The 60,598-nt window shown below is 48.1% G+C and overlaps 1 protein-coding gene, 1 non-coding gene and 1 pseudogene across 2 annotated transcripts; 2 read left to right on the top strand and 1 right to left on the bottom strand.

Annotated features, from left to right (window-relative positions):
• The first annotated feature begins 10,765 nt into the window (after positions 1-10,765).
• LOC136470558 (uncharacterized) lies at positions 10,766-15,730 on the top strand. Its single transcript, XM_066468364.1, has 3 exons — positions 10,766-11,809; positions 11,884-12,304; positions 15,671-15,730. The coding sequence occupies exons 1-3, from the start codon at positions 11,265-11,267 to the stop codon at positions 15,728-15,730; spliced, it is 1,026 nt and encodes a 341-aa protein (XP_066324461.1). The 5' UTR covers positions 10,766-11,264.
• Positions 15,731-24,805: 9,075 nt separating this feature from the next.
• Positions 24,806-32,726, bottom strand: LOC136478058 (uncharacterized; annotated as a pseudogene).
• Positions 31,077-31,148, top strand: TRNAN-GUU (transfer RNA asparagine (anticodon GUU)). Its single transcript has one exon. It is a non-coding gene; the product is annotated as a tRNA-Asn (tRNA).
• Positions 32,727-60,598: the final 27,872 nt, after the last annotated feature.

Here is a 60,598-nt window from a genome sequence, read left to right on the forward strand (position 1 = left end):
AACACGTCAACAGGGCGTGACTGACAGATTCTCAGACGGACGGCCAAGGCGCTGCAGAGCTGGAGTACGCGCAACGTGGGGAGTGTGCGTCTGCAGCTGCTGATGGCCAGGGAGCTCATTGCCCAACTTGATGCGGCCCAGGAGACAAGGATGCTCACCGACGACGAGCTGTCGCTGCGTGGTGAGCTAAAATGTCGTAGTCTGGGGCTTGCCTCCTTAGCCCGGACAATTGCTCGCCACCGCTCGCGCATTAGGTATCTGGAGGAGGGTGATGCCAACACCAATTTTTTTTTCGAAATCGTACATAGCACGTGCTTCATTAAGGGGAGATAGATGTTTTAGTACATTTCGACCCAACGACGGCGAGGTGCCGCGTTTTGTACGAGGAACACACAACACCAAATTTTACCACCTCCTGGCTTGTCACAGAAACCGGAAGAGCTACATTCTTGCTGTGCAGCACGATGGAACGTGGTTCTCCGCGGAGGAGGCAAAGGACGAGGACCTCATATACAACTACTACAAGGGGATCTTGGGCGCCCCGTTCCAACGCACGCACTCACTGCACCTTGATGAACTGCTGCCACGACTTGATCTCAATGGAATTGATGCATGCTTCTCGGAGGATGAGATCTGGGCGACCATCAAGGATCTCCCTTCTGATCGAGCCCCGGGGCCGGATGGCTTTAGTGGACTGTTCTACAAGGTGGCTTGGGGGATTATAAAGCAAGATGTCATCAATACGTTCAATGCTCTGTGGTCGCTAGATGGCAGGAGTTCCCACCTTCTAAACGATGCGCTGATGATTCTTTTGCGCAAAAAAGAAGAGCCAACAACGTTGGAAGACTATAGACCGATAAGTCTCATGCACAGCTTCAGTAAGCTGTTCGCAAAATGCCTCGCCAGGCGTCTTGCACCGAGACTCAAGGAGTTTGTGTCGCTCAACCAGAGCGCCTTCATTAAGGAGCTCTCGATTCATGATAATTTCAGGGCGGTGCAACTTGCATGTCGATGGCTCCACACCGAGAAATTTGTCGCGGTTTTGCTAAAGGTGGACATTGCAAAGGCGTTCGATTCCGTCGCCTGGCCCTTCCTGCTAGAAGTGCTGCAGCACATCGGCTTCCCTCGCCGGTGGACAAATTGGATTTCGATCCTCCTGTCGACTGCGAGCACCAAGGTATTACTTAACAGCAAGCCGGGGAGAAGAATCACTCATGCACGTGGTCTCAGACAAGGGGACCCCATCTCCCCGATGCTCTTCGTGATCGTCATGGAGGTTCTGAATTCGCTCATCCGTGAAGCGGATCGTCGTGTGCGCTGTCGCCTCTCCCAGGCCGGGCAATCTTGCACCGTGCTTCCCTCTACGCGGACGTCGTCGTCATCTTGGTGGCCCCGAGTCATGGTGATCTTAATTGTGTGCAACAGATCCTTCACTTGTTTGCTGGGGCTTCAGGGCTTGTCACTAACATTGACAAGTGTGTCGCAACCCCAATCCACTGCACGGAGGAGATGGTCGCGGGGTGCAGGAGGTATCCCCGTGCGTTGTTGCTCCGTTCCCATGCAAAAAAAAAACCACGTGGCAGATTGTCGTCGGCAGGTGGAATATATCCTATGTCCCGAAAATAGTAAGTTGATCCACTCATAACTGCAGACATTACACGGTTACAACCCTGAACAAGCATAGGGTCTCAAACACCGATCCACTCATCCACGGTAATGTGTCGTTCTCTATACATGTGTAGCCGCTCTTTTATCACGGCAGAAGAATGACCCTGATCCGGAATCCAAACAATATTGCGCGTCCAAATCGGCATCAGGTCCGCATCCATGGGCGTCACACAACTGTGCGACCCCTCGGCGATTGCCTGCGTTCCCTGCATCTGGATGGACGGATGAGACGTGCGGCGAGTCCAGGACAAGGAGACTAGGAGAGATTGCGCTGGTGCATGTGCCGTTGCCGCAGCCCGCAGCCGCTGCCATGCGACGTGTGACCCCGCCGCGCGCACCTCGCAGCGCATGTGACCGAGACCGCCTCTTTTGCTTGGACGGGGGATGTTCCATGCGCCCGTGGCCCCGCCGAGCTGCGCATGCATTGCATTCCCTTCTCCCAGTCAGTATCACTCGGGCACTGTTCAGCACGACCTCGCATTGACATTTCGTGCATCAGTCAATTTCAGCTGAATTAAAAGGTAGTATGATGGAAAGATATGCGTGCACATAAGAATTTTTTTTTTCTCAAAAGAAATGTTCAGAATGAACTTCAAGTGGGCGGTACCTACGGTGTTCGTGTTCTTAGAAAAGGATTGCCACGGAAGATGATCATTGCCCGAGACCATTTGGCTTGGTAGCAACTGGCAAGTGTCAGGATCAGTGGATCGTATTGAATGGCAAGGGATCTACACCCACACCCACCACGGTGCCCGCCCTGTGTTTGATAGGTGAATCTAGGCAGATGCTCAAGTGGATGCCACTTGGATGTTGGCCTCCAAAGAGACATCTTCGAGTGTGGCCAGGAGATCGATATGAATGAAGCGTTTCTCAGGGTAACATGCATTGCATCAAAATTTGAGATGTCCACAGCTAGTAGCTAGTGGACTACACCACAAATCGCTTCCATTGACGGGTTATATAAGCGTGATGTTGCTGTTGTCAACAGTCATAAGGTGTTTTAAGCACATGGTCAATTAATGTATCGGTCCTGGATTATTTAGTCAACTACTTCTGCCAATTATTAACTGGACTAGCAATTGGAACACCTTATTATAAAATATAGCCTGAGAAAAAAATAAATTGGTACCACGATCTTTATTTTTCTTTTCAAAAAACACAGTATAGATGCAGACACTTAAATCACGGAGAAGGAAAGAAAGGTTCCATCGAAAATAATTAAAATTGCTCCACGGGAGAAGAAAATAAGCTATGTGTTATGGTAGAGAAGAGTGCGACAACACAACTTGTATTACACACACACACACACACACACACACACACACACACACACATATATATATATATATATATATATATATATATATATGATTTCTCAGGTACAACCACCTCTAATAACCACCCAAGCTATCATGATTCTTAAATCTCAATGCATTGGCCTAAAGAGGCTACGATCGGTTCCAAGATGGCATTGTACATATGCGGTTGTTAGGCTATCTTCAATAACAACACCTAAAATACAAGATATATCCGTTCTTTGGGTAACGCTATAGGCAAAAAGTTCAATACATATTTGACATCTTCTCCAACAACAAGACCTAAAAGAGAATCCTTTCTGTAAATGGGTTTCCAGGAGAGAGGATACTCATATTTGGGTTGTGTCTCTCAGGCAACCCAAAATAGGTCTCCCATATAGATAGTCTGTTGGAGACTGATTTTGAATTTCTCGCTACCCATTTTGAATTTGGGTCTCCTTATCGGAGACGGTCTAGCACATCTCATAAAACCCACTGTTAGCACCGCATGATAATAAAGAGGTTAAGTACTGTAAAGTGCATGGCACATCACGTGAGGGTACTGAAAGAAACGAATGCTTGCCACTTTATGTATCATCCCGGCATCAACAACACGTACGAGGACCACAATTCCTTGGCTTAAATGCTCACTACCTACAGCTTTGTTCGATTCCGTTGCATGCGGATGCGGCAAGCTGATGGTTGAATATCTTCGCGACATATTTTCTGTCAAAACAAATTCAGTCACCAACAAATCACTAACTATATGTACTGTAGTACATTGTTGTCATTTCCGTGTTCATTCAAAACGAGCTTCATATATATAATCTAAAAAAAACGTGAAACGAAACAGAAGGAAACGTAGGAGTAGGTGTCAAGTGCCAACTGCCAAATGGCTCAGTGGTCAGTGCCTGAATTCACGCATGACGCATGGCAGGGGGAGGGGGACATGGCAGCGAGAGAGGTCTGCCGATCGGAGTCAGTGATGGGTTCTGACCGCGGACGCTAGCTTGTTTGGTGGCGAGAGAGTGCTGCTGAGTCACTGTCCCACAGTCCTCGCACTCGCACGCAGAGTCTCTCTGTCATCGCAGTGCAGCCCCGAGGCAGAGGCAGGCCGGTGGCATGTTGGCCCTTGATGGCCGTTGTGTCCCCTGGCATCGGAAGCGGAATGCCATGCCAATGCCATGTCGCAGGCGAGGGGAGCCAAAGGACGGAGGGAGAAAAAGGCAGCGTTGGCCATTGGGTAGTTGGGGGTTATAGATTATTTCTACCGGCCCCTCCCTAGTATCACCACATGCGCGGGCGGCACTATCATGGCCTCATGGGTGCCTGCTTCCCGTCCGTCACGCCAGGCATGTGCCCACCCGCCTTTCTTGGACCCCGGAAAAGAAAAGAAAAATCCCTAGCGATCATCACCCGTGCCACAGCCACAGCACCCCCCACCAATATGCTACACACCGAGGTTTGTTGGGGCACTGTGATCGATGGCCTTTTGTTTTTTGCTGTAAACTTCAAGAAAAACTAGCACATCTCAAGAGATTTCATCGAGTTTCCGCAGATGCTCGATCGGCTACGAGGCGCAGGTTGTTGGTCCGGGAAATCAATTCATTTTGTCCCCGTTCTCGTGGACGCCGATACTGCTACTGGTAGTATCCATAATGCACGCTGGACCACTGGCGGAGCTTTGGAAACATCCATTCACCGGCGTCCGTGATCCTGTGGCACCTGTCCTTATTAGATTTTTTCATAGCTTTGCAAATTAGTCAAAAGCAGCCGTGTTAGTCATGGTTTTGTCGGCATAGGAAAAAGAATGAAACCGAGTCGTCGATGATTGTGAATTATGGAGATGTGCAGCTGTGCTGTGCAATAGTAGGGCTCTAACAACCCTTTGCTAGTCGACACGCTTAGGAGCCAAGCAATGCTCTGTCGGTCCAGGTGTTACCGCCTGAGCTGAGACATTGGACGACATCCATCATCCTACTGCCATGTTTTGCTTTTCTCTGCTTCATCACCGGCCCGTAGTATTCAAGGTTCAGCGATCCTATACGTGCTACCCTACAAGACGATGCGTGCCTGGGGATACATCGTACTCGTGACAGCCTTCTCCGAACCGAAGCTGCTGGACTGACGTGTACGTGGAGGCTGAAAGCACACCGTGTGCTGTGCAGTCGAGGCGTCGAGCGATCACTGCCTAACTGTTCATCATGTATCCAGCGTAACTAGCGTTGATAAATAAAGATAATAACTGTGATGTGTAGGTGCACAAGAACTATTCAGGAAAAAAAAAAACAGAGACTGCAGTGTGTAAACGCAAGCTAGGTACATTTTTCGACAATGCATGCAACGAGAAGCATTAGTGGCTGTTAGGACACGTCGTACGTGCTACCGTGTACTGATGTTGATCTCAGGCCTTGTTTAGTTCAAAAAAGTTTTCCAAAAAATGCTACAGTAGCTATCACATCGAATCTTACAATACGTGTATGGAACATTAAATATAGATGAAAAAAAACTAATTGCATAGTTTGGTTGGAAATCGCGAGACGAACGTTTTAAGCTTAATTAGTCCATGATTGAATACTAATTACTAAATAAAAATGAAAATGCTACAGTAGCTAATTTTTCAAATTTCATCCCACTAAACAAGGCCTCACCTTCGATCTTAGGTGAGCTCATGAGAGATTACAGATCGAGGGGAAGTCCTTGGGCGCAGTAGGTAGGCTGATGCGTGCTGCTCACCTAATTCATGCGTACGGACAGAGATCGGAGGCTTGCCGCAACAAGGGCTAGCGTTGAAATCCTTTTTGCTAAGTGCTTGTGTAGTTTTCAAAAAAAATTTCAAAAAGTGCTATAGTAGACATCACATTGAATTTTGCGATACGTGTATGGAGCATTAAATAATATAGACGAAAAAAATTAATTGCACAGTTTGGTTGAAAATTGCGAGACAAACGTTTTGAGCCTAATTAGTCCATGATTAAACATTAATCGCCAAATAAAAATAAAAATGCTACAATAGCCAAATTCCCAAAATTCACAAACTAAACAAACAAAAGGCGAAATATGAGAGGTAGCTGGCGTTCCCTACCAGAAAAGGCACACAAAAGTCTTTGTTTCTTGAGCCCTCCGGGCACTTTACTTGGCCTGCGTAGCGTAGGACAAGCTAATTAATTGCGTATCCTAGTGCTGATTAAGCGTCCCACCTTTGCTTGCTCTCAACAAAATGGAGTGGTACCTTTTTTACTCCTTATTACTAGTAGCTAGGATGGAGTGCATGAAAGACAGCTTAACTAATTTTATGCAGATCTCATATGGTCCTGTTCGCTTATCCTGTAATCCGTCTTTTTCAGCTTACTTTTTCAATTGGATCAGTATTTTTCTCTCACAACAAATTAGCTGGAACAGTGTTTCGGCTTGTTTTTTCAGCGAAGCGAACGGGCCATAATGAAGTACACCTCAAACCGTAATTACTTCTAGTATTAGACTTGTATTGTTGTGCATTTCAGCATTTACACATCACTTCCTGATTTGTACCGAGAATACCGAAATATTCTAATAGGAAAAAATAACCATTCAAGATGAACCCTTTGCTGGCAGGCAAACCTACGTGGGCATCCAAGTAGAGCCAGACATGTTACCCCGTTTACTACACACGTCAGACGGGTCGTAAATTCGAATTGAATACGTTCAGGAACCAGGAGAGGAAGCACTTGAATGCATTCTGTACGTGCGCTCGGCCTCTTTCACCACCCCGTGACAAAAGCACGGCGGATTGAAGGCTTCGCTGCCACGGCTCGTGACCCTTGGTCGCGAGCGATGAATGGCGCGGAATTCATAGCCCGCCCGGGCACGGACGCACACCCACGCCAGACGCCACGCTGCTCTGTTGGACGCACTGACCGCAGCCAGGAGCACGACGACGGAGAAAGATCGCCGCGCATCTGGAGTTCTGGACCGTCTGCCTCCGCACGGTGGCACGGGGCAGAGTCGTGCGCCGCGGGCGTTGGGCACTGGGGCACCACCACGGATGGCTGCAGGCGTGTAGTAGCTTTGGAAGAAGCGTGCGATCGTGCGTGGACGGTGTCCGCGCGGCGATCGGGACGTGCCCGCTACTCCAAAGAAGGACGGGTCACTGGACGAGCGTGCCCTACGCACCCCGTCGCGGACGTGCACCAGTCCCTCCTCCCTGCCCTGCTTGCCGGCCGGCCTGGACGCGCGGGGCTCACGCGCCTCAGCCGCGGGTTTCTCCCGACTCCCCGGGCGGATGGGCCGTTTCTTTCGGTCGCGCTGCACACTCGGCGCGCGTGGCAGGGACCGCACTGCGGTCTTTGGCCAAATCGGCGTTGAGGGCCGGTGGACGCAAGTATCATTAGCATTTGTCATGCTAGTGCCGCCGATCATGCGTCGGGCTGGGGGGACCTGCATCGGAGGCTAGCTCGTGCGGACAGAGCCGTCGCCGTCGCTGCTTATTGCGCGTAGCGGAAGGGTGCCGTCGTCTTCGTCTGTTCCGGCCGGGCAGCCGGTGTCGCCTTGTGATTTTCCAAACATATTGCTACCGAGTACCAGCTGCCGGGGAAGCAGTAATAACACTTGCAATTGCAAGATAGGATGATCAGGATCATAGGAGGATATTACACGGTTGAGTCGGGTGAAACGAGGAATGCAAGATCATTCCGGTTGCATGTCGGTCGGTCACCTAATGTGGTGTTAAGTAGCTGACCGGTAGGCAATTGCTTTCTGATGATTAGTGTGGGACAGTGGGGGACGCTCCATCGGTGTGGCTTGACTCATGGCACGGGATCATCAAATCCATGGAATAGATTTTGTTTGTCTTCTTTTACACACACAAGAAACGGATGGGCCCTAAAACTCGCAATGATTTGAGAGGTTTGGTCAGAGCTCACGGAACTCTTTTTAGTGTGTAGTTTTTACCTTCACGATGGGCGGATAGTTTTGTAGCATGTGCTAGTCGTTTGGAGTAGTCGTAGACTGATGATGCCTCTTCGTAAGAGCATGAAACCGGGACAGTTTTTCATTATCCTATTTGTCGGTGTTTCGGACAAGCACCGACAAGTAAATTTATAGTAATGCGCGTTAGGCTCGGATGGTGCGCTAAAGGACACAGGATTTATACTGGTTCGGGCGGAACGTCCCTACGTCCAGTTTGTTGCTGCTTGTGTTATTAGCACCGTAAACGATCTGTAGTAGGGGATACAAACTGCCGAGAGAGGGACTGGTCCCAAGTCTCTGATCGAAGGATTGAAAGGTCGTCAAGAGCTTCGTAGCTGCTTGAATGTGTGTGAGTGCGTTCTATTGTTCGGTTCTCTTTTTTCCGTCCTCTTTGATGGAGGATGCGCCTCCCCTTTTATAGATGAAGGGGCTGGCATTACAAGGGTGAGGGCTCCAGGATGCGTACTCTACTTAGCCTTGTGGCTCATGTCTACCCGGTCAGGTCCCCCATTCTGATGAGTGCGAAGGAAGATAAGTGCTTACGATGTTGTCGATATCTCTGTAGGATGTCAGATTAGTCACAGCATGCTGCCCCCAGGGTATGGGTTGTAGTACAGTGGTTTTGACTTAGGAGCCTCCCCCAACCTTGCTCCACACGCCTTCTGGTTCCCCTGATTCTTGTTGGGAGAATTCGGGGTCGGGGTCCGGTGTAGCGCCGTGGCCAAGGCTCTCTGACTGGGAGGACCTGAGGGGTCGGGAATAGGGCCCCCCGCTCCCTCGGGTCCACAGCGCGGTGACGGAGTATCCGTCGTTCGTGGAGATAGCAAATCCGTTCTTGGAGCGTAGCGGTTGTCGTATATCTTCGTTGGGTTCCGTGTCCCAGAGCTGAAGGCGGCGCCTACAACTCTACAGAGTGAGGTGCACGCACCTGTAATACCTTTTGGGCTCTGCGGCGCCCGGAAGGGTCTAAAGCATCAGTCCTGTCGTTCCCTGGCAGTTCTTTTCCTGTCAGGGCGCAGGGTATGATCGTTGGAGCCATGGTTGACCCGAACGTCCTGTCTCGTCCTGTACCCATCGTTATGAGGGATAGATATCGATCAGGGCGAGGCTCGTTCTGGGCCGTCGGGTGGAGGCCAATCCCTATCTCTCGGGCGAGACTAACCCTATCCCTCCGGGGTCGGGCGAGGCGGAATCTATTCCTTAGCCTTCGGGCGAGACCGAGCCCGCCCTACAGGCGTCGGGCGAGGCGGAGATAAGCTTTGAGCCTTTGGGGCTAGGCAGGGTTATCCCACAAAGGCGTCGGGTGAGGCTGACCCCACCCCTCCGGGATCGGGCGAGTCGGAACTCATCCCTCAGCCCTCGGGCGAGACCAAGCCCGTCCTCAAGGCGTCGGGCGAGACGGAGTTTATCCCTCGGCCCTCGGGCGAGACCGAGCCTGTCTCAAAGGTGTTAGGCGAGGCGGAACCGAACCCCTGTCACTCGAACAAGGGATGACATGGCGCCCTTATGCGTCCAGGAGTTTTTTACATTTGGTGGTTATCGGTTCCACCTCCTGGGGTACCCTGGTATTAGGTCCCCGACAGTAGCCCCCGAGACTCTAGGTGATTCGGGTAGAACCGCCTGGAGGATGTTTTTTGATTTCGTTGAAGCTAATTTGCCGGAGGGTGCGCGCGAGCGCACCCGATGAGTGTAGCCCCCGAGCCCCCGGGTGACTCCAGTAGAGTCGCCCAGGGGTTTGTATCGGCCCCTTCGCGGGTAAGGCTGAAGGACTTAGTTTTACATCAACTGGGTGTCTCTGCCCTTGATGGCGGATCGTTCGCGGATTCCCTCTTAGTTGGGCCGGCCGGCGAGTCCCTGGGCCCTAGGTGGGCCAAAGAGAAAAGAACAGGCCTTTGTGGCTTGTGCTTCCCCGGTGGGTAGGGAGTCCGGATTTATTCGGGGAAGACGAACCGTCCGCCGAGATTTTTGGGGTGAGAGGATAGGGACTGCGGGCGTGTGTCCCGCGATGTGACGCGGTGGCGCGCGTGGCAGGCCCGGAGATCGAGGCGGACGGTTGCCCTTCTCGTGTCCGTCGCCCCCTATAAAACCGCGGGGTTCGCCCCCAGGGTTCCGTATTTCGCTCCCCTTCCTTTGCGTTCTGAGACATCCGCCGCCAATCTTCCCAGCCCCTCACGCCAGCACCGCCACCATCGACCGGCCTGCGTTCGTGTTCCAGCCGCCGTTAAGCTCGCGCCTGCCCTTCCCCCCTACTGCTTCAATGGAGTTATGGGGCAGATCAAGCATCTCTTCCCGACGTCTGGAGGGCCTCGTCCGCCGTGGCCTTCTCCGCCCACAATCCGCCGTCCAGGAGTGGTTGCTTCCTGGCGACGAGGGTGAGCCGGTGCCGCCTGAAGGGTATGTCGTCTCTTTTGCCCTCTTCCATGAGCGGGGATTCGGGGTACCCGCGCATAGATTCCTTCGGGGGCTATTAGATTACTATGAGGTAGAGCTGCAGCATCTAACTCCCAATGGGATACAGCATATGGCAGCGTTCGTTGCCCTGTGCGAGGGTTTCCTGGGGATCGATCCCCATTTTGATCTGTGGCGGTATTTCTTTAGCGTTAGTCTGTCGAAGAGGAAGATTGGGGGGAAAGAAGTAGACGCACCGATGGGGTGTGCCAGCATTCACCTGCGCCATACCCGGTCGAAGGGTTACCCGTACATGCGTCTGGCTACATCCAACAAGGGATGGCATTCGCAGTGGTTTTATGTTAGGGATGATGTGAGTGCCACCCTACCGAAGTACACCGGACGTCTCATTGTGGATGTTCCGGCGTCGTGGGGCTGGGGCGTCCAGACCAAAGACAAGAAGCACATCTCCGACCTTCTCTCCGCCCTCCATGCCCTGAAGGGTCGGGGTGTAAAGGGGTCGGGGATTATCGGTGCCTACCACGCGAGGAGGGTGGCGCCACTGATGGCGCGTGTGCTTCCCCTGCATCGGATGATGCCAGGGATATCGTTCGAGGGGACGGTGCTCGTTGACGAGGCGCTCCCTTATTCGGAAGTGGCGCAGCGTGTCAAGGAGGCGACGGAGCCGACGAAGGATTCTGCCGGCATGGTCCTCGACATCGTGTATCCGGTGCCCGGGCATCCTCCAATGCGGCCGGAGCCTGGGTTCTTCGAATTCGTAAGCCCTCTTCCCCTGCACTCTTTTCTTTCTCTTGAATCTCCCTTTTTTAATACTGGCTTTTGTGATGTTGGGGCTAGCCGAGGGGGCTAGTCTTCAAGGATAGTCCGGCTCCACTGTCGAAGGACAGGGCTGTGGCGGCGGCGAATCGACTCGCGGCCGAGCGGGACAAGAAGGCAAAGGAGGAGATGAAGAAGGCGAAACGACTGAAGCAGGAGGCATGGGATCGGGGAGAGGACGTGAGCAGTGAGGATGACGATGATGATGATGATGACGACGGCGACGACGAGGTAGCCGTCGACGTGGATTGGGGCGTCCTGGAGGATGAGGAGATGCTGACAAGTGGCCACCCACCCGTGCAGGGGCCCTTCGCTTTTCACGCGGAGGGAAGTGAATCGATGAGGTCAGTGGAGGCCGGCGAGTCCGCCTCTTCGCACGGCGTGCCGCCCGAGGACCGGTGGATGGGGGAGGGCGAACCTGTCGCCGCCATCCCCGAGGCGACGATGGAGGGGAGCAGCTCCGGTGCTGCACCCCGTGAGACGATGGAGGGGGACGGCTCCGGTGCCGCGCCCGACGAGACGATGGAGAGGAGCGACTCCGGGGCCGCGCTCGACGAGATGAACCCCCCTGCCCCGGAGCAGGGGACAGGCATGAAACGGTCCCGCCCAGATGAGTCAGGGCAGGGGTCTGGGGATCCATCCCCAAAACGCTTCCGCCGGCCGAGGACGTCAACGTAAGCTGTTGATTCCTCTGTTTTCATCCTTTTTCCATTTTTATTTTGACGTAATGGTTATTACCTTTGCGCAGGTTCTTGCGGACGGGTCACCCCCTGGGGCTGGCGCCCAAGAAGAGTCTCGCCCTTCAAGTGGGACAGACGGCGTCGCCTGGAGCCACCCCTGTTTCGGGCAGGAGTGGTGCCGATGTCGGGGCCGCGTTGGCCGAACCGACGGCGTCCAAGGTGGCTCCCACACCTACGGAGGTTACTGAGCGAGCGGTCTCTTCCGTGGTGGGCGTGGAACAGCCGGCCGAGGACCGCATACCGCCGGTGACGGTGGTCATGACTGCGCCAAGCCAGGATCAGCCGGACGCGGTCGTGGTGGCACCCGAGGGCGTGGTGCAATCCGCGTCGCCAGGCGCCCATGTGGATCCACCCGTGGCGCTCGAAGCGGCCCAAACGGAGGAGGGTCTAGCCGGAGGGTCCTCGAGTGCGGCGGTGGTGCCGCACAGGGTCAGGAGGGAGCCGCCACCGGCCCCTTTGTCGGGAGGAAACCGCTCCCCTGCGCGGGGAGAGCCGCCGCTCCAGTGGATGGATGCTCAGGACCCGACGTCGGCTCTTTTCTCGCTCGATGATCATTCCGAGAGCATGGAGCGGGAGGGTCTTGACATCGGGATCTCGACCATGCTGAACGCCCTGGACCAGGCCAGAGGAGCCCTCCGTGAGATCGTTATCCCTACCACTCAGGTATTTTCTGGACTTTCTTCTTTCTTCATGTGTTTTTGTGTTCTCGTATTCCTGATATCGGTCTTCTTCCTCCTCAGATTCTTGTTGCTCGTAGCCGGGATAAATCCCAATTCCTCCGCGAACAGAAGGCGGAGAGGGATCGCCTTTCCGAGGAGGCCCGGCTGCGAGCAGACTTGGTCGCCCAGCTTGCTACTATCCGAGAGCGGGAGAACCAGGCGCGTCAGGATGCGGAGGAGGCGCACGGAATGTTCGAGGACCTGTCAGCGAGGTCTAAGCTGGATGGAGAGGAGATTGCCAGACTCAAAAAAGAGCGAGACGAGCTGCTGCAGGGGAATGCCGCGGCCAATGAGAAGGCCGGCAAAGTCCTGAAGGAGCTGGAAATGGAGCGGGACCTCCGGCGGAAGGCCGAGAGTAGGGCCACAGCCCTCCAGCAGAAGGTGGACGAGGATGTCGAGGTGGTCCGCTCTCTCCGGGCGGAGCTTGATGACGCGATGAAAGGAAAGTCGAGTGCTGAGAACGCCGCCACCAAGCTGGAGAAAGAGGCTGCCTATACGCGCAGAGCCCTTCAGGCTGAGAGCGATGAGCACGATCTTCTACAAGCTGCGGTCGGGGTGGTCCTTAACGCCCTGAATGTGACGGAGCCGGTGGAGACCAGCCCGCTCGCAGCTCGTGTCGGAGGTATCACGGCTCGGGTGGGCCAGCTTGAGGAGAGTGCCTTTCACGCCGGGATTACCCAGGCCTTCACCGTCGCCCACGCCCACTATGAGAAGGAAATAAACCTGAAAGTGATGAGCGAAGGCTTTCCGTCCACCTATGAGGATGAAGAGCTGGAGGAAATGGAGCAGATGGTCGCTCCCCTTGCGAAGAACCTGGTAGACAGTCTGAAAGAAATGGTTCTCCCTTCGCGGGAGTAATTAATCGAATAATTTTGAGAACAGCTTATATGTAATATGTGAACAAGTGTCGGTACTTTTCGAGTCTGGACGCCTTTCGTGTTTTTGCGTCTTAATTTCGTTTTGTTTGATTTTTGTGATTTCATTTTTTACGGTCTTACCAATATGTTCCCCTAAATTATGCCGCTGATTATAATGCGAGGAGATTGTTCCGAAAGAAGGAAAGGAGGTGGCCGTACCTTAACAGCCCCCGAGTAAGGTCCGACCCCGCACCTGCTGGGGTCGGGTGTTACTAGAGACCAGAATCGTGGTTCTGGTGATAATGGATGCCATCGCAATAATCCCCGCCCTGTCTTCCAACAGAAATCCCAACTGGGAACTCTATGGGCTCGGCAAGGTGGGGCCTTTGTGCCTGCATTGTTTGGCCCGAGCCCCCGAGCCTTGTCAGGGTCTGATAGAGGTCGGCCGTTATTTGCGTGTTACCCCGTCCTCGGTTTTCGCAATCGGAGGGGCTGAGTGAACGACACTTGCCTCGACGGCTTGAGTACCGCGCTCAACGAGCTCGCTAACGGGTACGTTCGTGCGGAATCCGAGTCCATCATTTGCTGATGGGGTCGGCAGAGCCCTCTGGTGGCACTCCACAACTTCTTAACCCGCCTCCCGGCAGATGCCTGAGTCGTTCGATGAGCTCAGGGGGCCCGATGGCCTCTCCTCGATGGAGATTCTGTGGGTTTGGCTCGAGGTTAGAATCGAACGAGAGAAGGTCGAGACGTCTCGGTTCGCTTTTGAGCGGGGTCGGGCAGGGCCGCTGGGGCTCGTCTCGGTTATCTCTCCCTGGCTCTGTTCGGCGTGAGGCGGCCTCGAGCCCTTCGCGGGCCGACCTTCGAACCTCAGCCTGTGGTTGCCTATATCGGATAAGGCGACAGTCGTTTCGTGGTGCGACACGAATCATTGGGATGCAATTTTTTGCATATGAAATGTTTTAAATGCAAGATTTAATCGAAAATAAAGGTGGTGACGTTACCTTGGTGGTATGAGTGGCGGAAAAGCTCCTACCAGATGGGTTCGGGTCCTGACGTTTGTGACGAGGTTGGAAAAACCTGCGTAAGAATTGCCATTCTTTGTTTTGTGTCTCGGTGACGATCCGAGCTGTTCGATCAACTTGGGCAACCTGACAGCTGTGGGTGGACCCCTTCGATCCCTTCTTTGAGAAAGGCGGACGTCGAGACTAGAGACGCGAGAGGCGTTTGAGCATGATTTTTCTGGTGAATAGAAACATTGTAGCTATCGGGGCGTAGGGTTTGCTAGTTCGTCCAGTTTTACTCAAAGCTTTGTGCCTGTATGTCGCGCCCTTAGTCTCAAGCGTACGGAGGGGTCGGGTGAAGAGGATGTCTGGATTGGTAGTCATCCCCGTCAGCCCCCGAGTGATGTTCGCGTCCCTGCTATTCGACGGGGTCGGAATCTTGTGAACAAATTCTAACGCATAAAATGTGAAAGATGAGAGGCTTATCTTTCTTTGGTCGTTCGTTCGTCGTGTCTTCTGGGCCGAACGGTCGACCCAGGAGAACTGAAGGGTCCCGTCATCGGGTCGTCCGTGGTCCTGCATGGGAAGGCGAAAAATTTGTCTGCCTATGCGGGTGCCTTAATCGCCGCGTCCGGAGCGGGTCAGTGGCGGGCCATACCCAGGCAGTGTTCAGTTTGACCAAAGAGGGACGCTTCGTAGACCGGGGTTCGTCCCGTCACTTCCGGTGCGTCCCCTCAGATATCAATCAGCATTGATTGCGCATTTAAAAAGGGGAAGGGAGAGGGGTTTTTCGTCCGACCTTTCGCCTTTCCTTAGTTACTGCGCCTCCTCTTTAAATAGGGAGGGGGAGAGGAGTTCTCAGCCCACCTCCCCTTCTGCCTCCGAGCCGCTATCTCTCCTTCTTCTTCCTTTCCGCCAAACGCGTCCATGTGTCGCAGTGGTTCCTGAGTGAGGCAGAGTAATGCCAGAGAGAGATAGAGAGCTTACAAACTTGCTCGTGATTCTGGTGTGTGATGTCGAGCCGGAGGTTATCCAACGTAGATGAGATGGTGCGCGCGGCCCTTGCTGAGGAGTCGCTGCTGCCGAAGGAAAGGAGGCGTCGGTGGGCGTCGTACGTCGTTGACTACGCCGTCGTTCGCTGCGCCCCTCCCTTGGCGGGAGGCGTTTCCTGCCCATATGCCGTTATCAGGGTTATGGCTGGGGATGATGGCGTAGTCTGCAGACGTCATGGCGGTGGCGTCGCTGCCGGGGTCGCGGCTGACGACGATGGCGTAGTCCCCGGACGTTCCAGCGGAGGCGTCGTTGCCGGGGTCGCGGCTGACGACGATGGCATAGTCCCCGGACGTTCCGGCGGAGGCGTCGTAGATGGAGGCGCCTTCGAGGATCCAGCGAAGATGTCGCCGATGGAGAGCGTGGCACGGCGACCGCAGTAGACGAGCTGGCCCGTGTACACGCCCCGGACGTCGCCGATGGAGAGCGTGGCACGGTGACCGCAGTAGACGAACTGGCCCATGTACACGCCCCGGACGTCGCCGATGGAGAGCGTGGCACGGTGACCGCAGTAGACGAACTGGCCCGTGTACACGCCCCGGACGTCGCCGATGGGGAGCGTGGCGCGGCGACCGCAGTAACACTTGTGGTAGAGCTGAACCAAGACTGTAATGAAATAACGTTGTGGGGAAGCCCCCGGGTAAACAGTCCTCGGAGTATATTGTTCCTTTTTTGTAATGACATCGCTTTGTAAGTGGTGAATTTGTGCAAAAAATGAACAAAATTGCATCCTTTGCTTATGGCGAGTCATTTTAACGCTTTCCAACTCTTCTCATGGTCTAAGTCATAGGAAACTAGGAACGTGGGCGGACTAATTCTGATTGAACTGGTGAGCAAAGAGGTTGCAGCCGCTGGGGCGTGGGTGCCTTGCAGTCCTACCAGTTGTATTCAGAATTGGTTCCCAAGATCTTAGCCCTCGAAACTCGTTTACGAGGCGAATGGAAAACTTAGAAAATGTTTGCAAGTATAACAGAGGGATTTTTTACAAGCGTAATATTTGTATTACACATGACATATGTTACGATTACATGCCAGCCCCCGAGTGAGGCCTGACCCCTCGCGATTTGCAGGGGTCGGTAGTCACTAAGGATCGGGGTTCTGTTAAGACAAAAACTGATAAGGAAAAGTGTAAGCTTATTTTAAGGATAGAAACGACGTAGCTGCTCAATGTTCCAGGCGTTGGTGAAGACCTCACCTTTGATGGTTTTCAACCGGTAGGCGCCTGGGCGAAGTATTTCCGCGATGATGTAGGGCCCTTCCCAGGGTGGGGAGAGTTTGTGGCGATCCTTGTTGCTCTGCACAAGGCGGAGGACGAGGTCTCCGACGTTGAAGGCTCGTCCCCGCACCCGTCGGCTGTGGTACCGCCGTAACGCTTGCTGGTACTTGGCTGAACGGAGGAGGGCGATGTCGTGGGCCTCATCCAGCTGGTCCATGGCGTCTTGGTGAGATGCCTCGGCTCCCTGTTCGTCATATGCTCTGATTCTTGGCGCTCCATAGTCGAGGTCCGTCGGGAGAACGGCCTCGGAGCCGTAGATCATGAAAAAGGGTGTGTAGCCGGTGGCCCGGCTAGGAGTCGTCCTTAGGCTCCAGAGCACAGCCGGGAGCTCAGCGAGCCAACGCGCGCCGAACTTGTTCAACCGGTTGAAAATTCTGGGTTTGAGGCCTTGAAGGAGCATGCCGTTTGCGCGCTCGACCTGTCCGTTCGTCCGGGGGTGCGCGACGGCTACCCAATCGATTCGGATGTGTCGTTCATCACAGAAACGAACGAATTTCCTACCGGTGAACTGCGTGCCGTTGTCTGTGATGATGGAGTTCGGTACTCCAAAGCGATGGATGATGTCGAGAAAGAACAAAACAGCTTGCTCGGATTTGATTGTGGATATTGGCCGAGCTTCAATCCATTTTGTGAACTTGTCTATGGCGACAAGCAGGTGGGTAAAGCCTCCGGGCGCTTTTTTAAGTGGCCCAACTAGGTCAAGCCCCCAGACCGCGAAGGGCCACGTGATGGGGATCATCTGGAGAGCCTGGGCCGGGAGGTGCGTTTGCCGAGCGTAGTATTGGCACCCTTCGCAGGTGCGTACAATTTGCTCGGCATCGGCTACTGCGGTAGGCCAATAGAAACCCTGTCGGAATGCCTTCCCAACCAAGGTTCTTGGTGCGGCATGGTGCCCGCATGCCCCTCCGTGGATGTCGCTTAGTAGGAGTTTTCCCTGTTCGTCAGGGATACAAAGTTGTAGAATTCCGATGTGACTTCGTTTGTAGAGTTCGCCCTCTATAAGAACGAAGGATTTGGCGCGTCGCGTGAGCCGTCGGGCTTCTGTCTTGTCGGTTGGTAGTACGTCGTGGAGGAGATAGTCGATGTAAAGCGTTCTCCAGTCATTGGGAGGATCAGACCCCATTGCTGGGTCTTCTTCAAGCTCCATGACCTCGGGGTCGGGAGGAACAGTTGGCGGATCGGCCTTGGGGGTCGGACTAGAAGGGCCATCGTCGGCTTGTTCCGACCCCGCGTAGCGTACCGAGGGTTTGTGTTGGTCACTGGCGAAGACGCCTGTTGGAACTGGCTCTCGGCTGGATGCTGCTTTTGCGAGTGTATCGGCCGCTTCGTTGAGGCGCCTGGGGATATGATTGAGTTCGAGGCCGTCGAATTTGTCCTCCAGACGTCGAACCTCTTGACAGTATGCCTCCATCTTGGTATCGTGGCAGCCCGACTCTTTCATGACCTGGTTGACGACCAGCTGAGAGTCGCCCCTGACGTCAAGGCGTCGGATGCCCAGCTCGATGGCGATTCGTAGGCCGTTGATGAGCGCTTTGTATTCTGTAGTATTGTTTGATGAGGGAAAATGAAGCCGAACCATGTACCTCATGTGGACCCCGAGGGGGGATACAAAGACTAGTCCTGCTCCGGTGCCCTTTTTCATCAGCGATCCGTCGAAGTACATTATCCAGTACTCTTGATCGACAGCTGCTGGTGGCATCTGGACCTCGGTCCACTCCGCGATGAAGTCAGCCAGTGCCTGAGATTTGATCGCCGTTCGGGGGACATAAGAGATGCCCTGATCCATCAGCTCGAGTGCCCACTTTGCGGTTCTTCCCGTAGCGTCATGGCTACGAACGACCTCGCCGAGGGGGAACGACGTCACTACTGTCATGGGGTGTGACTCAAAGTAGTGGCGTAGCTTCCTTTTGGTGATGAGGACGGTGTAGAGGAGTTTCTAGATCTGGGAGTAGCGGGTTTTGGAGTCGGATAACACCTCGCTGATGAAATATACAGGGCGCTGCACCTTGATGGCGTGCCCCTCTTCTTCTTGCTCTACTATTAAGGCGGAGCTAACCACTTGGGTGGTGGCCGAGATATATAGTAGGAGAGATTCTCCATCGCATGGAGGAACTAGGACCGGCGGCTTAGTTAAAAATTGTTTAACCATGTCAAGTGCTTCCTGAGCCTCGGCTGTCCACTCAAAGTGGTCATTTTTCTTCAGGAGTCGATAAAGGGGGAGTCCTCGTTCGCCGAGGCGTGAAATGAATCGACTGAGGGCGGCGAGGCACCCGGTGATCCGCTGAACCCCCTTTATGTTTTGGATCGGGCCCATCCTCGTGATGGCTGATATCTTCTCTGGGTTGGCTTCGATGCCACGCTCGGAGACGATAAAGCCGAGCAGCATGCCCCTCGGGACCCCGAAAACACATTTTTCGGGATTGAGCTTGATGTCGTTCGCCCGGAGTTTCGCAAAGGTACGTTCAAGGTCGGCGACAAGGTGGTCCGTCCGCTTGGATTTGACTACGATGTCGTCGACATAGGCCTCAACGGTTCGCCCGATGAGATCTCCGAAGCAACTAAGCATACAGCGCTGGTACGTTGCCCCAGCGTTCTTCAAGCCAAACGGCATTGAAACGTAGCAAAATGATCCGAAGGGCGTGATAAAAGATGTCGCGAGCTGGTCGGACTCTTTCATCACGATCTGATGGTAGCCTGAGTATGCGTCCAGGAAACAGAGGGTTTCGCACCCCGAGGTGGAATCGACTATTTGGTCTATTCGTGGCAAAGGAAATGGATCCTTTGGACACGCTTTGTTGAGGCCAGTGTAATCAACACACATTCTCCATTTCCCGCTCTTTTTCTGAACAAGAACAGGATTTGCTAACCACTCTGGGTGGTACACTTAATGAATCCTGCGGCCAGTAGTTTGGCTATCTCCTCGCCGATGGCCCTGCGTTTCTCCTCGTCGAAGCGGCGCAGGCGTTGTTTTACCGGCTTGGAGCCAGGAAGGATTTGGAGAGTATGCTCGGCGACCTCCCTCGGGATGCCCGGCATATCCGAGGGTTTCCACGCAAAGATGTCCTTATTGGCGCGGAGGAAGTCGACGAGCGCGCTTTCCTATGCGGAGGAGAGCGCGGTCCCGATTCGGACTTTTTTGCCCTCGGAGCTACTGGGATCCAAGAGGACGTCCCTGGAACCCTCTGCCGATTCGAACGATCCGGACGACTTCTTTGCGTCGGGTGTCCCCTCACTGACCTCCTCCCTGAGGGTGACGAGCTCTTCGGATGCGATGACCGCGGATGCGTGTCCGAAGCATTCGACCTCGCACTCGTAAGCGCGCTGGAAGGAGGTGCCGATGGTGATGATCCCACGGGGGCCCGGCATCTTCAGCTTCAGATATGTGTAATTGGGTACGGCCATGAACTTCGCGTAACATGATCGCCCCAGAATGGCGTGGAAAGTCCCTGGGAACCCCACTACATCGAAGGTGAGGGTCTCGGTCCGGTAATTGGATCGATCCCCAAAAGTGACGGGCAGGTCAATCTGCCCCAGTGGCACGGCTTGCCTTCCAGGTACGACGCCATGGAAAGGTGCTCGAATGGGACGGAGGTGTGTTCGGTCAACGCCCATCTCGTCGAACGTCTTGGCGTACATGATGTTGAGGCCGCTGCCTCCATCCATCAGTACCTTGGTGAGCCGCTTTGGACCGACGATCGGGTCGACGACAAGCGGATACCTTCCCGGGTGTGGGATGGCATCCGGATGGTCGGTCCGGTCGAAGGTTATGGCGGATTCCGACCACCGGAGATAAGCTGGCACAGCCGGTCCAGCGGTATAGACCTCTCGACGTGCGACCTTCTGGTGGCGCCTGGAGTCGTAGGCCGTTGATCCTCCGAAGATCATGAGGGCACCGGTTGGAGTTGGGAAGGTGTCGTCCTTCTCCTCCGTGTCATTAGTGGTGGGAACAGGCTCCTTCCCCTGCTCCTCCTTATTCAGGCCCCCAGCCAAGTATTTGCGCATAAGGCCGCATTCCTTGTATAGGTGCTTGGCCGGGAAGGCGTGGTTTGGGCATGGCCCCTCGAGCATTTTCTCGAAGTGGTTCGGAGTGCCCTCCGCGGGCTTCCGGCCACCTTTGCGGTCGGCAGCGGCCGCGAGTGAGTTGTCGCGCCGTTGCTTCTTATTTTTCCCTTTGGCGGGACGGTTGGAGGCGCCTTCGCTGGCGTCCTCGTCCCGCCTTGTTTTTCCGTCGGTACGATCAAAGATGGCCCCGACTGCCTCTTCTCCAGAGGCGTGACTAGTGGCGATGTCCAGGAGTTCCTTGGTAGTTCGCGGGCCCCTGCGTCCTAGCTTGTGGACCAGGGATTCGCAGGTCATTCCGGACAGAAAGGCTCCTATTACGTCGGCGTCGGCAACGTTCGGGAGCTCATTGCACTGTCGGGAAAAGCGCCGGATGTACCCGCGGAGGGTTTCATCGGCTTTCTGACGGCAGTTCTTGAGGTCCCATGGGTTTCTAGGGCGTTTGTACGTGCCCTGGAAATTACCCACGAAGATCTCAGTCAGATCCGCCCAACTCTGAATAGCATTGGACGGTAGGTGCTCCAGCCACGCTCGTGCTGAGTCGGCCAGGAACAGCGGGAGATTGCGAATAATGAAATTATCATCACTCGCACCACCGGCCTGACATGCAAGCCGATAGTCTTCGAGCCAAAGCTCGGGATTTGTTTCGCCAGAATATTTAGGAATGTTCGTAGGCGGTCGATACCTTAGAGGAAACGCAGCGTTGAGGATGTGCCGGCCAAAGGCCTGAGGGCCTGGCAGGACGGGGCTCGGGCTTCGGTCCTCGTTGCTGTCGTAGCGCCCGCCACGTCGGGGATGATAGCCGCAGCGCGCTGCTTCTCCCTCATCGCCGTGGGCACGTCTCCGAGCGTCGATGATGCTACGTACGTCGCGGCCACGGCCGAGGCGTTGATGTACAGGGACGACGGAGGGCTGCCCACCGGCCGGCGGTGTTTGGTGTACGGATGCGTCCTTGGTGGGATGCACTGAAGGTGCGCGCTGGCTGGTGTCGGGTTCGCGTCGTCGAGACAACGAACTTTCCGCCTGCTGCGTGGCTACGCGCTCGAGCAACGTGCGAATCTCCCGATAAGCGCGTCGATCCTCGGACGTCGCGGCCTCTGGGAGACCATGCAGCAAGGCGGTCGCTGCGGCGATGTTCTGGCTGGCTCGAGCAAAGTGAGGAAAGGCCCCATCGTCGGTGAGGATCCTTTGATGTACGGTGCGGGCTGTGGCGCGCGCGCGTCCCCCGTCTTTGCGGCGTTCAATCTCGCGATTGATGTCCGCGTATTCCCGTGCGAGCCCTTGCCCAGCCTCATTGATCTCTTGCTGACGAGCCCTTAGCTGCTCCATCCTCAGGCGAGATGGGGCTGTCCCTTCTTCCCCGGATCTGCTGTCAGGATTGTTCGTAGGGGTGGCCTCTTCCCTGGAGGCGCTTTCGACATGACCCTCGGGGGTCTGCGTCATGTAGCATTCTCGGGAAGGGTGGTGGCTCCCCCTGCTGGAATCCGAGCTGGAGAGCGATACAGGCTCCTCGTTGAGGAGCTCGTAGAGGGTCTCCGCTTCCCGCTCAATCGCCCCCACGAACTCGATGTCCGTGGGTGGTTGAACCACACGTAGCGCCAGAAGACGGCCAGCGGTTGCCGCAACGTTGCGGAGACCGAACGGAAACGCTGTCGGGGCGCTCCATACGGACCCTTCCGGACACATGGTGGCGTTGTGAGAGGCCTCTTTGGGTGACGGGACTCCCCGGGAATTGCCCATTGGACCCTCAAGCCTGAGACGGCTGAGGTTGACGGAAGGGGGAGATGGGGCGGCTGAGTGAGTCAGTGCCAGCTCTCCTTCTAGTGTGATGATGAAATCCAGGTCGCCGAAACGCACGTGTGCGCCCGGGGCCCAGGTGATTGCGTGGGTGGTCATCCGAGACCTGATTTGGAACGCGCAAAGCCCCTACCTGGCGCGCCAACTGTCGGTGTTTCGTACAAGCACCGGCAAGTAAATTTATAGTAATACGCGTTAGGCTCGGATGGTGCGCTAAAGGACACAGGATTTATACTGGTTCGGGCGGAACGTCCCTACGTCCAGTTTGTTGCTGCTTGTGTTATTAGCACCGTAAACGATCTGTAGTAAGGGATACAAACTGCCGAGAGAGGGACTGGTCCCAAGTCTCTGATCGAAGGATTGAAAGGTCGTCAAGAGCTTCGTAGCTGCTTGAATGTGTGTGAGTGCGTTCTATTGTTCGGTTCTCTTTTTTCCGTCCTCTTTGATGGAGGATGCGCCTCCCCTTTTATAGATGAAGGGGCTGGCATTACAAGGGTGAGGGCTCCAGGATGCGTACTCTACTTAGCCTTGTGGCCCATGTCTACCCGGTCAGGTCCCCCATTCTGATGAGTGCGAAGGAAGATAAGTGCTTACGATGTTGTCGATATCTCTGTAGGATGTCAAATTAGTCACAGCATGCTGCCCCCAGGGTATGGGTTGTAGTACAGTGGTTTTGACTTAGGAGCCTCCCCCCAACCTTGCTCCACACGCCTTCTGGTTCCCCTGATTCTTGTTGGGAGAATTCAGGGTCGGGGTCCGGTGTAGCGCCGTGGCCAAGGCTCTCTGACTGGGAGGACCTGAGGGGTCGGGAATAGGCCCCCCCGCTCCCTCGGGTCCACAGCGCGGTGACAGAGTATCCGTCGTTCGTGGAGATAGCAAATCCGTTCTTGGAGCGTAGCGGTTGTCGTATATCTTCGTTGGGTTCCGTGTCCCAGAGCTGAAGGCGGCGCCTACAACTCTACAGAGTGAGGTGCACGCACCTGTAATACCTTTTGGGCTCTGCGGCGCCCGGAAGGGTCTAAAGCATCAGTCCTGTCGTTCCCTGGCAGTTCTTTTCCTGTCAGGGCGCAGGGTATGATCGTTGGAGCCATGGTTGACCCGAACGTCCTGTCTCGTCCTGTACCCATCGTTATGAGGGATAGATATCGATCAGGGCGAGGCTCGTTCTGGGCCGTCGGGTGGAGGCCAATCCCTATCTCTCGGGCGAGACTAACCCTATCCCTCCGGGGTCGGGCGAGGCGGAATCTATTCCTTAGCCTTCGGGCGAGACCGAGCCCGCCCTACAGGCGTCGGGCGAGGCGGAGATAAGCTTTGAGCCTTTGGGGCTAGGCAGGGTTATCCCACAAAGGCGTCGGGTGAGGCTGACCCCACCCCTCCGGGATCGGGCGAGTCGGAACTCATCCCTCAGCCCTCGGGCGAGACCGAGCCCGTCCTCAAGGCGTCGGGCGAGACGGAGTTTATCCCTCGGCCCTCGGGCGAGACCGAGCCTGTCTCAAAGGTGTTAGGCGAGGCGGAACCGAACCCCTGTCACTCGAACAAGGGATGACATGGCGCCCTTATGCGTCCAGGAGTTTTTTACATTTGGTGGTTATCGGTTCCACCTCCTGGGGTACCCTGGTATTAGGTCCCCGACACTATTCTATAACAAAGAGCTTGTTTTCATAGCCTGTTCGGGAGGCCGTAAACGATTGTGGATTATTTACTGCTGGCTAGTTTGGTGTGAGATAAAAACACTGTTCCTGGCTGGAAATTTACGATCGTTTACGAGCAAGCGAACAGGCTATCATTATTAGATCCAGAATTGCCAACATTTGAAACTATAACCACCACTAGTACTCAATAAAGAAATTTGATGCCACAAGAAATAATGATAGATTTATCATAAAAAGAACACGCTGGAGTTTCCCTATTTTTTTCAGTAGACCTTTTGCAACTCACAAGTCCAAATTAAGATGATCACCAGGAATGACTTTCGAGACAAGTCCACACCTATCACCTTTATGTCCAATCTAATCAGTATAAAACTATAAATAAAGATATATGAGCAATGACTGCAAAAAATGACCAGAAAAAGCACACTGTCTGTCAAAATTATTGTCTGTCAAAATGTACCAAATGTTCATGTTAAGAGATGGCATTGGCACTTAAACATGATATTCACTTGTGCGTTGATAATCTCTGTACATTAGTTTAGAAAAACAATACAAGAAAGCCATTTATCTGTCACTTAAGCTTTCCTCTCCAAAATTTCTGGTGTGCTGCCGTCAAAAACTGGATAGATCATAGATGTCACATTTCCTGAGTATTAAGCATAGGTCGCATAAAAAAACTGTTTAGCAAAGCCTACACACATTCCCATTTGAACTACATTCGGTAGTATATGAGCATGTAAGGTAAACTGGTAAGTAGACTCATGCTAACTTAAGGGCAGGGGACCTGGATGTCCGTCTCGTTCTATCAGGCAAGGACTTCCGTCTCTGTTCAGCACAGGAAAGGTATTCGTCAATTGGAGGAAGACTCGGCTCTCCCTTCTCATCTTTTGTGACCTGCCCCCTTATTAACTATAATAAAAAAATACAAAATGGCAAGGTGAAACGCTAATCATAGAAACCATAAAAAAAGGAACTTTTGCAGACCAATTTCCAAGCCCTTGTTTAGTTGGACCTCAAAATCCAAAAAGTTGCTACAGTACCTGTCACATCGAATGTTTCCGGCCCGTGCATGGAGCATTAAATGTGGACGAAAAGAAAAACTAATTGCACAGTTTGGTGGGAAATTGCGAAACGAACGTTTTAAGCCTAATTAGTCAATGTTTGGACACTATTTGTCAAATAAAAACGAAGTTGCTACAGTAGCCCCAAAATCCAAATTTCGCGAACTAAACAAGGGGCAAATCTTTGACGCCCAGTGTCTTTCAGCTTGTTGGCACACATCCCTGATATCTCTTCCTGACATCCTGCAATCAATGTTCAGAACTAGTCAGAACTCAACGACTGCATACGGACCAGTTGTCTCAAATGATTATTGAACAGTTTGAGTAGCCGACTGAATTCAGGCCCCGTTTAGATGCGAAAATTTTTGGCTTTTGGCTACTGTAGCACTCTCGTTTGTATTTGACAAAAATTGTCCAATTATGGACTATTTAGGGTTAAAAGATTCGTCTCGCCAATTACGGACAAACTGTGTAATTAGTTATTCTTTTTACCTACATTTAATACTCCAGCATGTGCCGCAAGATTTGATGTGACGGGGAATCTTGAAAATTTTTGGATTTTAGGTGGGATCTAAACGGGGCCTCAGAAAAGTGCATCGATTCCCAATTTCCCATAAATCAAGTTGATAGTACTGTTACTCGGAATTACAGGATGGTCAGAACATCAAATTATATGCATAAGATATTCTCTACTCCATAACATTATTTTGAGTAGTCGTCCATAATATAGTTCCCATGGTTAAAACGTTAAATGGCTAAGAACATAAAAGGCAAAAAATAATAATGAAACAAGACATAACTATTGCACTGATCTATCGAAAATTATACAAACATCTGAATTTTGACATCCAAGTTGTCAACAAATCCCCATTTTCTTTTGACTGTCGCTTAATTAGATCTTTCTTAGTAACACATAATTTCACCAGTTAAACAAGACTGGGAAAACTTCATAACCAGATGTACTGTTAATTTAGAAATTGACTAACTACCAGATGTGAAGGTTGAATTCAAGAGATTAGGCTTGGAATTCCATACTGGCTGAGCACAAGCCAGAAGTAGCTGCAAACTAGTACTGGTTTTCTGGACATCTCTAACTCTAATCACAGGTTGCACCAGATATGGTGCCACACAGTATATATGCATCCTCACCAGCTAACCAAGAATATGGGTAGATACGAATCTGTAAAACTGTAATCAACCATCAAGACTTTTATGTGTCCATTCAATTTTATGGTACAGGCTTGCAAATGCAACATAAACATGTTAAATCCTGTGTTCAAATTGTAGTACTTACTCTTGAGTGGCCAATGAAAATTGAACTAATTCTGATCTAGTCAAGTGCTTGGCATACTGTGCAGCTATTTCCACACGAGTTTGCTGATCCGGTAAGCCAAAGCAGATGATTGAATCAAAACGGCTGCAATGGTGCACCAGAAAAAGAAATAAGTTAGAGGTACCTTTTACAAGAATAATATGTACGGGAAATATGAGCGAGTTGGTCAGAACTCAAATTTTAGAAATGCCACAAGGTTATGCGGCTTAGTTCAATGTTGAACTATTGGTTCGCTAGCAGCTTAAACGTTGAGATCTATGCCTCTTAGGAAATATGCAAACAGGAAAACAAGAAACAACAGAGCTTTTGAAAGAGAACAATAATCAGCTGGCCATGCCAAAACTATTTGGGACTGCTTGCAAGGAAAGAAAGGGCACACCAATAGAAAACTGCACCTGATGAGAGCAGGATCAAGGTCCTCCTTTCTATTTGTTGCAGCAATGACTACCACCCGTCTATCCTGCTCAAATCCATCGATCTACAAAACATACATACTATTTAGTATCTTAGAAAGATGTTCTTTATGGAACTAACAACAATAAGCATTGTGTTAAGAGACCAAGTGCACATATGCCGACAGCAGTAACCATCAATGCAGACCATGTTCAGTTGTATGTTAGGAAACTGCGGGGTATCAACTCTAACACGCAGCACTTTTTTTAGATTAAGGAATATGAAATATTCCGGTCTCCACATTCACCGGTGAATGAGTATAGCCGTATGCAACACATTAGCAAAGAACAGTGATATTTCTGTCCAGTGGAACGTGATACAGAGACACTTTAATGGCTGCTGATGTGCCATAGATGGAAAAGGTGCCCCCTAAAATGGACAAAATGACTTGCGGAGGGAAGGCAACTAACAAGTGCTGTGACTTTATTGGATTATTCTTCACCAAGAGAACTAATTTTATTTTTGATTTCTTCTTGACCAATGACTACACAAAATGTGCAAATCAGGAGGTAGTAATAAGGAAAGGTTATTTTCCCCTACAAGGAAAATAAACAAGGACCCTACCTGTCGCAGAATTACTGACAAGATTCTTCGTGTAGCTTCATGCATTTCGCTGTCTCGAGCAATAGCAAAAGAATCCACCTATAACAGCGCGCGCACGCACACATACACACACGATGTTCAATACATTTTGCAATGGCTTGAGCGTGTATGCTACAAAGATTACGATATATACCTCATCTAGGAATATAATACCTCCTTCAGGAAGATCATTTGCAAGTGAAAAAACAGATCCCAATAGACGCTCGCTTTCACCATAATATTTTGACATAACAACCTCAAGTGGCACATATAGTAGTGGAACTCCCTAATACAAGAAATGAGCAAATAACAAATTAATTCTACTAAAAAGATAATTGGCATCAGCTATAAATTTGCAGAGAAGAAATCAAAGGCTAACTGAATAAAATATTCATCATATTCAAGAAATGCTCATCCAAACATTACTTTGGGACAATACAAAAAATATAATACTCACTGCTTGTTTGGCAATAACTCGAGCTGAAGATGTCTTGCCTGTCCCTAAAATAATGAGTGATAGATGGTAAGTGTGTGAACACAGCAACCTGAGAGTGCAAGCAATCAGGACAGTGGTGCATAAAAAGGAACATGTGGGTTTTCCAGCATCAGGTCTTGCTTGCAAGGTGCTCTTGTGGTTTCTTCATATAAATATTAGTGGTGTATAAAAAGGAACATGTGGGTTTTCCACTCTCAGGTCTTGCTTGCAAGGTGCTCTCGTGGTTTCTTCGTATAAATATTCAGTGGGTTATTAACAAACCTTGTAAGCTTTCTTTATTGTGAAATAAACTCAATGAAGCTATCTTCTACTGCAGCTCTCAGCACAGTATACAAGATAACCGCAAGAACCTACTTTTAGGCATTAATCAAGGTGAGATTCAGGCAACTCACCAGGTGGGCCCTAAAAAAGAACAGCTCGAGGTCTATTTGTCTCAAATTTGCAGCGCGTACCACGAGCAATGTCATCATACACTTCAGGACTCTGTAAAGCTAAGAGTATGGTATCCTCTATTTCCCTATATTAGGAGAAGAAACACTTTTCAAGCTTAAAGACAACAATTTCAGAATGGAGTACACAAAAATCATTTGTCTAGTAAGTAATAAGACTAATAGGAATCCCTGACAGGAAGCCAAAATAAACAACAATGAATTTGGGGCTTCATCTCTAAAAGTCAGCAAAAAACAAATATCTCTCAATAAAATGCTCCTTTTGATTAGACACAGATGTATATACATATTTAATTGGATAATATTTGAACTTTACTGTTCTCAAAAAATATGTTTTAGATTTTTTTTCCTGAAAACCACAGCTGCTTTTGGTCACTGGAAATTTGTCAGTTATCCTAATTCATGGTACATTAAGAAGCTGGTAAAAAAGAGGAAAGGAATAGCAAACTGGTGGCACATACCTTTTCTGAGGTTCATATCCTGCAAGGTTCTCCCAGATTACAGTGCCATCCATTGGAACACTTGATGTTTCATCAAATCCATAGACTCTAACACCCATAACCTCTAAATCAGATACAATTTTCTCCAAAGAGGGTACATGCTTAGATCTCTGACCATTTCCTTTTCTTGGTGTGTTTTTCCCTGATGACCCCTTAACATTTTTTTCACCGGCAATTTTTAAAGCACTGATCAAAGCCTCAAGTTCTTTCAAACTAAAACTCCCACGCTTGATGAATTCAATTTCCTGAAAAAAGAATCATGATATAAAGAGAAATAACAGAACAAACTTCTTTCAGAAGTCGTCAATGAAGGGTCGAAAATAACTAACAGAATAATCTGATCCGATAAGTGGCTCAAATATCAGAACACAGAGACCATCTTCATTGTGATCCCCGGTGCTAGTCTTCTTGGGAGGGTTCAGTGTGATTTGACGTGCAGCTGGACTGGAAAAGAAGCACTTGAGTAAATAAAATATATTGGTATACCATATACATCTATAAGACTTGGGAAACCCTTATCTATGCAACGGACCGAAATCGAAAAAGGCCATTTGCGGGTAAAATATTCTATTAAAGAAGCTTATAATGCACTTTTCAGAACTGCAATGATTTTCTATTCTACTATCATGAGCAAACATTATCAAGGGGGTAGGAAAGAGAAAAATGCAGGGATTAGGGATTTGTATGGACGGGAGAATTCATCAACAAAAATGAATCACATCATTTAATAGAACCCTCTTCAGTCACCCAATTAACAATGTGCACTATAAATGACATCTCTTATGTCAACTAGATGATACCCCGCGCGTTGCTGCGGGAACTTTGTAGTGTTTTATTGGATCATGGCGCAACTTTGACATACTATTAAAGTTGAAAATTAAAAAGAATGAAAAAAAAAGAAAATAGAAGAAATGATTGAAGTATTGAACTACCATGCGTCCATGCCTTAGACTGCTCGCTGTCTATCCTTCCTCATGTGAAATAATCGCCATCTCGCAGTTTAAAAAAAGAATTATCATCTATTGCGTTGGTGCCGGCCGAAGAACTGTGAGCGCCACCAAGCGATGCAGGACAGCAGTGTGAAGCGTGGCGTAGATGTCGGCGGAGCGCGCGGTGCGCGGAAGGGGCGCGACGCTGGATGTGGGCGGAGCGCAAGGCTGGCTCGTGCCGTGCGGGCCTCTGACCCCCACTCTTCCCCCGTCGCTTGCCCCGCCACTGCCGTCTCTTGAACACGAGCAAGGCTTCTCCTTGCCCTCACCTCTTCCCACTGCTGCTACTGGTGGCACGCCGCTGCGACGTGCTGATGGTCCCCGCCCCTCCACCACGACAAAGCTGGCGCCAAGGGAGATGGCTGGCATGGCTCTCACAATCGAGAAGGCCAGCACCTGGTCCACGAGCCAGATGAACGAAAGGGTGAATGGAGCCGTAGGAACCTTGCTAGCTTATATAAATCTAACTGACCACTCAGTTTCTCATGGCGGTTTTATGAAGCAATCATTTCCACACCAACTGAGGAGGCTGTGAGTGGTTGTTTATTTAATCGTGAGTTGGAGCAGTTCGTCCGTTCATATGCTAGAGAAGAATAGGTGCCCGCGTTTACCGCACTGGGAAGGAGAAGAGGCAAAGTAGTCATTGATGCATCGACCAAGGTGGGAAGAAGCGGGCCCTATATGGTGACGTGGCTTCATGAGATCGCAGGAAAATCAGCTAATGGGGTTCTCCAAAGGGATGGATATTAAATGATAGGAAGTGCTAGGAAGTGAAATAGAGCCACTTTGGGCTTCCCTATGAAATGAGGCATGGAATGGAGCCACTACAAAGAAATTCCGGGAGTTATGAAAGAAGCTTCGGACTCATATTATTCACGGGTTGAGAGCGGGAATTGAACTCTAGGAGGTCGAATCTCCCCTTGTTCCTCAGTAGCTCAGTGGTAGAGTGGTCGGCTGTTAACTGACTGGTCGTAGGTTCGAATCCTACTTGGGGAGATTTGATTCATTCTTTAATGTAAGAATAAACAGAAGGCCTAGATATGTGGTTTATCAGAAGCTGAAAACCAGTATACATAGAGCATATAAATCCACAGGACGATGCATGGAGATTAAAGCTGAAATTATTCTGTTTGTGATTTGTGCTTGCCATGAATGGCAAAAGGTAATTGCATAATACATTTCTCATGAAATATACTTTCTTTCCTAACCTGTCCCAAGCACGCACTAGAACCTCCGAGCCACCACCAAGTTGTTCTGCCTCAAGTCCGATATGCGTTACAAGATCAACGATAAGGTGTGACACATTGCAAGTAGATGGCATGTTGAATTTAACAACCACCTGGTCAAAAAACAAACCAAATCAGAGAAATATAGTCGTTATCATCGAGTGATGATTAAACATGGCTGCTACTGATAAATGATAATGATAGCAGAAAAGATAAGCTATGCTTCTAACTTGCTATGGTACTAATAGTCAGATTGCATGTCATTTCTAGAGAACAGCCCAGCCCTGCTGTGCTCTAATAGTAACCATGCATAATTTCGAAAGCTTCCTACCTCACAGTATTCATGTACTGATACTCACACTTAACTCAAATAAGCGCACATGCTTCTAAATTTGCCACATAATCATGCCCAATCCTCCTACAATTCTTCTTTCTACCATAAAATGTGCAGTGTACTTACTCATGTACTGATACTCACACTTAACTCAAATAAGCACACATGTTTCTACATTTGCCACATAATCATGCCCAATCCTCCTACAATTCTTCTTTCTACCATAAAATGTGTACAGTGTACTTAATTTCACGAAAATAGGAGCAAAAAATTGGGACGATTTTTCAAATGCTAATAAACATATATATTGCCAGAAAATTTGGGGGGAAAGAACAACCTTTTGGCCCTTCACTGCAACATCAAACTGCGGGTATGACCCGCGCTGCATCCCTCGGCTCTGGACAAGCTCCAATATCCTCTTCCTCTCCTTGCGGGCCAAATCCTCCCCATCCGCGGGAACAACACTCCCTGCTGTGTCGAACGCGCCCTGCAAACACAAAGCAAGCTCAAATCATGCAAATCTCACTCCCAGAATTGGACAAAAAAAAAATCGAGCAATAGAGAAGCCAATGAACAAAACCTGCTCATTGCTGTCTGCGTAGGCCACCGGCAGCGAAGCGAGCGCGGCGGCCGCGCCGATAGCGAGATAGGCGGCAGCGGAGGACGATTTCGAAGCCCCCCGCACTGACTCGACGGGCGTGGCATTGGGGAACCGCAGGCGGCGTGATCCTGGCCCCACGGCGGTGGCGTGAGGCTTCTGGAGAGGCGGGGGAGGTGTGGAGGACGAGGAGGTCGAAGCCGCCGATTCAGTGTGCAGCAGCCGGAGGAGGCGGAGCAGCGGGAGTCGGCGGAGGAGGAGCATGGCCATGTTGAGCTCACCGCGACGCCGCCGGAGAAGGGTTGCTCGGGGTCACGTGGTGCTGGGCTTCGAGACCGTGGAACGTGTAGGAACGTGGGTGGCTCGAGGCCGGGACGAAGATGCCAGAGAGTTCGCGGCCAGAGTTTCGCGGCTGGGCTTTTCCCCCCGCCCACGAAAGAACGAAAGCGCTATATAGTAATCTACGTTTTCATGTGACGTTTACGTGTAGCTAGTAGACGCTAAGCACTGGGTTTTCTGGGCCTGAGCCGAAAGGTTTTTTTTAGCTCGAGGACAGAAGATATTCTCTCTTGGGCCGCATTTTTAATGGGCCGAAAACTTTTTCAGTTTGAAATCAACTTCTTTTTCGCGACCGCCACAAGGCACGTATATATTTCACTATCCCCTCAAAAAACAAAAATATGTTTCACTACATATATGTCGTGCGTTACACGAGGATCATGAATTTTTATGTACAACTACATCGACAAACGTGAGTTATGGCGCAGATAAACATATTAAGAAATCTATAAATCTTGTTATATAGAAAATGCAAAGCTGTCTCCACATTCCTCCAACCATACAAAATAGTTCCGCTTCACATTGATAGCGACAAGGCGCAATTGTCAGCTAAGTACTGCTATATATGGGCATGCAGCTATTGGCCCGACGGCCCGACATGAAGCCCGTATTTTTTGGCCCAACACGAACACGGCCCGGCCCGGTAGCGAGTGGGCCCAGGCTGGCATGGCCCGGTATACAGGACCGTGCCTGGGACGCGCCCCAGGCACGCGGGCTGCCCGGCACGGCCCGCAATTTGGTGAGAGGCCCGGTGACCACCCTAGCCTGCTAAGTGCCGCACTCTCTTCCCCTAAAAAATAAAAAAGAGCCCGCACTCTCTCCCTGGCCTACTAAGAGCCGCTCTCTCTCTCCCGACCACCCTGGCCTGCTAAGGCCCGGTGGCTGGCCCCTAACCCTAACTTTCTTTTCTCAATCCACCGATTCCACCCCTCCCCGCGCTGCACTCTCTCCTTGCGAGCCACGCGAGGCAGCGACTGTTGACACTAGATATGGCAAACAGATAAATCCGTAAGCACACGAATGTCAATGTAGCTTTCACCTAGGAGTATTCCAAGGTATCGAATTTTCACGGGAAACGCGAAGTGGACTAGTTAAGAACTAAGAGTATCCAAGGGTAAAAGTAACAGGTAGAGAGGATATATGTGGTTTCTATCAACTAAGGCAAGACTTAAGAAGACTATATCACGGTTGTTTACTTCGGGGCACGGCCCGCCTAGCAACCTAGGAGAGATAACTAGACAAGGTCTATCACGAGCCCTACGATTTAATAACTAAACCTATCGTGGTGGAATACAGAGGATGGACAGGGCTGTCACCACCTGCCACCTACCACAATCTATCTTGAGGCCTAGCCACAAATGTAGGAAAGTTATAGCCTAAGCACCACGCTTAATCATAAACTCACTACTCTAATCCTAGCTAACAGATCAGAGCACCCTAACCAAACGGTGAAACCAGTAAACATAATAATATAAATAATACTTAAGTAATGCAAAAGAGTAGAGTTACCATAGAAAAGATACCAGATTTCACTCAAAGAAGAGCTTCATCCGCCGAAGCACAAGTGGAGAGGATGCCGACAGCTCCGACTCCTCCCCAAGCTTCTCCTCACTATCTCCCTATCTTTTACTTCTAAGTAGTAAAGCTACAGAGCTTCGTCTAACTACTACTCTCACTTGGAGTGATGGAATGAGATGGTGCCCTTCTCCACCGAATACCACTGCCCCTTTTATAGTGTGGAGAGGCAGTGGGGGTACTTATAGAGGGTGTAGAAGGTCGGTGGAGCAAACTTGGGCGCCGGGCGGCGGGGTAGGGGCGCTAGCCGGTGTAGGATTGCGCCGCCTTTCGATCGTAGGGCCTTGGTTGGCTCCCAAATGCGGTTGTCTTAATGGCACGTGTGAAGATTTGGCAGGTAAGGCGATTCCAAGGTCGGTTGGAGGGCTCCAAGTCCATGACAGTGGACCCATGGATCCAAGACCACTCAATCCTGACCCTTGATGCAAACCGACTTGAGATCGACGTTGGAGAAGGCTTGGAGGACCTCTCCCACGACTTGAGATCGACGCTGGAGAAGGCTTGGAGGACCTCTCCCACGAATCGGTGACGTGGCCAGGCCACTTGGCACCTCGGGCGACACCCTTGTGGGGCCGACCGGCATGGCCAAGTGGGCCCAAGGCCCCCTGCCACGTCCACTTGCTCCCTATGTTCATATTTGTCACATTTTAGGCCATTTTTGCTATAATTTTCAGCATACAAATAATTCTACAAGCACAAGTGAAACTAGATGAATTTATAAACAAAATGCAACACATGTGATAATATTTTACCTCACTTTATCATGCTTTTGGGTGGAATATTGATGGTCAAAACATGTGTTAATGACCGTCAACAGCGACGTCCGCTCACGCCCCTCTCTCCGTTGCTGCCTAACTCAGATCCGCATCCGGTACTGCACGGGTTCCTTCAGTCCTACAGGGGTGTATTTTTTTGCCCCACGAGCCCTCGCGCAGGCGATGCAAGGTCGAGTTCGAGTTCAACTGTAGCAACAGGCCGTTGTTCACATCGAGCAGAGACCTCAGCCTCAACACCGCGTGCCAAACACCAACGTTGACTTGTATTTTTTCGATTTCATTTTATTTGGTTTGATATTTTCTTTTTTCTGATTTGGATTTGGAACGATTTATTTTGATTTGATATCCGAGTCTGATTTCGACAAGCAAGGCAAAAAAATCCGGAGGCGGGCTGAGCAGGGCGGGACGGTACGACGATACCCTACGCATTTGACTTGTATTTCTTTCCTGATTTCATTTGATTTGGTTTGATATTTTATTTTTTCTGATTCGGATTTAGAATGATTTATTTGATTTGATATTCAATTCTGATTTGGAGGACTTGTATTTTTTTCCAATTTCATTTTATTTGGTTTGATATTTTTTCCGATTCAGATTTAGAACGATTTAATTTGATTTGATTTGATATCCGCTTCTGATTTGGAGGAGCGAGTCAAAAAAAAAATCTAGGAACGAGCTTAGCAGAGCGGGGCAGTACGACGATACCTCTGCGTATTTTTTAGTGTATATAGATATAGATATAAACATAGATAGATATATCAGGAGGGGTAGCTCGAAATCAACTTTGCGACATGAACATAATTGCAGCGGACGAAAGTCGTTGAGTCAGTATAGGCACAAAGCCCAAATATTGCAACCTGCTAGTTTTTATTCACTAGGTAGCGTACCCGTGCATTGCTACGGAATAGCTAATAATTTGTACTAAAAACACACGGATCACAAGATAAGATAATACCGTAAAAATTAAATATCAACGTTAAAGTGTCATTTAATAAAAAAAAACAAAGTGTCATAGCTAGACCAAATTAATCTAAAAGCATTATCCTAACATTATCCTAGCTAGGATCGTACTCGTAAGTTGTTACAACGGGTGTTATACCGTCCGCTCGAGACTTCCCTTCAACAATATCTATCTTGTCAGCCATGCTACACTGAAAGTACTCGTGATAGTTGTGTGAGAAAAGAAAAGAAAAAACAATATGCTATAGTTACAGGCCATAGATTTTATATCTTCTATGGACTTACAATGAATTAAAAATGTTAATGCTACATTTGTTTCCGACTGGTTAACATCATTATTATTGGAATGAGAGAAATGATTTCTTCACAACACAAATTCACATGGTCCCTATAATGCTCATCCGCCTAAAATGGATGGTGCATATACCATACTAAAAAATATAAACATATGCAAGTAACTGCATGTCAAATATATTCTTTCAAAGCAAGAAACTTGAATGAAAATTATTTGTTTAAATGCAAATATCAGGACCAACAGAATATTCAGATCTTAGTGATTCATATATAATACATTTTGTTTTCATAGAATGTTTGCATAGTATGGATACAAAACACTATATAGTGCATCAGGACGCTCAAATTCCTTATACAACACTCCCTCATTCTTGCTCAAAAAAATAATTAAGGCATCTAAAATCAGTTAGCGGCGTCGACCTCCTGCCTGCCTTGAGGCGGAACATATGGCCCTAAGCTTGCAAAATTTCTTGTGAGTGGCACTGAATTCCTTCCTGTGTTGATGCAGCGACAAGAGCCCCACCAGAGACCAGATGGGTATGGATATCCAGAAGTTCCTATGCAATCTGCTGCCTGATTTTTTTATTTTACTGACTGGTGAGCAGTTTCAGGAACAATAGAAGAGTTCTTTCCATTGAGCAATATGGCCAAATCAAAAAAAAATCAAAAGTGGAAATTTCATTAAACCATACCTTTGCTATAATAGTATGTAACAAGCGGCATAACCACCATCACCAGCACGAAAATCAGCCCACGCCTCTCGTCCAAGGAGAAGCACTAAATGCAAGTGCAAAACAAGTGGCTTTTATTATTTAGCTATATGCTAAATGCAAAAGAAACAGCAGGCTCCAATAACTTAAGGGTTATTTGGATTGGTACCATTACAATTCTCAGAACTTTGAGATGTACGATTAAAATTCACCTATTCTAAAACTTGCCATTACAATTCTTCTTCTACATGATACTTACCATTTTCTATGTCTTCTGGGTGTCTGGGCCCACTGTCAGGCCGTATACGTGTACACATCTTCCGTATGAACCAAAACACCCCGGCTGCTTCTCTCCCTCCACTCACTGACGTGTGGGTCCCACACGTCAGATTCTCCTTCAACCTACAACAAGCCCATCCACGTCGTCGGATCTCGTCCGCTGGGATCTGCCGTCGCCGGATCCATGCCGCTCGCCTCCTCAACCAGATCCGCTCGCCGTCGGGGAGGAGGGTGCTAGATCCACTGCCGGGAAAGAGGTGGGGGCCGGATCCACCGCCGTGGATGAGATGGGGGCCAGATCCACCGCTGGGGACGAGGTGGGGGCCGGATCCACCGCTAGGGAGGAGGTTGGGGCCGGTTCCACCACCGGGGAGGTGGAGCGGGCTAGATCCACCACCATGGAGGAGGTGGCATCCGGATCTGCCGCCGTGGATGAGGTGGGGGCCGGATCCACCACCGTGGACGAGGTGGGGGCTGGATCCACCACCGGGGATGAGGTGGGGCTGAATCCACTGCCAGAGATGAGGTGGGGTCGGATCCACCACCGGGGAGGAGGAGCAGGCCGGATCCATCGCTGGGGAGGAGGTTGGGGCTGGTTCCGCCACAAGGGAGGTGGAGCGGGCTAGATCCACCACCGTGGAGGAGGTGGTGTCCGGATCCACTGCCGTGGATGAGGTAGGGCCGGTTCCACCACCATGGACGAGGTGGGGCCAAATCCACCACCAGGGACAAGGTGGGGGCTGGATCCACCACCGGGGAGGAGGAGTAGGCCGGATCCACCGCTGGGGACGAGGTTGGGGCCGGTTCCACCGTCAGGGAGGTGGAGCGGGCTGGATCCACCACCGTGGAGGAGGTGACGGCCGGTTCCACTGTCGAGGAGGAGGAGGGGGGCTAGATCTGCCACCGAGGAGGAGGGGGCCGGATCTGCCGCCAGGGAGGAGGTGGCAGCCGGATCTACGCCCCCACGCGCGTCGCTGGGCGAGACGGGCCACGCTCACTGCCATGGTCAAGTCGCGCCGCCTTGGTGGGAGTGAAAGGGAGGAGGGGTGCCACCGTGGTTTGAGGGAGGAAGGGCACCGCCATGGTGAAAGGGTCGAGATGGCAACTAGAGGGGGGATGAATAATCCTTTTTTAAATTAATCGCGTCGGCTAACCGAAACAAGTGCGGAATTAAAACTATCAGTCTAGCCAAGACTACACCCCTCTATCTATATTCACTAGCACCTTTCAAAGATACTAATTAAGCAACAAAGGTGCCGAGCTAGCTAGAGCTCTCCTAACCAATTCTAGAAGCAAGGTCACACAAACCTATGCCACTAGTACTCTAAGCAACAAGGGAGCTCCTACACATGCTAGTAAGCAAAAGCACAAAGCCACCTAAGCTCACTAGCAATGCTCAATAACAAGGCAACCAATGCCAAATTAGAGAGCGCAATTAATTAGCTACACAAACTAAGCAATGTGACTAACAAGGTTACACAAACCAAATTAGTCACGCAAGGGAGCTACTTCTATGCTACACAAGCAAGAAGGTAACTAGCAAGCTACACAAGCTAACTAATTACAAAAGCAACAACACAAGCTCAATGCATATGAAAGTAATCGCAAGCTTGTGTAATGGGGATGCAAACCAACAGGAAGAACAAGGTTGACACGATGATTTTTCTCTCGAGGTTCACGTGTTTACCAACACGCTAGTCCCCGTTGTGTCGACCGCTCACTTGATGGTTCGGTGGCTAATTGGCATCACCCGCCAAGCCCGCACGTCGGGCGCCGCAAGAACCTACCTCAAAGTGAGGGTAGCTCAATGACACGCTTTACTAAAGTTGCTCTTCGCGGCTCCCGCGGGGCGAGCAAAATGCCCCTCACAAAGCACTTCTCTGGAGTGCCGCATAAGCTTCTTGTGGGATTTGACGGAGACCACCACTAAGCCATCTAGGAGGTGGCAACCTCTAAGAGTAACAAGCACCACCAGCTTGCAACTCGATCACCTAGTGCCACTCGATGCAACCTCACAATACAATCGCACTAGAATCTCTTACTCACACAATCGGATGATCACTATCAAGTATGTGTGAGATGGAGGGCTCCTAAGCACTCTCAAGCATGGACATAAAGTCTCCCAAGGTGCTCAGCACCAGCCATGGCCGAAGGCCACTTCTATTTATAACCCCATGGGCTAAACTAGCCATTACCCCTTCACTAGGCGTTTTTCGGGTCGACCGGACGTAGCACCGGACGCTGCACCGGACGCACCGATCATGAATACCGGACGTGTCTGGTCGCTATACCGGACGTGTCCGGTAGCTACCAGACCGCCACATGTCCAACCGTTGCCTCCAATGGCTCTCTGATAAGACGACCGGACGCTCAGCACGAAATGACCGGACGCTCAACCGCTGTGTCCGGTCGAGTCTAGTAAGCCTCTAGGGCCGATCGGGCGCTGAGCCTCAGCGTCCGGTCAAGTATGGTAAGCACCCATTGACGACTGGACGTGTCCGGTCACTCCAGACCGAACGCTGCCAGCGTCCGATCAACAGATCTACCGAACACCGTCTTTGTTGATTCACACCGGACACGTCTGGTGTGGCGACCGGACACGTCCGGTCGCTGAGTACGTCGCCAAATACCAGATATGTCCGGTCACCATACCGAACGCGTTCGGTCACTCTGTAACTAGCGCGACTAACTCGTTTTCAACCCTACCTTCTTCACCCTTGCTCAAATGTGCCAACCACTAAGTGTATCACCTTGTGCACATGTGTTAGCATATTTTCACAAACATTTTTAGGGGTGCTAGCCACTCAACTTACCACGCCACTCGATCCTAGTGATGATGCAAAGTTAGATCACTCGAGTGACACTAGATGACCGATATGCAAATAAGTTTGCCCCTCTTGATAGTATGGCCATCTATCCTAAACCCGGTCATAAACTTCTCTACACACCTATAACCGGTGAAATAAAATGCCCTAGGTTATACCTTTGCCTTGTGCATTCCATTCCATATCCTCCAATGTTGATGCAACACATGCACCAACATGATCAATAATGATATGATCCACTTCATATCATCACGTGATCATATTGGTTCATCGATCCTGACATCACTTGCTTTTCACTGTTGCCTTCGTCCATCGGGGCCAAGTCTTGCTCAAGCTTCACCGCCACGCGGTCCATCGCTCCAAAGCCTTCGTCTTGCCCTTCACGCTTGCAACCGGTCCATCAAACCGAGTCTTGTCTTGATCTTCTCCACCTTGATCACATGACTCAATGTCATGTCTCATGTGCAATGAGCTCCTTCATCATCACATGTGTGAGCTTTGCAACATCTCCAAGCCATTTTCACCTTCATGGCATATGTTGCTCACACACATGTATTTGTAGACTAATCACCTGTGTATCTCATATAAACATAATTAGTCCACCTAGGTTATCACTCAATTACCAAAACCATACAAGGACCTTTCAATCTCCTCCTTTTTGGTAATTGATGATAACTCTATAAAGATATGGAAATTAATCTCTTTTGGATTCATGTTGCTTGTCCAAGCAATTTTACCATGTGAAAATGATTTTGGACAAGTACCACAAACCCGAAATGGTAGTATTTGCTCTCCCTACATATGTGCTAGAGTGTTTGATTTGAAGCTCGTACATATGCATAGATTAAAATTGTGGGAGAGTAATTACTATAAAATGATGCTAAGGTGTATAGAATAAACCTTTGAAGCGTGTACCAATCGGAGTTGCACTTTTAAGTTCATCCTTAGCACCATGGTTAGCTAGATATCACTTGGAAATAAAAGCACTAGATACCTTGTGAGATCAACATTAAAAACAAGCTACTAGCATTACTTGAAAGGCATACCAAGTGTCTAGCTATCATCCTATGCATGCTAGTTATCAAATCATCATTCAAGTTCTATAACTAGCATACACCACATAAGCATGCATATTGAATTTGAAAGCTTATGCAATGCAAGCAAGCACATGAATATGCACATATCAAATGCAATCAATCAAAGTTCATGAGCTTGCTCCCCTATTTGTGTGCTTTTTTTGTCCAAGAATTTTGATCCATCTATTTTTTAATGTTGCTCCCTCTTTGTCCATGTCCATGTCCAACCTTTACTTCTTTGAGCTTTTATATTTTATCTCTCCCCTTTGTACAATCTCAATCTCAAAGCTTTCATATCTTTGTATAATCTCTCCCCCTTTGTCATCAATTTCCATAAAAGGTGAGCTTCTTATTGATGCAAAGGTATACGTTTGGGATAGATGGTTGAGGCTTGAATCTTGTATTTTTGATGGACATCACTTGTTTATTGTAATGACACCACTTGTAGATACCACTTGTAACTTGTGTAGGGCTTCTTGAAATACCGCATATAGGATCTTTGATCTTGATATCAATTTGTGGTATATCTCCCCCTATGTGATAGCATGGGTCATCCATTTGATACACTTGAGCTCTTGTAGTTGAGGGATGCATTCTTCATTTGATGATCACTTAAAGTTGAGGATCACTTGTGGAACCATCATCTTTCATGGTTGATATTATATATAGATGTAATACCACTTGTATAAAGTAGATACCACTTGAAAGAATTTTCTAGTTTGGAACCACTTGTTGGATTTATCAATAAAAACCATTTCTTGAACATTTGCTATCTTTATGAGTACCACTTATAGGATATCACTTGTGAGTTGATCTAGACATCACTTATGAAATCTTGATAAAATGCTTGAGTCTAGATACCACTTGAAACATACAAACTAGATATCCACTTGCATTGTTGTCTTGTGCTTATACTCTTATCACTATCATGAGCTTCTATGGCTGACTTGAACTAAATTAATCTGCCTATGCTTCCAAGTCCGGTTTGAACCAATAACAAGCTTCTTCACACCTCTTGCAAGGATTATCTTGCCAATATTGTACTTGTCACTTGTTAGCAATCCAAATTGAGTCAAGTACTTGGGTTCACTAGCTCATGAACAAATTCATGTACTAACCACTAGATCAAGTAATCATTCAAACAATAGTGGTAGGCTATGAATTTGAGCATTTTATTTGTTATGCATGATCCTATGAAGCATGTACTATATGCACTAACCACATACTAGTAAGGGATGAAATGATCATGCACATTACAATGATACCTTTGCTATGTTGGAGTAGAGGATAGTCACATAGATTCCAATTTATTACTCTAATAGCAATGTGAAGTCTAATTATAAGCTTGGTGAAGACCAATAGATACCATGTTGAATTTTATTCTTCACCCATATGAAATGAATACCACTTATGATCAAGTGCACTTTCTTATTGTGGTTGGCTTGTTTTATCTTTTGATTTTTGCTTGTATGAGAGCATCAAATTGAGAATACCACTTGAAATATCATGACTAGCTCTTTTTTGGGTGTTGCTTGCTTTTCTTGATCAACCCTTTTGATAGCTTCAACTAAGCATCTCAAATGTTCTTCAAATCACCATTTCCATGTTAGCCTTCCAAGTACCACACTTGGTTCACCTACACATAGGCGGCAAGCCCCTACACTAGGGAGAAGTTACCTCTCTCCAAGAATCATTCTTGACACTCACTTGAAATGACTTGATAGATTGATCCAAGTGATGGACTTAACTTGGGGAGTAACCTTGATTCCTTCTTTAAGTCCTTTTCTTTCTTCTTGTTTAAGTCATTTTCTTTCTACCAAATGATTTCCAATCATATCTAGAACTTAAACTATATCTTCAACTTGAGTTTGATCTTGATCTTTCAATTTGAGTACCAAATATGTGCAAAGTACACTCCACAATCAAATAGCCTTGTACTCATATCTTGTCATGCTTCTAGATCATCTCAAAACCAAACTTAGGTACCTCAAACACTTGTAAACATGTTTCCAACTTGAGGACCTTTCAATCAAAGTGACTCTAGATCAATCCAACATTTGTCACTTTTCTGACAGATTTTGTACCGTTCAAAGAAATAAGCATATCTCCCAAAGTACAAATCCAAATACCACGAAATTTGGTGGAGATGTTCTTTATTAAGTTATCTAGCAGCTATAAAAATTTGAGCTTCATTTGACTTCTATATTGTTGCCATATATCAATTCTTCCACCACTGCTACATACTGAAAATAGCTGCACTATAGCTGACAAGATCCACTCCAAAATCGAAGCATTTCTTATCTAATTCTCATGAAAATTGTACAGAATCTTATACCATAAGTCTAGAGCATGTACACCAATTTTTATGCCAATCCAATAGGTTTTGATTACTCAAATATGGCTAAGATCACAGCTAGCTCAGATTCTCAATTATAGGACAGATTTCAACAATTGAGCTATACTTCATCAAATATGAATCAAACTTGAAACTAACTTGTTTGAATACTTCCATAAGATATATATCCATTCAAACCACTTACTAAAAGTCATCTTATGAACTTATCCAATACAAATCAATCCAAACTTGATTACTAAGCAATTATCCATTCAATCAACTTATAGCAAGCAACTTTGCATATTTATCCAATTCAATCAACTCATATGCATCCAAATGAAATGATCAACAAGAGACATACCTTGGTTAGCTTATGATCATCCAATTAGCAAGCTTTAACTCAAATATTTGCAAGCGATCAAATAATCCAATAAATCACCACAACTTGAATATGACACTTGTATGTTGTAGCACTTGGACTTCACTCAATTTTCTCTTGGCATTGGGTTCAAATGTGCACTAAGCCTCATAACTTGATTCAACATATGATGAACAATGTGAGATCAATTGAATCAAGTCTCCAATGCCGATGGTACCTACAAACAATCATCCACTTTTTGATGGTACCCAAACTAGTTTAGGTCCTCTCAAGTTAGGAGCAACATACTTAGGTGTAGCCTTAGTATGAATAGCAGGATGTTTTGCAATTGCAACCAATGAGGTACCATTGCCATCCTTTCTAAGCATATTATTATCAACAATTGAAATAGGCTTAGAAATGTCACCTAGGGGACATGAATGTGCCATGTGTCCCCTTTCCCGGCATGAGTAGCACTTTCTCTTTGATTGAGCCTTCTCTTCTTTGCTCATGTGGTGCTTCTCATTGCCTTGCCTCTCATGGATTTCTTGAGCCTTCTTCTCAAGTTTGATAGGACACTTAGAGGCAAAGTGTCCCACACTTCCATACTTGAAGCACTTGATGTGAGCATAATCTTTCTTCTCATCTTTATTCTTGTTTATCATCTTGGCATCTTGAGTTTGCATTGAATGTCTTGCCTTTCCACCCCTTCTTGTTTTCTTCTTCTTTATCATCGAATCACCATCATATTCATGGTTGATCTTGATTTAAACTTGGGGTGTAATCTCTTACTCAACTTGTGGCTTTGGTTGAGGCTTCACTTGTTGCTTCACCAATTGCTTGGTTGGGCACATTGAGATAAGATGACTCTAAGTGCGGCACTTGAAGCACTTCACATGCCTTAGCCTCTCTTCTTCTTTCTTCAAGTTGAGCTATTCTTCATTAGGGCAACCATTTGCAAGATGTCCCACTTCATGGCACTTGAAACACATGAAATGAGAGAGCTTCTCTTGTTCTTGCTTCTTCATCTCTCTTTCATATCTTCTCTTGCCCCATCTTTTGCCCTTGATCTTGCTCTTGTTGAAGCCAATGCCACTTATGTCATTGTGGCTTTTTTGATGATTGACTTTGCTAGTCTTGAAGCCAACTTCACTCTTGTCACCAAAGTTTCTTTGAGTCTCTAACATATGCTCAAAGGTGACTTGAGAGTTGTAGCACCTCTCTAACTTATTGCTCAATTTCTTCACTTTATTTTTGAGCTCATTGTTCTCCTTCAAAAGGTTAGTCTCACAAGACATAGAAGTAGAACAAGCATCTAATTATGAAGAGCATGGCATATCTAATAAATCATCACAAGAGGTGGATACATGCTTCTTGCCTACATCACAAGGGTTAGCAATAATATATGATTGATCAATTGACCCATGTGATGAACTCTCATTATTTTTAAGTTTCTTGGTAAACATTTTAATGAGAGAAGCATGTTGTTCTAATAATTCATCATGAGATGCAAGTAGTGTCTCATAATTCAATTTAAGCTCATCATGTGAAGATTTATAAGCATCAAGTAGGTCTTTATGTTCTTCACAAGAGTTCTTTAGAAATGAGTTTTCATTTTCTAATTTCAATGTTTTAGCTTTCTCATTTTCTAAAGACATGGTCATGCTAGTAAGTCTACTAACAAGCTCATCATATGAATCAACATGATCAACCACATTATCATTTGATACCTTGGTGTCATCTTGTGACATGAGACAATATGGTGTAGTTGGAGAGCTTGTAGTAGCATCATCATCATTGCTTGAGCATGAACCAACATCACCATCAAGTGTGCATGGGGTAGCATCATTACTTGCAACACTTGTGGCATCATCATCAACCTTGTCAAGTGAACTTATAGTTGATCGATCGTCGTCATCATCACTTGACCATGAGGTGGAGCAATCTTCCACAATCACCAAATTGTGGTTATGCTCAACACACTCACGCACCTTCTTTTTGGGCTCATCCTCCTTGAATTTGCCATCATCCCATGTGGAGGAATCACCGAAGGTTTCCTTGATGGACTCCCATATCTCACGAGCGGTTCCCTTGATGTTTACTTGTTTCATCAAATCAAAGCTCAAAGCATCCATTAGAAAACAACAAGCATGTGCATCAAATTCATAGAGAACTCTTTGAGCTTTGGTAAGATTTCTATGGTCCAAGACATGGGTGAGACCACTTGTGACAACCCACCAAAATTTAGGTCCCTTTGCACGAAAATGATCAAGCATGTGATTTTTTCAAAGTGCAAAGTTTGTGCCATTAAAAATGTGTGCCTCACAAACATCTAGCCCATTAGACGCCATCCTCTTGGGTCGGTGAAGACCACAAATGAGAGACCGGTCTCTGATACCAATTGAAAGGGTCGAGATGGCGACTAGAGGGGGGTGAATAGTCCTGTTTAAAACTCATCGCGTCGGCTAACCGAAACAAGTATAGAATTAAAACTATCGGTCTAGCCAAGACTACACCCCTCTATCTATATTCACTAGCACCTTTCAAAGATACTAATTAAGCAATAAAGGTGCCAGGCTAGCTAGAGCTCTCCTAACCAATTCTAGAAGCAAGGTCACACAAATCTATGCCACTAGTACTCTAAGCAACAAGGGAGCTCCTACACATGCTAGTAAGCAAAAGCACAAAGCCACCTAAGCTCACTAGCAATGCTCAATAACAAGGCAACCAATACCAAATTATAGAGCGCAATTACTTAGCTACACAAACTAAGCAATGTGACTAACAAGGTTACACAAACCAAATTAGTCACGCAAGGGAGCTACTTCTATGCTACACAAGCAAGAATGTAACTAGCAAGCTACACAAGCTAACTAATTACAAAAGCAACAACACAAGCTCAATGTATATGAAAGTAATCGCAAGCATGTGTAACGGGGATGCAAACCAATGGGAAGAACAAGGTTGACACAATGATTTTTCTCTCGAGGTTCACATGTTTACCAACATGCTAGTTCCCGTTGTGTCGACCGCTCACTTGGTGGTTCGGCGGCTAATTGGCATCACCCGCCAAGCCCGCACGTCGGGCACCGCAAGAACCTACCCTGGAAGTGAGGGTAGCTCAATGACACGCTTTACTAAAGTTGCTCTTCGTGGCTCCCGTGGGGCGAGCATAATGCCCCTCACAAAGCACTTCTCTAGAGTGCCGCACAAGCTTCTTGCAGGCTTCGACGGAGACCACCACCAAGCCATCTAGGAGGTGGCAACCTCTAAGAGTAACAAGCACCACCGGCTTGCAACTCGATCACCTAGTGCCACTCGATGCAACCTCACGATGCAATCGCACTAGAATCGCTCACTCACACAATCGAATGATCACTATCAAGTATATGTGAGATGGAGGGCTCCTAAGCACTCTCAAGCATGGACACAAAGTCCCCCAAGGTGCTTAGCACCAGCCATGGCCGAAGGCCACTTCTATTTAAAACCCCATGGGCTAAACTAGCCATTACCTCTTCACTAGGTGTTTTTCGAGTCGACTGGACGCTGCACCGGACGCACCGATCGCAAATACCGGACGTGTCCGGTCGCTATACCGGACATGTCCGGTAGCTGCCAGACCTCCACATGTCCAACCGTTGCCTCCAATGGCTCTCTGACAAGATGACCGGACGCTCAGCATGAAATGACCGGATGCTCAGCCACTGTGTCCGATCAAGTCCAGTAAGCCTCCAGGGCCGACCGGACATGTCTGTTAGAAACTGATCAGACGCTGAGCCTCAGCGTTCGGTCGAGTACAGTAAGCACCCACTGACGACCGGACACATCCGGTCACTCTAGACCGGACGCTGCCAGTGTTCGATCAATAGATCTACCGAACACTGTCTTTGCTGATTCACACCAGACGCGTCCGGTGTGGCGACCGAACGCGTCCGGTCGCTGAGTACGTCGCCAAATCTGGACGTGTCCGGTCACCATACCGGACGCGTTTGGTCACTCTATAACCAACGTGACTAACTCGTTTTCAACTCTATCTTCTTCACCCTTGCTCAAATGTGCCAACCACTAAGTGTATCACCTTGTGCACATGTGTTAGCATATTTTCATAAACATTTTCAAGGGTGTTAGCCACTTAACTTGCCACGCCACTCGATCCTAGCGACGATGCAAAGTTAAATCACTCGAGTGGCACTAGATTACCGATATGCAAATAAGTTTGCCCCTCTTAATAGTACAACCATCTATCCTAAACTCAGTCATAAACTTCTCTACACACCAATGACCGGTAAAATGAAATGCCCTAGGTTATACCTTTGCCTTGCGCATTCCATTCCATCTCCTCCAATGTTGATACAACACATGCACCAATATGATCAATAATGATATGATCCACTTCATATCATCACGTGATCATATTGGTTCATCGATCTTGACATCACTTGCTTTTCACCGTTGCTTTCGTCCATTAGTGCCAAGTCTTGCTCAAGCTTCACCGCCACGCGGTCCATCACTCCAAAGCCTTCGACTTGCCCTTCACGCTTACAACCGGTCCATCAAGCCAAGTCTTGTCTTGATCTTCTCCACCTTGATCACATGACTCAATGTCATGTCTCATGTGCAATGAGCTCCTTCATTATCACATGTGTGAGCTTTACAACATCTCCAAGCCATTTTCACCTTCATGGCATATGTTGCTCACACACATGTATTTGTGGACTAATCACCTGTGTATCTCACATAAACATAATTAGTCCACCTAGGTTGTCACTCAATTACCAAAACCATACAAGGACATTTCACATGGTGTGGGAACGAGGAGGAGCGCCGATGTGGCTGGTGGGAGAGGGAGGAGTGGCTGGTGTGTGTGAGAGGGAGGAGTGAGAGAGAGAGAGGCGTCGGTCAAGCTAAGGGAGGAGTGGCCGGTGTGTGATAGAGAATCTGATGTGTGGGGCCCACACATCTATGAGTGGAGGGAGAGAAGCAGCCAGGGGTGTTTTGGTCCATACAGAAGATGTGTACACGTATATAGCCTGACAGTGGGCCCAGACACCCAGAAGACATAGAAAATAGCAAGTATCAGGTAGAAGAAGAATTGTAATGGCAAGTTTCAGAATAGGTGAATTTTAATGGTACATCTCAAAGTTCTGAGAATTGTAATGGTGCTGATCCAAATAACCCATTACTTAACACCCCCCTACATTTCCACAAGCAAAACATGTAGATGGTAGTACAATTGGCTTGTAGCTGCAGCCAGAATGGCTGCAATTAATCACTACCGAACAGGAAAGCTTTTGAGTGTATAAAAGTTGAAACAATTATCAGCACAATGTCTGCAGTTCATGTATCATGATTACTCTTATTTAGTTATTTTGTGACTTTTCATTCATCACTGTATGCAAAAGAAGGGGACATTTTCCAGTAAACATGTAAATATATGCTATGACCATAGGAATTTCAGGCTGACATCGATGAGAAATCAATGCTACAAAAAGGTGACTCACTAAGTGAAATATACCATACAGATACTCTGAAATCAATAAAATTAATCATCATGGCAATAGCCAAATCAAGCATCATTGAGCTTCCATGTATTTTTTAGCAACAAGATCAAAACCAATAAATCAGTGGACATATATCAGAAGTACTCCCTCTGTTCCAAATTATAAGTCGCTTTCACTTTTTTGGTTTATCCATTTTACTATGCATCTAGACATATTATTTATTTAGATGCATAGCAAAATGGATGTACCAAAAAAATAAAAGCGACTTATAATTTGGAATGGAGGGAGTAAAAAAGAATCATGCCAATTATCCACCAGTCACAGGTGAGTAGAAATTATTTAAGAATTTACCTGCAAATGGAGTGCTAATATCTGTAAGACTGCAGCTGGCAACAAATGCCTTGATGGCACACAATAGCCGTGGTACTAAAGGGTCAAGTGCCACCAACCAGTGATGCCACATAGATCTGTGAACTCTGTCACCCTAGATTTTTTTTTTAATTTTAACACTTTTTGAAAACTAATTTTAAATCTAATGTTGTATGTTTTTTTTTCAAAACTAACACTTTTGGCCACGCCTATTGCCATGGTGCGGCCAAAAGCCTGTGTCGCGCCATGCATGGTGGTGTGGCAGGGGGCTGACGTGGCGACGACCGGAATGGTTGAAGGTTGATGTGGCAGGGCCTGCCGCGCCACCCATCTTGGCGCGGCCAAGCTCCCAATCGGGTAACTCCGTGGATAGCCTCGGACCTTCCCTATGCACAAGTGGGTCTTCGACGTGCCTTCCAGCAAGCCTCTCCCAGATGCTCCCCGTCGTCTTCACTATCAAGCTTCCGACCAAAACGCCGCGGGCCTTGTTCCCTCCGATACACCATGGCGGCCACACCACAAACGTGGTTGGTGTGATCTCGCAAGACTGTAAGCCCCTCCAATGTACAACAATAGTGCGCATAAGCACCAAGTAGTAAGAGGTATGCAAACCTCACTAAACACTAGGCCTAAACCTAGAGCAAGCGCATAAGCGGTGATCTAATCAACCTAAGCACTTCACAAAGCACCTACGCTAATCACCTAATAAAACACTAAGCACTATGCAAGTGGAGATCACTAAAATGGTATATCAACACCCTTGGTATGTTTCCTCAGTACCACTTATATCAAATGGATGGTTGGGGTTGTATTTATTAGCCCTACTGAGAAAGTAGCCATTGGGGATGAAATCTCGCTTTTCTGCTACTGACCGGATGCTGGAGTCGTCCTGATCGGACGCGTCCGGTCGTCCTGACCATTGGAGCCGTGAACAACTGATCGGACGCTGCCAGCGTCCGGTCACTTACCACCGGACACGTCCGGTCGCAAGTTCGCCGCTCTAGAACCTCTCTGTACTCGATCGGACGCTGTTGTCCTATGTCCGGTCGGTTTGCCACCAGCGTCTGGTCACTTGCCGAGTGTGTTGTCGGACGGATGAACAGTGCCATCGGTGTGTCTGGTCGATTCACTTGTTTAGTGTCTGATCGCTGCTGCTGACGCCTGCTGTTGCCGAGCCACTGATTGGAGCGTCCAGTCACTTTCTTCCAACGTCCGGTCCAATGTCTGGTCGCTTCTGTGAGCTCGTTTCTTCATGATCTTGCGTGCAGCTTGGTTCCTATCTTCATTCTTGGACTTTGCTTGATATCTTGGGTCTTCTCTTGTGCTCCTAAGGTCTTGCTTGAGGTGTTGATCATCGGATCATCACGTTGCCTTTGTCCAAGTCATGTCTTGCATCCTATTGAACTACAAAACAATCACTTACAAGTTCATTAGTCCAATTTGATTGTGTTGGTCATTAAACACCAAAATCCAAAGTAAATGGCCTAGGGTCCATTTTCCTTACACTTGGAATGACATGTACTTGAAAAAGTACTACGCCTGATCGGCTTCCTGATAAGCCCTGAAAAATGTTTGGCCTATCTAATATTTGTGCATAAACCATAAATCCAAATCGATTCTAGACTGTCTTCCAATCTACATGCTTGACTGAGTGAGGATGTGGCAGCTTTTGTTCACATCATATTCCATTAGATAGAAATAGCTACAAAAGGTGTACCAGATAGATTCATATAGTAGGCTCAAATAGCGCTTTGACTGATATAGGTAAAAAATTTTGCCAATTTACATCTAGGTCTTATCTACTTTGTTGTGGGCATTGCCCCCCTAAAATAGAACTTTTTGGGTCAGATACCCCCTGCTTTTGCTATGGGGCTAGCGGGTTCACTCCTTGCCATGAATAGGGATGGCTCCTTCCCCGAGATAGATAGAAGCCAAGCCCACTACGCGGTGCGAACTCCTAAAGAAGAGACTGAACTTACTTTCTTTCTTGCTTGCTTGTTCCCTAGGATTATGATTCCTAGGGTTGTTGCTTGGTTTGTTTATGCTTAGCAGCGGTTCATTCAAAATAAAAAGGTAGAAGCTGCTTAGAAATGATGTTATCTTGTCCCCTTGGGACAGAACTTTCACTCCTTTCCTCTGAGTTAAACCTAGACCTCCCACTCCCACTCTCACATGTAGGCAGAGATGGAGACTCATTCACTACCTAGGTCGTGAGATCGAAGAAGGTATACTATTGGACAAGGTTCATTCCAGCTTTGTTGCTCTTTTTCTTTTGATTCTTTCTGTTTCTGTTTACTTGAGCTAATTCTTTACTTGCTTTCAAGCTAACTTGGCTTGGTGCCGGGAATGGAATCACAGCAAGAGACAGGGCTAATGGTTGGTTCTGTCTACTATATTTAGTATGATTTTTGATATCTTCGGCCTTAAGAGGCGGTTTACAAAAGAGAGAGAGCTCATGGAAGACTTGAGAAATTGAAATAATTGTCCATTTTTGTTTCCATTTCTTCCTAACAAGAAACAAAAATGTCACTGTGCATAACACATCTAATTGGAAGTGGAATGAAGATAATGCGCTTTACTCTTTCATTTGTAGCTAGATTACCCCTTGGGTTGGACTAACTTGAATCTGTTTTGTTTAGTTTTTCACTAAGCAATTGCATTGATTACTTATAAAATCAAATTCACATTATTAAATCACTTTCTCTCACGTACTGATCCTCCTTGCCTTTCCTTCCTTGTCTAGTAAGGTATGAAGCACTAGCTCAACCACAGCTACAACTTCTTCTCGAGCAGCTCTTCCACTCATTTTATTAGCAATCAAACCTCTTCCCTGCTCTTACACTGAGGTAAGCATTCAAATAGCAAAGCAAGGGAAAAATATGGTATGTACTTTTTTAATCCACATACAGAGAAAGCAGATGTGCCCTTATTATGGCAGTTGTAAATCAAATATATAGCGCGTAGTTGCAAGGCTTTCTTTTGTGAGCTAGCTATGTTTGCTTCCTCTTTTCCTCTCTGTTCCGGATGTTAATTGAGTTTAACTAAAGGAATGGCTCCTTGAATGAGGATAACCAATAAATAGAAATGGCCACACCCATTGAAGCATATAAGGATACCAAAGATTGAAATCCTACAACCTACTTGACTACTTGAGAAGGGGTTTCCTACTTGGTTGCCTACTTGGGAATGGTATAGAAAGCATGTCTTCCCCAAGAGTCTTCCTCTATAAAACAACAACAACATTAGCGGATATAGACTATGGTAAGGGACGTACTTCATCTATGTTCTTACCCAAGGAAACCACTTTCTAGGTATCGATCATAAGGGACGGTATAGGAAAGGAATGGATCAATAGTAACTTCGCAGCAGGAAGAGTATGGCGCTCCACGGTGGCAAGGTCTCAGAGAAGCAATTGTTCGTGTGCAAGAGGGAGCAGTACAGAAGGAGGTAGTGCTGAGTGGAGTGTTTGAGAAAGTAATGGAGTATAGTGCTTACCACATGTTAGGTAACAACCCCTGGTTGGCTAGCAAGTAGGGAAAGAAAGACCTATCGAATTAGCAATGGGAAAGATCCTCCTCTTAGCCCTCCCTTCACAAGCTTGACCTAATCTACCAAATTGGGAAGCATGCATCTAAACAATCAATTTCATACCCTTGCCAGAAGGATCCTATGGAAATAAAAAATAATACAACCCCCACTCCTCTTTTAAGGCACCTTTGCTTTCATTTCACTTCGAGGGAAGACCTTACTTTTGTTCCAACATTCGGTTAAGGATGAAAGGAAAGGATAGGAATAGAAATAGTCATATTGCTCGGGGCTTCCATTGGATAGCGTACGTTCGCCATTGATTCCTTTTTGAAAGGAAAAGAAAAGTTCTCAACCTTCCCTAAGCAAGTCGATCACACCAGATCAATAAAAGTAGTCTTCCCTATGTGAGTGCAAAAGGATAATACTGTTCAACCAAGGTTGCTCTCTCTATAGTTCTTTTAAGAATCCAAGTTCAGGTCAAACCCCATCAAACTATGGATCCCTTCTATCTCTTCTTCCCATTTCCTCAAACCAATGCTTCTTAGTCCAACAGTTATTGCTATTCAACCAACTCGTACTTCGTATCATACCACCAGCCAAGCCAATTCCTATTTTAGAATTAGTTGCTGCTACATGACATCATCAGTCGGGGCTAGTGCTTTTCTAAGAACCCCATGTCCGCTCCCCCCGAGTGAAGGGTTGATTCAACCAAAGCAAGAAACAACCCTATCTTCTGAGTGAAGGGACAACCCAATCACTCCTAAGTACTAGAGCCATTCCTTTAGTTAAAGTCAATAGTAGCCTACCCTCCATCCCTTGCCGAATCTATAGTAGTGGAATTTGCTTTTTGGCGAGGGCAGGCATGAACGAAGCATCAAAGATATGTCTCCACACATTGATTAACATGCTCTGTCTGCCCGTTCGTCTGTGGATGGTAGGCAGAGCTCATGCGGAGGTCAGTCCCTGCCAACTTGAAAAGCAACTACCAGAACTTGCTAGTGAAAAGCCAATCTTGATCAGAAATGATAGCCAACGGCAAACCATGCAGCTTGTAAATATGATCCAGAAATGCACGAGCAACAGAGGCAACAGAAATCGAGTGGCACGAAGCCACAAAGTGTGCAAACCTGGTAAATTTGTCCACGACCACCATTATAACATTGGCAGATCCCGAGAGAGACAACCCTTCAATGAAATCCATGGAGATTACTTCCCAAGAAGATTTTGGCACTAATAATGGTTGGAGGAGACCGGGATAACTGTTGTGATCCGGTTTGGCCTAAGCACAAATAGAGCAAGACTGCACATATTTTAGAACTGCAGCACGCATACCTGGCCAAAAGAATAGTTGACAGATTTTGTCCAGTGTGGCAGGAGCACTAGAATGCCCTCCGACTGCACTGTCATGAAGAGCTAAAAGCACTCGGGTCTGAAGATCAGTGTACGAACCCAACCATACCATGTCCTTGTACATGATAATCCCCTGGCACAAGCTAAATGGAGGCTTAGCTATGGGATCCAAAGAGAGTTGGGTTAACAGACCAGAGGCCTCAGTATCTTGCTGGTACTAGTTCAGCAAGGAAGATTTCTAGTCATGTATGGGATATGACACCGCTAATAGAGTTTCAGTAGGTGGCCGACAGGACAAAGCATCAGCGACAGTATTGTCTTCACTGCAGTGGTAGATGATGCGATAGCGGAGGCCCAGCAAACGTGTGAATACTTTTTGCTGCCAAGGAGTGTGGAGCCACTGCTCATTGAGATGCACAAGGCTTTTCTTGTCCGTGTGGATCACAAACTCCGATTGCATCATATAATGTCGCCAACTGTCCACCACCATAAGAATTGCTAACTACTCCTTCTCGTAGACGGAGAGGCCCTGATTGTGAGGCCCCAAAGCTTTACTGATATAGGCTAAGGGGTGTCCGTGTTGTTGCAACACAACACCAATTCCATAGCCGGAGGCATCAGTCTCAACCTCAAATGGAATGGAGAAATTTGGGAGAGCCGGAACTGGAGCTGACGACAGAGCGGCCTTTAGCGAGTTGAAGGCTGAATCATGAAGAGAAGTCCAGACAAACATAGTATCATTCTTCAGCAATTCATTGAGGGGCTTGGCAATGACACCGAAATGGCGCACAAATTTCTGGTAGTACCCGACAAGCCCTAGAAATCCATGAAGAGCACATACTGTGGTTGGTGTTGGCCAGTCCTGAACTGCCTGGACTTTGGCTGGGCTTGTCGCCAAACCAGCACTGCTAATCACATGGCCCAAGTACGAAGCTAAATGTTGAGCAAACTTACACTTGGAGAGTTTGATTTTCCATTGGTCGGCTGCAAGCCACTGGAATACCGCAGCGACATGTTGCACATGCTCTTCATAAGTGCGATTGTATATCAAGATATCATCGAAAAAGACAATCATAAAGTGGCAGAGCCCTGGAGCCAAAGTTGCATTCATGGCACCCTAAAATGTGCCTGGAGCGTCGGTCAAGCCAAACGCCATCACCCTGAATTCGTACTGACCCAGATGGGTGAAAGGACCTAGAATGTCGCCTAGAGGGGGGTGAATAGGTGTTTTTGAAAATTAACACCTTTAAATACGGAAACAATTAGAAAAGAGAGTTTCCAAAATAGAAACTCCAAATTAAGAGTAATACCACCCCTCACAAGTTAGCCACAGAGTAAACAAGGTATAAAGAATATATCTAGAAGCTATAACCCTACAACACAAAGATAGGACAGAGATTAAATAGTATTCAACACAGAGCTCTAATACCGGACATGTCCGGTATACACGATTTCTGTAGATCAGCCCCAAACTTGCTCCTTTCGATTTCTATCTTCAAACCAAACTGTAGGCACCTACTAGAGATGACAATATACACAGAGAACCTGCACAAGAACTGGAGCAACACAAATATCAAATGAAATGCAAATTGAGACACGATATTTGTTTTACCGAAGTTCAGACTCGTTTAAGTCCTACTCTCCGTTGAGAGGGCTACGGGCAACCTAGCGAAGGTCAGCCCTAGAGGGTACCACTAGTCGGAGTCTTTTCTAACTCCTTTTCCTCCTTCCATTAGTTGATTCCGAGGCGGCAGAATCGACCGTTGCAAACTTTCCGAGGCACACCACAATCTCTTGGGTGCTCTTCAGCGACGCCTAACCGTCTAGGACCGAAGAGTCCAAGAGTAACCAATGCAAATCATGAGATTGACAATATGCATAAGTGCTCAAGTGGTTGGATTGCTCTCTTTTGAATTTCACTCAACCCACAATTTGATTTGGCAAATTTGATCAAACACTCACTAAGAGAGGGTTGAGGGAGTTGACAAAGCTCAAAACGTGCTAGAGGATCAGCAGAATCCACAGCCTCCAAAGGTGGAGGCTTGGGGGCATTTATAGCCCCCTTGGAAAAACTAGCCATTTTATAGCCGTTGCCATAATGGACAGCATACCGGACACGTCCGGTATGATTTATACTGCCCTAACGGTAACTAAGTTACAGTGATAATATGAGGCATCAGAACTCTCGATGAATGCTGGAACTCCCAACCATCAGAACTCCCGACACACGTCGAAACTCCCGACCCTCAGTATATTTGGAAACCATGTAACTGAGTTAAAGTATGTGAGGTGTCAAAACTCCCGACTCTCAAGGCATTTGAAAACTAGCCGTTGGCCTCAGGTCATCCATACCAGACACGTTCGGTATGACCACCATAGTGAACTCTCCAAGTCAGTTAAAGCACGAGACGTCGGAACTCTCGACCATTGTTGAAACTCCCGACCATTGAAACTCCCGACCATTGCTGAAACTCCCGACCGTCAGAACTCCTGACTTATGTCAGAACTCCCGATGAACCAACCCGAGAACAATAATTTTACCATTGCTGGGCAAATACCGGACACATCCGGTATTACCAAACCAGCAAGAAATCAGTTAGCTCTTCTGTCTCTCAAATACTCAAAACTCACATGGATTGGCTTGAGCACTTATGAAACATTATCTATCAATATGATGTATCCCTCTTAATAGTATGACATACCTATTAAACTTACGATTAAAGGAAAAACGAATTTATACCGCTTGAGTTGACCTCTTTTGAATTAATGTCGTCTCTTTCAATCTTCATCAAGTAAAGGTGCCAACATGTTGATATTGATCTTGTCACTTGAGCATAGCCATATTGAGTACATGACTTGATTCCATTCATTAAATATGAACAACTCCAAATACATCAAGTCACTTCAAACACTTTGTCCAATATAGATTTTATCCTCCATATCAATATGACCATCGTAGCTTGATTAGTACCTCAACTAAATGCAAGTACTCCCTTCTTCACCCTAGCTAGGTTCTTCGGCCGCCAAGCCATCGCTTGTCCTTCACCCTTGCTTAGTACCTCGAAGCCTTTCCTTGATATCTTCACCATCTCAAGCCATCAAGTCACATCTTGTGTTGAATCAATCATTCATTTGTATTGTTATCTTTTTCATTTCAATTTAGCAAGCTTCAAATATGAGACCATTCCATATGCAATCCCTCATGTCTCATTAATTAATTCTTACGAGCTTGCTTTCACATAGAACATGGAAATCTCACAATAAATAAGCCTTTGCATGAATTCCATTTGTATTGTTGTCTTATGCTTGAACTAGATTATTTTATACAACAATGCATCATTTTGGCTTTCATTAAGTACCTATGAGATAACCTATTACCTGTCCACACTTAGCAAATGGGTTAGACCTTTAATCATGTTATAATTCAACCATCCAAAACCCACTAAAGGGCTAGATGCACTTTCAATGGGTTTGAAAAGCAGTCTTGTGCTCTTCACTGGCTTCGAGCAAGATTTGATGAAACCCGGCCCGGAGGTCCAAATTTGTAAACCAACTGGCCTAGGCTAGCTCGTCCATAAGCTCATCGAAGACTGGAACAGGGAATTTGGATTTAGCCGTGAGAGCATTAAGATGACAGAAATCAACGCAAAACCGGTATGATCCATCTTTCTTCTTGACGAGGAGCACCGAGGATGAAAATGCACTAGTGCTTGGCTGGATAGGCCCTTGGGACAGCATGTCATTGACTTGGCGCTCGATCTCGTCCTTTAGTCCATGTGGATAACGGTATGGCTGAATGAATACCGGACTAGCCCCGAGTAGCAGAGGGATAGAATGATTGCAGGCCTAGGATGGTGGCAGCTCCACTGGTGGGGTAAACAAATCAGAGAATACATCAATCAGGGCTTGTATTTCTTCTAGAAACGACTGCTGAGAAGATGCCTCACTGGACGAATTTGACAGTTGGTAGAGTTGTAGCAGTAACGGGAGAGTTACCATGATAAGGAATAAGCAACCACTTTTGGAGCCAGTGGACTTGCATGGGACTGAAGGCAGATAACCAATCCATTCCCAAAATAACATCAAAAGCTGACAGTGGAAGAATCCTGAAATCAGATGAAAAATTGCACTGATCAATTGTCCATGGCACTTGACTTAGAACCCCTGAACTCCGAAGCAAGCCACCGCCAGCAATTTGAACCTTAGTCTACTACAGAATCAGCTAAGCTATCGATAGCTTGGAAGCCAAAGACTCACTGATAAAAGAAGTTGAACTGCCCGAATCGACAAGTATCAAAGCAGGGATGCCAACCACTATCCCAGAAAACCTGATAGTACGAGATGCACTTGAACCCAGAGTAGTTGCCTTTGATATTGCAACACAACACAACCATTCTACAGGAGGCTCTTCAGCATGTTCTGAGTGACAATCTTCTAAAGCATCAAAGGAATCCCACAAGGCCTCCACTGCCAGTAGCACCTCAGGCGGGCATGTGTGATCCTTACTCCACTTGGCGCCACACTTGTAACAAAGGCCCAGTGTGCGATGATAAGCTTTGACCACCTGGAGCTTGGGATCGGTGTTGGAGGAAGAAGTAGTAGCCGGAGCAGAAGCGGCAATGCCCGGTTTAGCGGCTGGCTTCTCAGTACGTGGCAGCAACGGCAATGGCAACGCCATCTTGGGGGGCAGCTAAAACTTGGAAGCAGAATGCCAATCACCAGCATGACCATGCTTGACTGTACCAGAAGCCCCAGCTTCTTCCTACAGTAATGCCAGAACACAAGCGGTATCGAGGTTTTTTGGACGCTGAACCAACACTATAACTTTAATGTCAGGAAAGAGCCCATCGATGAAACGTATGGTATAATACACTGGGTTGGTGGAATTGGAATATGCAAACAACTGATCGACTAACTCAGTGAAGCATTTGACATACTCAAAGACAGTAGTCTGCTGTCGGATGGAAAACAGCTGACGGATCAAGAGCTCATGTTGGTCATGATCAAAGCGATAGTGCAACAGCTGACAAAATGTGGACCAAGAGGAATTGCGAAGTTGGGATTCAATGGACTAAAACCAACGAGCAGCAGGACCCTCTAGATAATGCTCAGAAACACTGATCCACAAGGATTCCTTGACACCGTACATCGCGAAGTACTTCTCACAGCGACGACACCACAGTCATGGATTATCACCATCGAATTTTGAAAAAGGAAGCTTAGGGAGACGACTAGAGGCCGAGAGGTTGTGGTGGTAATCAGGAGGTTTGTGGGGAGGAAAATTGGGCGGAAGAGTGTATGGAGGATGAAAAACAGGTGGAGTAGAAGAAGAAGGGGCGATGATATGTGACATAGAAGATGGAGGAGCAAAATTCTATGAAGTTGGATGAGGGGATGAGAAATTGGTAGGAATTGTGTGGGTTTGAGAAAACTTAGGGTAATGCGACGGAGAAGGGTATGGCTGATGAAAATTGGGTGGAGCTGTTGCTGGAAGGGGAAAATTGGGTGGAGCAGTGGTTGGAGCTGTGGGCGGAGGGGAAAAATTAGACGGGCCTGTTGGAGGAGGAAAATTGGGAGTGGGAAGAGGATACGACGGGTAGAAATAGGATGGAATTAGACAAATCGGAGGACGAGGAGGAACGATGATGGGCGAAGGACGATCTGACACCGAAACACAAACACCAGATGAAATTGGAAGGTGAGGTGCAGACGTCGTACCGTTGGCCGGGATATGGTTCCAGGTCGTGACGACCCTAGAGCCAATACCCCGTGTAATCGATGCAACGTAGTGCCCGATGGGCCCATCGGCGTGAGATCCGGCAGCAGGCTGCGTGGGCGCCGACAAAGGGGAGAGCTGAGGCTTGAGCTGTTGAGAAGACGAGTCGGCCAGCTGCTGGCCCCAGTTGGTGGAGATGCGCTTCACCTCGAGCCTAAGGTCGTCCACCAGCGCCTCCACCGCTAGCCTCCAGGTACCGAGATCCATAGCCGCCACCTCCAGCGCCGTGACTCGGCT

The sequence above is a fragment of the Miscanthus floridulus genome, chromosome 8 (genome assembly GCF_019320115.1).
Source record: "Miscanthus floridulus cultivar M001 chromosome 8, ASM1932011v1, whole genome shotgun sequence".
Lineage (NCBI taxonomy): Eukaryota > Viridiplantae > Streptophyta > Magnoliopsida > Poales > Poaceae > Miscanthus > Miscanthus floridulus.

Bases quoted from the DNA above. Each gene is read 5' to 3' on its own strand.
- LOC136470558 (XM_066468364.1), top strand. From the start codon at position 11,265: ATGAAGAAGGCGAAACGACTGAAGCAGGAGGCATGGGATCGGGGAGAG. The intron at 11,810-11,883 runs GTAAGCTGTTGA...ACCTTTGCGCAG, and splicing joins CGCCGGCCGAGGACGTCAAC to GTTCTTGCGGACGGGTCACC. The intron at 12,305-15,670 runs GTCAGGAGGGAG...ATGATGGCGTAG, and splicing joins CGGCGGTGGTGCCGCACAGG to TCTGCAGACGTCATGGCGGT.